The sequence below is a fragment of the Azolla caroliniana genome, unplaced genomic scaffold (genome assembly GCF_043228905.1).
Source record: "Azolla caroliniana isolate FFs.n. ecotype wild unplaced genomic scaffold, voAzoCaro1.0.p SCAF_2, whole genome shotgun sequence".
Classification (NCBI taxonomy): Eukaryota; Viridiplantae; Streptophyta; class Polypodiopsida; order Salviniales; family Salviniaceae; genus Azolla; species Azolla caroliniana.
In genome coordinates this window covers 20,337,712-20,409,800 of record NW_028230437.1, presented here as the reverse complement: position 1 = coordinate 20,409,800, position 72,089 = coordinate 20,337,712, and the positions used below count along the sequence as shown (strand labels likewise).

The following is a 72,089-nucleotide window of genomic DNA, read 5'->3' as shown; positions in this document are numbered from 1 at the left end:
AACGAACCATGTGTCACAGCCATTGGCCGCTGCAGATTCCGAAGCATCGAAGATCACAGATTTTGGCTTGTCCCTCGATGGGCAAGCTGCGCGTTGGTACTCCCAGCATGAATTGGGAGTGTTTGCTTACTCTTAAGTGTCCGTTATCGGTTCAACCGACTGTTCCATCGATAGATACCGAAGAGAGAACTACTCAGCCATTTCTACACAATTGCCTAGGAGCCTCATTAGACAATCCCACAATTTACGATTTGATTTCAGAACCTCTATCATTGGCTAGCTCGGGAAATCTCGGCTAACAACCTGAAAGACACCTTCCTTGCGGCACTCTGAGGACCCCTTCGAACCACTTTAGCTCTCGTCGACTTCTCTCAACAAACGATTGAGCAAGTTGTCGATCGTGTCCTCACCATGGACAGGGCCCAAACCAACAACTTTTTCTCCATGATCTCCTTTCGAGGCGTTTTATCGACAACCGAGGAAGCCCAATTCCGACAGGCCATTCAATGCGCCACATGCTTGAATCCCGGCCATTCGGCAGTGGACTGTGCCCTTCAGCTGAACAACGGCGGCCGAAAAGCGACGGCCGAGAGACGTGGCCAAGGGTCGGTCGAGTGACAGTTGTGAGATGGCCAAGGGATTGTCGTTCGAGAGTGCAGTCGCGAGATGGCCAAGGGAAAGCCGGCCGAGAGATAGACGGCCGCGAATGGCGACTACCCAGAAAGGCGGCGGCAGGACAGACTACGGAGGCCACGGATAGCCGGCCAGACGGCCGACGGACAGAAATTCGGAGCAGACAAAATCAAGAACAAAAGAAAATGAAGAACAAGAAGAGGAAGAAGAAGTTGGAGCCATGGAAGATGCAGTGGTTGCTCTGCAAGAGGAGATGAGAACACAAAGACAAAAGAGAAACGAAGAGGAACAACAACACACAACAAAGAGAAGAAGGAAAGCATACAGGAAGAAAAACATAGTGAAGAAAGGAAAACAAGGAAAGAAAGAAAGAAAGAAAGACATCCAAGGATGAAAGAGAGACACAGACACAGACCCAGAGCAAGAAGTGATGCAGGCTTCATTCTCCTCCTCCTCCTCCTCCCCTGCAGACGAAGACACCTAATAGGAATAGATAACAAGACAAAGAAAATCATGGAACAGTCTGTAGTGCCAAATGCAGTTAGCAAACAAGAATATTAGAAACACAGAAAATGCAAACTATAACAATAGAGAAGAAAGAGATGAAGAGAGAAGAAGATAGGAAGAAAAAGAAAAAGGAAAATCGAAAAAAGAAAAGGGTAGCTCACAAAAAATTCAAAAGCATTATTACTTTATTATGGTCCTCACACGAGAGATTAAAATTTTATCAATCTAGTCGTTGTGCCTAAGGGGACGTCGGTTATTAATGTCTAGGCCGTTTCCAAGCAGCCAAATCATCATCGTGCTATACCAAGAGCTAGTATATCCGGACTCATAAAATGATAGAGATGCCTCAAAAGCACATGGTGAAGGTTTTTCTCGTTATCTAAATACTATCTACAACTACGAAAATACAACCAATACCAAACATCCGTGGATTGACTTGGACTTGGAGAAGGTTTTCGAGGTTGGTAAAGTGGTGCTTTACATTGGGAGACATTTGGATTTCTTCACATTGTAATTTGAAACCCGATTTTTTGGGTTAGAGTAGAGTGGAAAAATGTGGTTTGATGGGTCTCACCATACCCCATCTTGTTAGCCATCTAGTGGGACATATATTAGTGATTTCATTCTTAAGTTAAAAAAACAAATGTATATAAATGGGAGAGGTTTATTCCAACGTTCAATACGCCATTGTTTATAGTTGCACATTCACATGCTTAAACAAAAGAAATGAGAATCCTCAAATATGGAACACAATCATCTTGCATGTATAGTGAAACATTGTGTAACATAATTTATCATCATTGAAATCAAACTAGAAATTGATCTTTGCATGATTTTGTAGGATCCATGATATTAAGTTTCATTATTAATAAATAAATAAATAAATCTTCCTACATATAGGAAGACAACGCATTCACCAATTCATATTAATTGGTATGAAAGAAAGAGTTCCCTAAAGCCATGTATTTTTTTATCAATCCTAGAAATAAGGAAGATAAATCAAGCATCTATAATTTAGATCCACCAAAGGCTAGTTCGATAAAATTTTGTGACCTTGGCAGTTGAGTTGCCAGTAGGTGGCGTAAATTTGAAGTTGTTGGCGACAGTGTAGCCATACACCCCACGAAAGTCACCAGTGCCGCCTGTCACGGCTAATTCGAAGGGTTGTCCACTACCAAAGTTGGCCTCACCTTGTGTGGTGAAGGTACCCTTTAGACCACCTTTCTTGGGATTAACGTAATGCACAACGGTGTTGACAACAAAAAAGGTGGCATTTACAGTGTTGGAGGCCACCACAGAGGTGCCGCGAATGGATCCCAATACTTGCGATGTTGGGTTTCCTGTCTTGGTCAATGTGTAGTTATAAACCACTTGAAGGCCAACACCAGTTAATGTGCCTTTGGCCGGAGGAACAACTGCTGAGACCATCCCAAACTCATTTACCCCAACTTGTTGTTGTGTGTAGTACTTCAATACCACCTTCTTTTTTGCTGCAACACATGTCACCATTAGAAGCACCATAAGTACCATCATCTTCATGTAGGAAACGTTATATCTAAATGCCATTTCTATAAGTATTGAGATGAATTCTAAGTACTGATGATGAAGTTTTCAAGAGAGATATGGAATGGCCTTTCCAAGGATTTGGCTAGCTTTAAATAGAGCATGTAGAAGCATAGTTTAATTGTATGCCATGCTTACATTTGTGAGCACAAAATGATATTTTAATTTCATTGTGATACGATAATGGAAGTAAAGCTCCCAAGGTGTGCATGGCAATATCATCATGATGAATTAAATGTATTCCAAGTTGACCATTCAACAATATGACTAGTTAGTTATAATATAACTTTTAATTTTCAATTCAATATTAAAGTGCATCTTAAATCACCATTACAAGCATCAAGATTTCCCCAAACATCATTTAATGTTAAAAGGAATAAAGAAATGAAGTACAAATTTTGTATCCTAAACAACACACAACAAGAGAAGAAGGAACGCACAAAGGAAGAAAAATTGAGTCAAGAAAGGAAAACAATGAAAGAAGAAAGAAAGACAACCAAGCAGAGAAGACAGAATCGACGCTGACAAATGAGGAAAGAGAGACAGATAAGAGACACAGAGCAAGAAGTTATCGATAGTAGAGCAATGATCCGGTCGAGGGATTTTTGTCCAATGAGAGAAGAGAAGGCCGGTGGAGTTCCAGTGAACGCGTTTTTGGCATGGCCTTGTGGGTTCGACATGCAATGCACTGTCCTACAGGCGTGCCAGGTATTACCCATATAGGTGTACGGGAGGGTTAAGAGTGTAATGTGTAAGGTGTGTAATATGTAATATGAAATGTTAATGTGTGAGTGTGAGTGGGTTAAGTAGGTGTAACTAACCCTATTTGACTATTTATAATGTTTGATAAGATCTTGTACTATTTAAACCCCACCCATGGGGCATGAAAGAAAGAAGGAGATATAGTGAAGTTACCCTCAACTCGTGTTTGTCTCGATTTCCTCTCTCTCATTCTCTCTGTGTGTCTCTCTCAATCTCCCCTCACATTTGAACCCCTTGGGAGAATGGCTCCACCCCCACCCATCAAGAAGTGGCTTTGTCGAGCACTAAGGTTGAGTGGAAGTACAAGGTTTGAGAATAAATCGTTCGGAACTTCAACATACTTTGTACGCGGCTTTCTCGGAGGAAGCAGATAACATAATCAATATTCAATTCATGTCTCGAGGATGTTACCATGTGGAATTTTCAAGCGAGGAGGCCGACACAAGGCTACTAGCAATTAGGGAGGCATGCGTGGAAGGTGCGTGGGTATCTTTTCATAAATGGTCTCATAATGTTGAGGTAGAAGACATATTGTAGGATCAAGAGTCTAGTATGGTTTTTATGGCAATATTCCCTGGATTGAGGAAGGAATGGAGGAATGTTCTTCCTCGTATTGGAACTTTGTTAGGTAAGGTCATTGTTACGCATGTTGGACAAGTGGGTGGGGTCCCTGCTGTTCAGTTAATCGCACCAAGATCTGTTCGGTTGCCAACAACTATTGCTTTACCTAACTTACTTATAAATAAATCACCGGTTGTGCAAAAGGTATATTATCAAGGTTTGCCTAATCAATGTTTTTTGTGTCGACTGTTTGGTCATTTAGGTAGAGATTGTCAGAAACCTCGCCCGAATGTTGAAGCACATTCACCTACTCGACCAAATGTTAATAATGAGGGCTGGTCTACAGTTTCTGCTAAACATGTTTTTAAACTGACTCGTAAGTTGGTTAATCTAGTGTTATTAGTTGAGGATAACCCTTATCACTCTTTGCAGGAAGTGGAAAAGGAGGTGGGGATTAGTCAAGTGGATGACGGTTTTTCCCTCCCAGTTTTCACAAAGGAGCAACATAATTCACAAGACACATTTTCGAAGGTACAAGATGTAGAATCTATTTTTAAGGCTAATAATCAATTTAGTAACGATAAACAACTACTTTTAGATCATGTACAACAACTTGATAGATCCGTAGCTTTGGAAGAGTTTAAAAAGAAAAAAAATGAAGTGGTCAAGGTTGACCATACACATGAATTGTGGCAATATAGTTGCTTTTACTACAGTTGCGAAGTCACCCGATAGGGTTTCTATTATAGATAAACATATGCCAGTGCGTGCACATAAGTTGACTGGGAAAGACATTTGGTCAAATAAGAGACAATTGCAGGCCTCGGAGGATGGAAGGAAGGATAGAGACATTGCACTTGCCGAAAGGAGAGTAGGAGTGCAAAACATGAATGATGGATAGGTTAAATATTATTTCATGGAATGTACGGGACTTGGGAGGAAGACATTACCATAAAGTAAGGAGTGTTTTCCGTCATCAGTTAAGGAAGTCTTATATAGGTAGGATTGATATTCTTCTGATTCAAGAGCATCATTTAAATGAACAAAGGATACAAAAATATGGAAATTTGTTGCCAAGCCAGTGGCGACAGTTCTGGGTGCCTGCAACTAGGGATAATAATCTGAAGGCAGGACTTTGCATTGCAATAAATGACATTTGGTGGTCTTCTTCCTTACATTACGGAGTCTTGACTTGTGGTAGAGGTCATTATGTAATTCTTCAAATTGGTTTGAAAAAATGGGGATTGTTGAATATATATGCATTGAACAATACCAAAGATAGAACGATATTTTGGAAGAGCCTATTGGCACAATTACCAATTGTTGACCACTGGGCAATTGCGGGTGATTTTAATATGTTGGAGGATGGGTGTGATAGGTTAGGAGGCACATCACAAACAATATCTAGTTTAGAACTATATGAATGGGAACGTTTACTTTTTTCTTTAGGTTTATTGGACTTGTGGCAAGTGTCTTCTTTTGTAAGGATACAGGATTCCTTAGAGTATTCAAGATCAGATAGAAGACAGTCACATACGGATTAGTCTAGGTTAGATAGATTCTATGCTGATAAGTTTTTATGGGACAAAGGAGGTTCCATTGGAATCATACCTTCATTTTCCTTTTCTGATCATGCACCGCTTCAGTTAGTTATAGTCTTGCAGGAGCATTATAAGAACTCTAGGTTTAGAATTCCGAATCATGTGTTTCTTAGCCTAGATTGTGCTCCTACTGTGCATAATATTTGGAATAAGTATGACTACTCCTATGATTATGCATTATCTAGTGTCTAGAAGGCTATTAGTGAAACACAACAATTTTTTAACGGTAAGGCTAAACAAGTATTTTATGTGTCTTTAACTAAAATAGGTAGGCTTGGTAGGGGATTGAAATCCCTGCAACAGTTGGAAGAGAGAAGACCATATTCGAGTTATATAAGTTCTCAACTGGTACAAGAGGGAATCAAATATTGGACTTAGAAAAGATTTCTGTTGGTTTTAATTATCACAATATATCATCCGCATGGGCAGAATCGGGAGACAAAGTCAATAAGTTGTTCTTTGTAGTGCATAATCATCATAAGTCATCGGCTAGGATTTCTAGATTAAAATGTCCTGATGGCTCCTATACAACTTATCCTAGTCAGATGGGGCAAATAGCCTCTGATTATTATGAGGCTTTGTTAAAAGCTAGACCCTTTTCTAAGGCTAATTTGGTTAAGAGGGACATCATATGGTCTAGGATTCATAATAGGGTGTCTATACAACTTTTAGGTTGTCTTTTGCAACCATTAAGTCCTCAAGAGGTTTTCAAAGCAGTAAAAGCCCTTGCAAAGGGTGTTTGTCCAGGTTTGGATGGGCTGGGAATTCAATGGTATATCCAGTATTGGGATTTGATAGGTGATGGATTGACCAAAGCCTATCAACAGATTTTAGATTCCAGAAATATGCAACAAGAATGGAAGGAGGGTTTAATCTATATGATTCCTAAAACAAGTGGATAGTTAGAAGAGCTTAGCCATTGAAGACCAATCACCTTGTTAAATGTTATTTATAAGATATTAGCAAAAATGATAGCTAGACGGTTACAACCTTATCTTTCGGAGTTGATTCATGATACCCAGACTAGTTTTTTGCAAGAGAGAAGTATTTTTTATAATATTATTCTCTTTTGGGAAATGGTGACCTTCGCTGAATTGCAGAAGCAAGATCTGGCGGTGTTATTTCTTGATTTTGAAAAATCTTACGACAGAGTCGACTGGGATTTTATGGAGGGAACACTCTTCAGGATGGGTTTCCCAAGCATATGGAGAAGAGGAGTATCAACATTATATCGTAATGCAAATAATTCTCTCTTATTTGCAAGGGACATTGGTAAGAGGTTTTCTATTTCAAGCTCTATACGGCAAGGATGTCCACTTGCTCATTTCCTATTTTTGCTAGTATCTGAAGCATTTTCTATACATTTAAATTCTCAATATGTAAATATTAAAGGTTTAGCACTACCAGTGGCAAATGCTGGTGTGGATAGTGAATTCGTTGATGATACAACTTTATATGTTCAGGCCTCACATTGTAATTTGTTATAGGTGCAAAAGGTCGTGGATGATTTCTCAGATGCATTAGGTGCATTGATAAATTGGGATAAATCATCAAGTTTTTGGGTTGCTTTGGGAGATCCGCCAGTTAATGTACCTTCCTTAGGATTCACGTGGATACCTTAAGGTTAGTCCATTAGGTATCTAGGTGATCGAGTGGGTGTGGGATTAAAGATAAAAGATATGATTGCGCCCTTATTGTTAAGATTAAGGAATAAACTAGTATATTAGAATAAGGAAAATTTATCCTTAGCTGGACATGTAGTTGTAGCTAATTCGGTGCTTCTGTCCTCTTTTTGCTATATGGCATCTACATGGTTGTTTTCTAGGTCAATAATGTTGAAAGTTCAACGTTGTTGAGAAGATTGTGGTTGTGTGTCGCAACCGCCGGGGTTCTGTGACTTGGGGATGATCGGTGTGAAAATGCGTAATTGTAGATGGTGTGATGACAAGAAGCCGAGAAGGCAAGATAGATGCGACGTTGTCGCGAAAAGAATTTTATTTTTAAAACAACCACTTACAATATTTATTTGCCAAAAGTTACTTGGCAAGACTTGAACTCACAAACTCTATTTGCGAAGAAGCGTTTGAGATAGACCACTTCAATTTCTTTATATATACTAAATTTATATTACAAAATTTGATTACCAAAATAAGCTATTCGAAGAGAATTCAAACTCATGACCTTTTGCTTACAAAGAGGCATTTGAAATACACCAGTTTAACTTCTTCCTTTTCTTATATCTCATTTCTTTTCTTCAATTCTTGTCTTGATTTATGCAGGCCACCATCTTCTTTGGAGAGCTCTGCATCTCATACCCACATGAGCTTCTTCACTCGCTTTTTCTTCCTCTTCTTCTTCCTCTTCTCCTCCTTTCCCCTCTCTCCTCTTTAGCCACCATAGGCGTGGCTTATATAGGGTGGTCAACCGCCCTACCACCCTCTTGAGGCGGTTGACAAACCACCTCATGTAGGTGGTTGTATTTTTATTTTTATTTTTATTTTTTCTTTTCTTTATTTATTATTTATTTATTTATTGATGCTACAATTCAATTTTATAGTTCTATATTTGAGAAATTATAGAAATAGCCCTCATTTAATTTTGACTCCCCCTTTTTACATAATTACAGTTTTGTCCCAAGTAACATTAATCCTTTTGAACCTTGTATCTTCGGCTTTTGAACTCTGATTCACGAACCGAAAATTCCTTCATGCTCCTTGTCATAAGCCCCAGATGGGAAATGTACTTCTATAGATTTTTGAAATTGTTTTCACATCGTGAAGTGTCAACTTCATGACACCCACCCCCTTTGAACTTGCACACCTGTGGGCGAGTTCACACCACTTCATTTTGATCCTCTTTGAAAAATTCTTTATCCTTATTTTCTCCGTTGTACCATTACGACCCCTTTTAGTAAGGGTCCACTCTAGAAGTCCTGTACGAAATTCCCCACATCTCGGAGTGGATGATCTCGTAGGTGCTCCCTATTTCTTTCGTGATTTGGTTGAACAGTAAGGAACTGTACCAACCTCTTCCCATCCTGGGTTTCAATCCTGGGAAATGCTGCTCCGTTATCAATCACTTTAGTCTCCATTCGCACTGTTGTGATGTACGATTGCCCCATAATTATTGGATAAAATGACTTCTCTTGGATGAAGAAGTTTTGATCTACTGACACGTCCCCAATTGTGACTTTAATATTTGGGCATGCGCCACATAAATCCTCCACGACCTCAATTGCTGCTCTCACCTTCCAACCGTGGTTCCTTTCTATTGGCCATCTCCCACGATTGTAAAAATCAGACGATATGATATTTATCTCGGAGCCATGGTTGATGAGTGCCACACATGGTTTCCATCTGATCTCCAATTCTGACTAGAGCCTCAGTTGTCGCCTGAGCCCAGTGTGTACGGGTGCAATGGCTTCGTTCCTCTTCATGACTACATTGTCTGTCAGCACTCCGTACCCCAGCTAACAATGTAGTCTCCATATCTTCATCTTCCTCTCGTATCATGACGGTATTTACTCTACCCGTTTCTTCAACCACTTGTCTTTTCCTCCGAATCACATCAATGATCACTTTATGAAATTCCTTCTTCGCGATCCCTAGTACGTCCCGGAGTGTTAACTCAACTTTACTATCGAGAATCCTTGATTCTAGCACATGCTTTAGGTCGGTGGATGTTTCGATGTCGGAGGCGAGTCTGAATGACGGGGCTATCTTTTGCTTACCTTTTTCTTCTTTCATCACCTCCGCAACAACTCGTTCAATTTCTCGTCTCTTTTGCTCTTGGGTCTCGGGTTTTCTAGAAGGTCCCGCTTCTTCAGTTCTCCTTCAACACCGGGTCATTTGAAGCAAGTAATATGTCGCATTTTAAGAACACTATGTCGAAAAAGGGCACAAAACCATGAAATTTACAAAAAGACGTGACACATGCATAAAGCTTTTCAAAAAATGTGGCAAAATATATTGAATTTCAACATGCCTACCACTTTTCGACATAAGTAAAATACCTAACAATATACATCGCCAAAATTACAAAAGAATGTACAACATGACTACTAGCTATAATTATACATATTTGTGATTTAACATCTGAAAGTAATTTACAAAGTTTCAGATCATGTAGTAAAACGATCCCGAGCTTGAACCAAGTCAACATTTTAAGACATGTCTGATGGACTGGAAGAGCATTCTGACGTCTCATCCTCATCATCAGTGGCAATCAATGCATTATCTTCGTCCAATTCCAAGCCAACATCTTTGTGGTTATGAGAATTGCTTCTGGTTAGTCTCTGTATATTGTTTGATACCATATTTGGGATTTTCTCCTTTATTATCTTGATGGTGGCTTGTCTTAGATGGCCTGATTTTGTCAATGAGAAGTCGTATACTAGTATGTCAACACGGTCTAGTGCGAGAGTAGCTATGCTCGGTATATTTTTTCTTCATCTCTTTCTGCTTGAACATTCGACATCCTTAACCATCTCTAAAGAATACTTTCCCGTAAATGCATCAGGTGCAAATGTCTGATACCAGTGGACCACAATTGACTTTGTCTGATTGCCTTCTTCATCCTTCACTAATTCAATAATTTTTGCAATCCAAAATGGATCCCAACTAATGTTGCGACCAACATTCCAACTTGTAGTTCTTGCAAATTACCTTGCCATCTTGCCTCAACAATACGTGACTTTCTTGGTCCCACGTAAATATCTCTTTGCAGTGGTTGAACTAAATTATGAAGCTCTATATTATTCAATGGTTGGTGATGAGTCGGCAATATCATTGATGGCACCCCAATATTCCATGTGAATGGCTTATGGATTGGCAAAAATCCGACGATGTAATTATCTAAAATGGTGCATTGATGGGTGAAGAAGATCTCCCACCATTCAACATCCTCATCACCAGCGTACTTCTTGGTGCGATCAATATTCTTTTGTTTCTCTTCAAGACATCGCAACCAATATGCCCTTTGTTCATCAATAAAACTATTGGGTGCCACATTTTTATGATCATCATATGGCATTTGTTGTGCACCATGCAGTGGTGCATCAGGGATATGAAGTAGGAGCCTACAACCTTCTTGGGGCTCCCATTGTGTACTAGATGAGTATTGTTTTGCAATAAACACCGTCATCTTGAGGTGGGCTGAGGTTTGTTTTATGAGGAAGACATGGTTGAAACTTATATTATTAAGAGGTGCAAGCACCCTACATTTAGTCCCATCACCATCCATGCAGAAACGTTTAAAGTCGTACACTTCATTCAAGTGATATACTTTAGGCTTTGGTGTATATGCTTCACTTATCAATTTTGATAGCGTGGTAAGCGTGGAAGCATTACAACGAGCTAGTTTCTTTGAGAACCTACTAAACATTTGATCTATGTGATCATGGGTTATGAACAACTAATAAGAAGTTGACCTTTATCTTTTTAAATATGCCCCTCTCTGCTAGCATGCTTAGATAACCGAAGACCGTTGAGTTTTTATTCTCTCTTGCTGTGTTGTCTAGTTGCACGTATAGAACTGGCGGTACTATGCCCGACCATGATTGCAATACTCTGTGCATGATAGTGACAGTGAGATTAGGGTCATTGTGGATATTAGGATAAGTTAAGAATACTTGTGGCCTTATTGTTTGACAATATGTCAAACACCCTACTAGATGCATTTGCACGAGGCACTCATCTGCAATATCTTTTGGGAGTCGTTGGAAATGCGGCAAACAAGTCTTCTTTTGATCCATGCCATCAATAATCATGCACATATACTTTTCAGGATATTGAAGCACTTTTTGTCAGTGATGCATAGCCTTAGAACGTTCCAATGCTTGACTTTCACGATGTTCTTTTAATAGGTTCTTGTAATTCCTTATCTCTACATCTGATTTTCCACCCTTGGCCATACTTTTTAAACTTGCACATATTGAGCAGACTCCCATTCGTACCTTTTGTTGGATAACCACATTGTTAAATTGTAACCTCCACAATTGATTAAAATGTCTATACTTTATGTAAGGTGCATCATCTACTGACATGTCGTCCTTGTATGATTGGTAAACTTCCCTTCGAGTAAAGTTATCTGAAAAATGTAGTCTTCCTGTCGTAGGCATAATGTCGCACTGTTTTGAAAAATATACTTCCATCCACCTAATTGCGTGTTGCCCAATTTGACCCTTACATCTAGAACCATTTCAATCCAACGGTATCCACGATCCCTTCAGAAGACGCTCTTGAACTCGTTGTAGCCGCATATTTCCAATGCTATGAGCAATTTTAAAAGCGGCTCGACAACACTTAGTATATAGTCCAAGGAAATATTCAACCTGCGTAGAATTAGACCCTGCGTTGTGATCCATTTTAAGCTGCATATGCGAAAGAAGAAATGTGTCTTGCTCTTCCCCATTAAGCAACAAATATTTTTGTCGTGTTTCACGTAACCTCGACTTTCCATAAGTTGAAAGGCAAAGATTCGCACAACATGTTTTGTTGAAGTCGCAAAGAAGTTGACGATGAGAACATACAAAATTAAATCGTTTTTCACTAACTTGTCGAGGGATTCTTTTAAATACAGGTGGTTTACTAATACTACTGTTATCTATAGAAGTATCAGACTCCGTTTCTAAGCTTACATGAAGAGGGCCATCAACAGGATCAATTGAAAAAAGAGAATTCGAGGTACTAGGAGCCTCACTTTTCTGTTTTTTACGGGAGCCTTTCGAATGTCTCTTCTAATCGTACTCTTCTATTGAGAAATACGAGTTGTTGGACAAAGAAAAGGGGGCAATAGAAAAAAAAGACGTTCTACTTGTAGAAGAAGACATTCTCAAAACTATCAAGACAAACCCTGTGGCACTACCATCAAAGGGCTATATACTGAACTCCTCTATAGAAAAGATTAAGAAACGTTGAATCTTTACTATATAACTATTAGAACTAGACATGAGTTATTGGTTACACTATAACACTTTTTAGGAAGAGAAATTTCAAATAAATTAATTAAAAATTAATTTTTATTAAATAAAAACATTTATATATAATGAAGTTTCAAATTTCATTTTCATTATTGTGACAAGAATCCATTGAGCTTAGAGCATAGACTAATTTCAAGCATCATGAACAAGGGAAAGAAGATCGCCAGGTTAGCAATATTCTTTACATTGTTTAAGATTCTAAAAGATGCCTTAAAGATTCATTTTCACAATAAGCAATAATCCCCAAATATTTTGTTAAGAAAACACACCATCGAATTAAAATGCACTTAAACTTCACTAGATGGTTCAGGAGAAGTCATGTCACAATCAATGCATTCAACCAAAATCCGATGCACTGCATCGGATTGTAGCCCTCCTTCAACTAAAATCCGATGCACTGCATCGGATTGTGGTTGAAAGGAGGACATTCAACCACAATCTGATGTAGTGCATCGGATTTTGGTTGAAAGGAGGGACTGTCAACCAAAATTTGATGCACTGCATCGGATTTTGGTTGAAAAAATAGGGTTTTGCGGATAGAAAATTTATGTCCCTCATCATAGTTTTCTCATCATTTTTATACAATGTTTAGTGTTTTGTGTTTAATTGTTCTTTACTTTATTGCTTTCTCCATCGTTTTTGTTCAAATAATATGGTCTTGTTCGTAATTAACCTAAATAGGATGTTGTCTTCATTTCAGTGACTCTCGTCAAAAAGTTTCTTCGTTTAAACTAAAGATTCACACTCCAACAAAGCGAGATTCTCACTCTTTTGTCAAAGATGTCTCTAGAAGAACTCTATTTGACTCAACGGGGGATGGAGCATCTAAGTCTTTTGTTGCAACGACCAAAAATAGCAAGGGTGGGGCCCAGGAAGAGAAAACATCTAAACTTAAATATAAGAATTACCTAGAGTTAGAATGGTGTCTCTATTATGTCGAGGAAGATGGGGTGCTACTCTTAATAATAGCTAAGTCAGATGGTAAAGGCAAATTGGAGCTTGGAAAAACATTTAACTATGGATATATAACCAAGCTAGAATATGAAGATAGTGATTCTTTGAGTATTATAATCGATGTCTCGAGCTCTATTGGCTCTAGACAATTGCGTCTTGATGAGGGAAACCTAGTAGCAGAATGTTGCAACCCCAAGTCATTACGTAAAGACATTCAAACGATGAACAACTTATTAGTTGCACTACGACCGTATGTGACAGGAGAAATGATGGGCGGTGAAGCACAAACTCCACCAAAAAAGTCTAGAAAGACAAATCTAGTTCATAAGAAATACAACAAACGACCATGACCCGATGAAGAAGATGAAGAGGTTTTAGAATTCATGGAGGAAGAAGAAGCGCACCAAGTCGACGTTGTGGCTCCGGGAGGTCAACTATCTTCCGGTGTATTGACGTCTGAACAAAATAAAATAAGAGAAAATATTGTTAAGACAAAACTTGTGCGTAAGGGGCAACTGTTTCATTTGCCAATTACTTCAATCTAGAGGCCTCCAATTGATCCCTTGACTGGAAGACGTCCCCTAGAAATTAGAGAGCCGCACGTTGTCCATGTGCAAAACTTGAAGAGCAAAATGAAAATTAATCCTCATGCTACTGTCGTGCCATTTTTAGTAATGGTCGATCAAGATCAATGTCCAACAGTAGCAGACTTCAAGTATAGCTCTACTGATGATTACACATATTATGTAATTAGAGGATCGCATTTGGCCGAAGCTCGTAGATAGCTTGTGAAAGAATACCCTCTCACCCCCTTCTTTAAGTACGCCAAATGTAAAGTATATGCAGGACTCACTCACGAGGAGGCGAAGCTACTAGCATGGGACCATAACAATGATAATGATTATAGGCAAAAGATGTCATGCATTGAAAGGATCAGATGTTTTCATCATGAGTACCCAGATGCATTAAATCGTTTTGGCCCAAGGTTGTGGCCTGGTTTGCATCGCCAGTGTTTACTAGAAGTGTGGATTTTAGTGGATGAGAGCACAAAATCAGAAGGGCTACGAAAATATGATTCCTGGTTTCAACTAGCCTTTCAGACCGGAGAGGTGTGGGATCTCCAGGAAAAAGTATTTAGCATGTGGGAGCAGAAAGAGGTCAAAGGGCAAAGGTCAAAGAAGGCAAGGATTGATCCACAAGTTGAGATCAAATCAAAGTCAAAGGGCAAAAGCGACTTGGTAATCGAGGAGTTAGCAGAAGACATGAAACTTTTACCTTGGAGGTCATTACAGGATATTAAAGATGATAGGCTATTAATATCGGTGCTATCTTGAGTTGTTGCCAAGGAATTTAGTTTGGACGAGATGGTTACTGAATTGCAAAAGTAAGGGTTTATAGGATACGATGTTTCAGGATATTCTTCTATTATTATTGATTTTTAATTTTTAATTTCATATTTATTGTATAGTCACAAGGTATACATGAAGATTCAGGAGTTGATGATGCAAAAATTGAGTTTACCGAAATGGGAAGAAGTGGAGCAAGCCTACTCGATAACTTCTTCCTACAATGCATTGGAGGAATATTTTATTGTTTTTAGAGAATGGGTATGTATCATTTGAATGTTAATACATTGAAAGCTAATGTTCTCTCCTAACAACATTGACATTTGCAGAAACCATCGAAATAAAAAAAGACCAACGACAATAATGATGGTATTCTAGCTACCTTTATCACACACTTAGAACATGGAAAGTATGAGAAGAGAATGACCAAAGGGAAAGAGATGGAACTGCTTGAGGATTCGGAGACTGTGAAGAGTTTTTTGCATAGGTCTGATCCTTATAAACAAGTACATTATAGTGTATTTAATGGGGAAGTATCACAAATGCTTGATTTGTTACCGAGAAGGCACTACACTTTCATGATAGCCGACATACCATATGGATTCCGAATTGTGGGATCAACATATGATGATGTGTCTTTCAAGTACCCCCAAATCGAGAAGATGGTAAAGGATTTCACCGAACTGACATTGGCCCCCTTGTGGAGGATAATCATATTCCATAGGATGGCACAATCACTATTAGTCACAACAGCTCTGAAGTCATGTTGTCATGCCACTGAACACATGCATTGGTGTGTCACAGTTTATTTTTAATCATTATGATACTTGTTATTATATGTTGACATTCATACCTCTAAAACATGATTTTATTTCTTTGTAGGATTAAAACAAATATTACACATAGCCCTAGCGATCGAATGGTTAGTGCGGTCGAACATTTTTGTGTGGGTTACTATGATTCAATAACAAAGAAGAAGGCTAGAGCACATGTCAACAAGCGTAACGTGGTAAATTATATCATGTGCCCAGTTGTCACAAACAAATTAAGGCATGTTTCAGGTGATAAGAGTATGGTGAATCCTTATCAAAAACCTCAAAGATTGATCAACCGCCTCCTAGAGCTCTTCTCGAATCCAGATGATTGGGTCCTAGACTTGTTCTCTAGCACATGTATATAAAATATATTTACTTTGATTTTTGTCGATCAAGTTTAAGACTTTAATTCTTATATATACTTGTTCGTGTTCATGTGGCCATTAGGTACTACAACAGCTTGTGCATTGAAGATGTTTCGAAATTGTGTTGCATTGGAGAAGGACCCTGCATAAGTTAACTTCATCAAAATGAGGATCACAGGAATTTGGGATTGTCCAGATCAGGATCAAGAAGTCGGAGCTAAGCACATCAATGAGACAGAGATGTTCCAAATGACTTCACGAGAACCAATGGAACCTATTGATGAAGAAGCAGGGGAGCTTGTGGACCTAGAAGATGTAACACAATTTGAACATACATCAGATTCAGGAGAGCGTGGAGATGACACAAACGAGAATAGTCTAGAACAATCAGCGCTTGAAGAGCCTAGTGTGCCAGATTTGCTTATAGATTGATTTAGATGGCATGATGTATACTTTAAGTATTTTTGAGGCATAATGTATACTTTGACTTGATATTGTTTTTGTATATGAGAACAAAAGTAATCATTTAACGTTTAATTTTATTCACCCGTTCATAATTTCACTTTTTAATCATTTTTTGAACTGTAATTTGTATATACATATGATTGGTCACCATGCTCTTCCCTAGTTTGGGGTATTAACATGATATTATACTTTCTCATTTCTCCTAGCATGATTATATACATGAACTTGTGAATGTTCTTGATAATAAATGGTTTTCAGTTTGCTACGTTCCAAGTCTATTGGTTTCAAATAGTATAAATGAACGTGGTACACAATTGTTACTCTTACCAATTACATTGTGATGGATTATATGACATTATACAACGAAACTATCGATATACCCGTCCAAAAAGTGGGGGACTACTTTTTTCCTCAACCCTAAACCACATATTGACATTTAGGGTTTATCTAGTTTTACTCTACAATTTGAATATGGATACCAAATAAAGATGTTTAATATTCAACCTAGTATTCAATTGCACTCTAGGATATACAAATTGACACGAAAACAAGACGTATACAATTCACCAAATGCTTGGATTCTATTTGGTTCTATATTTCGCCATCCATTCGCAAAATAGGTACGCATGCATTGTACATTTTCGAAATTATGCTAAATTAGGGTACTTTTCTGCATCTCACCAACTATGGCAAAAGAGAATACCACATATTACCTGTTTCAAATGACCCAGTGTTCTTCGTTTTTCTTCGACTATCACCTCGTGGGCATTCACCCTTGTTATCTTGGTGATCGTAGTGAGTGAATCTACTAGGTCATTCCACCTAGCACTACTCCTTATCTCGTCACCAGCCTTTCATAAGTCCTGTGGCTGGACTCTTTTGTCAGTAGCGGACTTTATCACTTTTCCCCAGAATCCTGATCCATTCTAGGGATCATCGACCTTCAATCCAGAAGTAGTCAAAAAGTACATTGCCTGAACATTCTTTGACTCTTCGTCCTCCATCACTTTCTTCATCCCACCTTTGCTGAAGCTGGTTTTTAGGGGTTTTCGAGGCTCCGAGGAGTGGATTCTCCCATTTTGATAGAAGATAAGATTTCTTTCTAATGCTTCCTTATGGCTTTGACAATCCCTTTTTTGGTGCTCCGTGCTATCGCACCATATGCATCGGCGGACGAATTCACCCTTTTCTCCTTCATTGTGTTTTTGATGAACACCCGAGCTTTCACCCTTCTCAAGTTTTGTGAACTTGAGTTGTAGATCCCGCATTCCCTTTATCAGTTCATCAATCGCAGATTCTCGTTCCTTTCCTTTGCTATCATCCGTTCGAGTTCTTCATTCTTGTTTTGGATGTTCTCTGGCTGTTGTCTTTATTCTATTGTCATAGCCATCCTCCATCCTTAGCGCCCTCCTTCTTAGTACTCGACAAGCCTCGAGAACTTCTGCCCAATTGGACACCAAACCGGTTGTGCTTGTCCGGTCTTCAAGAAGGATGGTGATATTTTTTCTAAAAGATTTATTTGCCGCTCGGACGAATAAATCCACCTTCTCTGATTATAGTAGTTCTCGGTCTCTTACCGAAAGTTCATTATATCTTTTCTCAAACTCTCTCAGCAATTTTGAAATTGAGAGTCCTTTATCCCCTTTCTCGGTCCATTTGAGAAAGCTCTTCTTTGACATTCGGGTCTGGTCGTCTAGCATGCATGTATTCATCAAGCAATGCTTGACAGAACCCGGCCCAATCTTCACGGAATCTCTCTGATAATTCCATTACCCTCGCTCGGACATCAAGTGTGCAAACCCGGTTGATATGTGACACCATTTGTACCCCGGTTGCCCCTCTATTGGCCATCTCGTATTCCTAGACCTCAAGGAACCGAGTGATGTCCTCGCCATTAAATTTGCTTATCCTTTCGATGACCGTTTCTACAATGAGTGTTAACTCACTTTCCATCCGGTTCATCACACTTTGTTCTTGAAGCATCTGATTCATCATCGTCATCATGAAACTTGCCATCTCTTCATTGAAGCCCTTGTTTGTCATCTCTGTGTTGGCACCGTTATCCGCCATTTTCTTTAATTTTCCGACCTTCTCTTTGGAAAACTTTAACTCTGAAACTCCCCTTGTCGACGACACTTCACATCAGGTTCACCAAATTTGTGTCGAGAATATTGTGGTTGTGTGTCGCAACCGCCGGGGTTCTGTGACTCGGGGATGATCGGTGTGAAAACGCATAATCGCAGATGGTGCGATGACAAGAAGCCGAGAAGGCAAGATAGATGCGACGTTGTCGCGAAAAGAATTTTATGTGTAAAACAACCACTTACAATATTTATTTGCCAAAAGTTACTTGGCAAGACTTGAACTCGCAAACTCTATTTGAGAAGAAGTAGTTGAGATAGACCACTTCAATCTCTTTGGTTTCTATTTATTTGTCTTTCTCTTTCACTTTATATATACTAAATTTATATTACAAAATTTGATTACCAAAATAAGTTATTTAAAGAGGATTTGAACTCACAACCCTTTGCTTACAAAGAGGCATTTGAAATACACCACTTCAACTTCTTCCTTTTCTTGTATCTCCTTTTTTTTCTTTAATTCTTGTCTTGATTTATGTAGGCCACCATCTTCTTTGCGAGCTCTGCATCTCATACCCCTCTCCTTTACTCTTCTTCTTCCTCTTCTCCTCCTTTCCCCCCTCTCCTATTTAGCCACCATAGGCGTGGCTTATATAGGGTGGTCAACCGCCCTACCACCCTCTTGAGGCGGTTGTATTTAAATTTTTTTTTCTTTATTTATTATTTATTTATTTATCCATGCTACAATTCAATTTTATAGTTCTATATTTTAGAAATTAAAGAAATAGCCCTCATTTAATTTTGACTCCCCCTTTTTACATAATTACATTTTTGTCCAAGTAACATTAATCCTTCCGAACCTTGTATCTTTGGCTTCTGAACTCCGATTCATGAACTGAAAATTCCTTCATGCTCCTTGTCATAAGCTCCAAATGGAAAATGTACTTCTATAGATTTTTGAAATTGTTTTCACATCGTGAAGTGTCAACTTCACGACAACATTTAGTACGAAATTTTATTTGGGGGATCAATAGGTCAGAAAAGTCTGTAGCAAAGGTAGCTTGGTCTTTTCTGATACAATGTAAACAAAAAGGAGGTTTGGGTTTGATTGACCCATTTATGCAAAGTAAAGCCTTACTTACTAAACATGTTGTTAGGAGTTTATTGCCAAGAGAGGAGTTATGGAAAAAGCTTTGGATTCAACATTTACATAAGGTCAAGCCTTCTGTAGGTGGTCAATGGAATGATAGTCTTAGATGGGTTTTTAATGCAGATTTTCAGCTACCTAAGTCCAATGTTGGATTGTTACGTTTCTTCAATGGAATTTTTCGGGCATGGGAAAGCCTTCGGCAAGCACTTTTTTCTTGCCACCGAAAAGCTATCATCAATTTATGTGTCAACCATTGATATGGAATCCTTTATTTACTGATGAAGTTGCATGTGTTTTGGGTTTACACCCTAGGTTATCATGGGTTGCAATGGACAGTGACCCAACTCGTATGGTTGCGGATTGGATAAAGTTTATGCAGTCTTCTGTTCAGGATCAAAGGAATAGGTTATCTAACTTAAGAGGGGCTAAGATCATGTTATTGCAATTGTCCACGGTGTATCACGTCACAGTGCCAACATTGCAATTCGATCATTTTTAGAGTTGGTATGGTACTCATAGGAGCTCGGTTATATCATCAAAATGACAACCTCCATTTTTATGAAGTTCTGGACAATGGTAGGTTGATACTAGTGGATGAGGAGTCTCCAACCATGTCCGCTACGAAGCAGTTGTCAGTGCGAGTAATTGCTAGATTAGATAAAAATATATATATCGATCCTAGTCCACTAATTGCTAATTTCTCATCTCATATTTGGGTGTTAGACTCTAGGCCAATTGACGACTTGTAGTGGGATCCATCGGATTATGGTTGGAAATTGTCCATGTTTGACTCTTCAACTAGGGTCCTCCCTTTTTTCACATATTCGGTTTGGGAAGAATTTTATGTTGAAGCAGACCGAGTTGATACCTGCTGGAAAAAAGTATTGGGAGGAAGGTAATGTCTCATCTTCTCATATGGTGATGTTTTGGAAACAGTTTTGGTCAATTAAATGCATGAATAAGATATTGCATTTTCGGTGGTTGATGATTCATTATGCATTGCCAATAGGTGATTTGTTGGGGGGCGCGGTGAGTATTCGGTCATGTATTATGTGTGGGTTTGTGGCAGAGACATTGCATCATGTATTTTGGGAATGTGTTGCCACAAAAAGTTTTTGGTGTCGAATTCTTAGGCTTCTAGGTCGTAAGTATAGATCGACTATTTTCACGTGGGATGTAGTCTTCTGGGGAATGTTGGATCAACAAAGGGCTTTTTATCATTATCATCACTCTTCCTTGTCTTTACATGTACGAAGTTTTTAGGTATATTCTTACTTCAAGCTCCTCGCAGGGAATCAAGTTCTTCTCGAGGAGTTATGTTTGGCAGATTGTCTCCTCGTTGGTTCTATGGGTTCTTTGGAAAGCTAGGTGTTCTAAGTTATACAATGATAAAGACACTCACGTTGTGGATCAGGTAAACTCTTTTTGGAACTTATTAGTACATACAGTTAAAGGTGATTATGATAGTTCTAGAAACAAATCTATATTCAAAAAAGAAGGAGAACTCAACGAGTGTGGTCAGTTATTCCTATAATGTTAGATGTAGGCGTTGAGGTTAGGTGGAACTATGTACCACCTCATTGGTTGTTCCCACCACCAACACCATTCTTACTGCACACAACATGAGTCAACATGGAGGAGGCGGCTGTGGCATGTAGGAAGGCTCTTTTAATGTACAAAGTGTTGATGATAATCGAAGATAGTAGTCAGATGGTGGATGTGGACTTGAGGATGAGGGATGATGTTGTGGGGATTGAAGCAGTGTAGTATAAGAAGGTAGGAAAATTGTTTGACTCAAATTTGGCTGTTAGTACAGGATTTCAGCGGTATTCGGCGGAATTCCTGTGATATTCGGAGACAGCGAGATGGTGGATGTGGACATGAGGAAGTTGGTTTTCAGTTTTTGTGATTAGGATGAGTGATGTTGGTGTGGGGGTTGAAGCAGATTATTATGAGAAGGTTGAGGAATTTCTTTCCACTCATTTGTTGGCTGTTAGTATAGGATTTTCGAGGTAATCAACGATATGGCAAGAAGGTCAGCGAGATGCTTCCTTCAGATGTGGGCTGACTTATGAAGATGTTATGGTTGTCATAGGTTGAGGGATGATGGCGATGGGGATTGAAGCATATTTGTTATGTCAAGAGGATGAGTGGTGATGGTGTGAGAGTTGTCGCAAATCATGCGGGGATGAGGAAACATTTTTCACTTATTTTTTGTTATTTGCACAGGACCTTGGTGGATTTTAGCGGTAATAGGTAGGAATCCAGAGATAATCGGAGATAGCGAGATGGTGGATGGGGATGCGAGGAAGCTGCTTTTATGTTTTTTGTGATCAGGATGAGTGATGTTGGTGTGGGAGTTGAAGCAAATTATTATGAGAAGGTGAGGAATTTTTTTTCACTAATTTTTGGTTGTTAGTACAAGATCACGGTAATCGGTGTGATGGCAAGAGGGTCAACGAGATGCTCTAGATATGGGCTTAGTTAAGAAGATATTATGGTTCTCATAGGTTGTGGGATGATGGCAATGGGGTTTGAAGCATGTTTGTCACAACGAGAGGATGAGGAATCATTTTTCACTTATTTTGTTGTTATTTGCATAGGACATTGGTAGTATTCGGCGAGATGGTTGATGTGGAGTAAATGATGCAATTTGTCTGTTTTTAGGAGTGAAGATCATGAGGGGATGAGAATCACACTAGACTCATTTTGTTGTTATGTGTACACGACCTTGGTAGTAAGCGGCAAGATGGTTGATGCGGACCGAATGAAGCATAATTTTGTTTACTATTAAGGTTGAGTGAAGATGGTGTGGGGATCGAAGGAGATGGTGTGAGGTGAGGAGGACATAGTTCATCTTGTTTTATAGGGAGATTAATTACAAGTACATTTTCAATTTTCGTGGAGATGAAGGACATGGTCATTTTGATATGGGAGATGATAAATGGGGGCTATCCAAGGCAACCCATCACGTTTTACCCCAAGCGTCAGGTGCATCATGGACTACTTTTGTGTCTCCAACTATTGTGTACCACACATTTGTCAAATAGCATCACCTATTGGACAACCAATTGATGGTGAACATCTTCAGTATATGTGGAACCAAATGCAAACATGGAGTTTTTAGACTACTAGCCAGGGTGAACAACCAGGGTATGTTGACTAGGATTACCACCAAGATATGTAAAGATATGTATTCTCTTAGACCGTAGGAATTTGTTTATATGTTGAGAATGGGTCTTGTTGGCAAAGGCTGAGAGAGGTTTCATGGATATAAATATCCTTATCTTGCAAAATGCCATCATTTATATTTGTTCCTTTTTATGATAGTTACTTGTGGAGCGGAAACTATTATGTACAATATGTAGATTGCCTTTGGAATTGTTAATTTTAATACCAATGGAGTATATTTTTTATGGAAAAAAGGTTGAGTACCGAGGAGCTATCGTCGCAACCTGTGAAGCCATATGGCTTTGGCGGCTGGTTCAAGACCTTCGGATCGAAGTACCAACTCCGATCCTGATCTACTGCGACAATATTAGGAGCATGTACCTCGCCAAGAACCCCGTCTTCCATGCTCGCACAAAGCACATCGAAGTGCATTATCACTTTGTGCGCAAGCGGGTCCTGAGCGGTGAAGTTGAACTCCGGTATGTTCGAACCGATCAACATGTTGCCGGCATCTTCCCGAAGGCTCTTGGATCCGACAAGTTGTAGTATATTGGAGATGCTTGGGTTATAGCATCTCGATATACCGCACTTGAGGGGGAGAACTAAAACAAGAATCGGGAGAACAAGTAAAGGCACTTGAGAAGCAACCGAAAAAATGTTGTCATAATATGACAAGACTCGAACCCATGACCTTATATTACATGGGTCGAACTCTTACCATTACACTATGTATTGTAATACGAAAAATATTATTTTCTTTTAAGTTTTACTATAGAAAATTGATGTATATTCCAGATTTCTTTGGAACATTCTAAAAACTTTAGGAGTACTCCTGAGAACACTATAAAAGGAGGCACAAAGCATTATTTCGAACCAAATAGGTTCAACGCCAGTCTTAAGCGTCATAGCTATTCTTGTACTTACTCTTCATATAATTTAATATATCTTTTATTATCATCATTCTCTCTCCCTCCCTCCCTCCCTCTCTCTCTCCTTCTCTCGTGAATTCTACACCATTTTCTCTCTCTTAGTACTAATTCACATCTCTTAGTACTAATTCCCTCTCTGTCTTAGTACTGTTCTTGACAGTTTGAACCAATTTTTTCTCCCTCCTTTCCTTAATACTAATCCTCTTATCCTCCATAGTAAAATGGCAACTGTTAGTGCTCAGGAATACCAATCTGTTTTCTTAGAGCTCCAGTGCTTAAAAAAGAAGTTTGTAGTACTAGAACAAGAAAATCACCGTTTTTTGGGGGATCTTCAACAAATAGCGCTAGAAAAACAATAACAACACGGGGAGCTGATGTTACGTGTATAACAACTTGAAGCAACTATTATATCCCTACAAGAACAAGGATCAAGCACTCAAGGGATTCACAAAGAACCCAAGATCGGTCTTCCTATGAAATTTGATGGGACCCAATCACAACTTAGAGGTTTTCTTAATCAAGTACGTTTAGTGATTAAAATGCATCCTTCTCGATATCCCACTGATGCATCACGAGTGAGACTAGCAGGCACTCTACTTAGTGGCACGGCTTTGGCATGGTTCGCCCCCTACTAGAAAAAACTCTCCCTTGTTAAATCATTTCGAAGAGTTTATTACCAAGTTTAAAGCCTGTTTTGGAGATACCGATAGTGTTAGGACGACAATCAACAAAATCTGGAGATTGCGCCAAGGTGAGCGGCCGACCTTGGCTTATGCTAGGGATTTTCGTCTTCTCGCCACTGATATTCCCTGGGATGACCAGGCATTAATGCAACAATTTCGTTTTGGCCTATGCAATGATGTTAAGGATTTACTCTTAACCTTCCCTGAAGAGCCAAAGTCATTGACCGAAGCAATCAATCGTGTGGTGAGATGCGACAACCGCCTTTTCGAACGACGTTCAAAACGTCAAATCCAGATGCCAAGGACAAGATCAGAGCCCACCTATGCCTCAGTGGTAGCAAAACCTTTTCCAAGGGAGTCATATAATGCGTCTCCAGCAAATACTCCAACTCCGATGGAAATTGACACCACACGTCGTCGCGGGCCATTATCGTAAGAGGAAAAAAGTGACGCCGAGAAAATCAACTATGTCTTTATTGTGGTGAACCTGGGCATATCACAATGAATTGTCCTCATAGGCCAAGAAGACAGGTAAACCAAATAGTCACTAGTACGAATTGTTCTAAACTCAAGTCTATTTCAGTAGGAATATCTGATAGTCCTAATAGTACTAATAGCCCAAGTCTATCGAACAAATTTGATGTCCTTAGTAAGTTAGAAGAAGAGTTAAATGACTAAGTCCAACCAAAATAGGAGTTGTTTGGTTGGAGATCCCTAGATCTGTGCAGCCTGTTAGTGGTTCCATTCCCTCTAAGAAAGTTAGCAATGTGTTCTTAGATCAAGTAACCGCTAGTACTAAAAGTGTCGAATACATGTGTATAATGGACGTATTCACACTATCCCGTTTTGGCCATTTATGTAATTAGCATAAAGGGTAGTTGCCCTAAGTCGGTCACTATATATAGTGACCTTGTAACCTTTTTGTAAGGTTGGGTGTTGTATTATTGCTTTATGGAATGAGAAAGTTTTTTGTGCCTCTCTGTCTCTCTCTCTCTCTCTGTGCAACGACATACAAACTGTCATACGCAGGTACTCAACAGCAATCGAATGCTTCTTGATCTTCCGCATAGACGACCTTGTTTCCCAACATCTGGCATCAAAGCCTGCACAGTAGTCGGTCCTTCAATCCGCTGTCGGCCGTCGTCTCAGCATTCGGTTTCCTGCGTCATTCGAAGAAGAGAGAAGAAGAAGAAAAACGAGGCTCGCATCTCATCGCGTTAGATCATCTTCACTTTGGAGTAAGCCAGTAGGTTGTACTCTGTCCCTTGTGATCGTAATCGCTCGAGGTGAAATCCCCTTGTGCAACTTTGACAACAACCCAAATTCGTGCTTCATCTGGCTGATCGACATTCGGGAGGATCAGTCGGATCCGTCTCTCTCATTGCTGCAGTCAACCGAAGCAGAATCGGTCCAGATAATCGGTTTTAATAATCGGTATTCGGCATATATATCCGAAGCGAACTGGGCTCACTCCGACTCGGCAACATTCGGGAAGACCAGTCGGTTCTGTCCCTCAAGCTACCGGAGTCAATTCGAGCAAGTTCCGAAGCCGAACCGACTCGGGTTCAAATCCGACTAGAGCGATATCGGGTGAGCCAACCGGCTGCACTCCAACAAGGCTCGTAGTCAACTCCGAACCGAGCTTCGTCAACCGAAACCGAATTTGATGGCATCAACATCCGGCTCGTCAGAAATGAGTCTACGTAAGTTCGATGGATCGAACTTCAACTTCTGGAAGGAACAAATGCAGGACTATCTCATAGTCAAGGGGCAAATCGATCCCATCGAAAATGAAGAACCTCCAGAAGGATACAAACCAATTGAGTGGCAGAAGCTGGACAGAATTGTCCGCGCCACGATTCGGATGCACCTATCGGAATCGGTATACTTTACGGTGCAATCGTGTACGACAGCATTCGAACTGTGGAAAACACTGTCGGACACTTACGAAAAGAAGGTCGCCGCAACGAAGATGTTTCTGATCCGGCGCCTCTACAACTTGCGGATGAAAGAATCCGATTCGGTTCAAGCACACCTCAATGAGTACGAAAGCATAAGCTCCCAAATCTAGTCACAGGGGACGGCAATCGAGGATGAACTCAGAGCAATGATACTCATGAGCAGCCTTCCCTCATCATGGGAAACTTTCGTCACAACCGTGTGCAACGCGTCAAGCACGGCTGTTAAATACTCCGAAGTCACGAGCGCAATCCTGACCGAAGCAGCTCGGAGAAAGTCTTTCGCCAAAGACTCAACAGACGACGCTTACGTAGTACAAGGTTCGACAGACCGATCGAACATACGAGGAAGAGATTCCTCACGACCGCCGAACAATCAGCGAAGACGGAGCCAGTCACGGGATAACCGAATCTGCAACTATTGCAAGAAACCCGGACACATCAAAGCAGACTGCCGCGCACTCAAGAACAAGAACAACAAGAAGAGTGGCCGGCATGAGGAGATCAATTACGTCAGCTTCTCAGCTGATGTACTACCGGACGACCCGAATATACTATCAATCGAAAATCCAGTCGGATCAGAAGTTCTACTCACGACTGAAGAATCGAGCACATGGCTCTTAGACTCGGGCGCGTCATTTCATGTGACTCCTCATCGATCCCAATTCCGGCAATATACGATCCGTCACTCCGACTCAGTTCGAGTCGGCAACTCACAACACTGTGACATCATCGGAATCGGCACAGTAGAGCTCAACCTTGCAGGTGGCTCTACACTTGTACTCCACAATGTCCGACATGTACCCGAGCTCTCAAGGCCATTGATCTCAGTCGGACAACTAGATGAAGACGGCATTCGTGCCGGTTTTTCTTCGGGAGGGTGGACACTCCACAGGGGGAACCTCCTGCTTGCTAGAGGACCCAAGATACACTCCCTGTATCCGTTACATGTTACGCTCAGAGAGGGTAACCTGTTTTTGGTGGATATTCCTGTGTCATCACTATGGCACCGAAGATTAGGACACCTCAGCAAGGCCGGCATCACGCACCTATCCAGAGCCGGATACATCCCCAAACTCTCCTTCTCCGACCATCAATTTTGCGAGCATTGCCAGTATGGCAAACAAGCAGCCGCATCACACCCGACATCAGCACCAAGAGAAACGAGACCTCTCGATTTGGTCCACTCGGACGTTTGTGGCCCAATGCCGCATCAGTCTCTCGGCGGTGCCTCTTACTTCGTCACTTTTATTGACGACTCGACTCGAAAGGTGTGGGCTTATCCAATTCGCACCAAAGATCGGGTCTTCTCGATCTTCACCGATTGGCTCGTTATGGTAGAAAATCAAACCGACCGAAAGCTGAAATGCTTTCGGACAGACAATGGGGGAGAGTTTAAATCCGAAGAATTCGTCAAATTCTGCCGACAACGCGGCATCCGACGTGAATTTACGGCACCACACAGTCCGGAGCAAAACGGGATTGCCGAACGCATGAATCGGACAATCCAAGAACGGACAGTTTCCATGCTCCAACACTCCGGACTGTCGGATGGCTTCTGGGCAGAGGCTCTACTCACGGCAGTACACATAATCAATATGTCGCCAAGTAGACCTCTAGGACTTCAAATTCCTCAGGAACTATGGATCGGCAGTAAGCCGAATTACGACAAGCTGAGGATCTTCGGATGCAAGGCGTACGCCCTTATTCCGAAAGATGATCGCCGAAAACTTGCACCTCGGTCCAGGAAATGCATTTTCCTTGGATATGGATCCGACGGCGAAATGGGATACCGACTTTGGGACCCCGAACGCAGACAAATCGTTCGAAGTTCGGACGTTGTGTTCAACGAGTCGGCTATGAATCCAGCAGTCGAAAAACCGATCGAAGTCCGAAGGGTAACGTTTTCCGATGTGCCGACCCTTCAAGAAGGCCCCGCTCTCAACACATGGTCAGCTTCACGGGTAGCTGAACCTTACACTACCGACTCGGACAACTCCGACTCGGCACAGCAGAACAATCCGCTTTCGGACCATCCGACCTCGATACCCGATGCGACCAGTCCAATCATACCTCGACGATCCGAGAGACTGTCGCAACCTCCGGAGAGGTACTCTCCTGGAATTTTCTTCACCGACGCCGGCGAACCGACGTCTTACGAAGAAGCATCGACATCTGTCGATTCCGCCACCTGGCATCTGGCGATGGAGTCGGAAATGCACTCCATTCGGGCAAACAAGACTTGGGATCTGGTCGAATTACCTAGGAACCGACGTGCTCTTCCTTGCAAGTGGGTTTATCGACTAAAAGAGACGTCTGATTCGACCACCCCAAAGTACAAGGCCAGATTAGTTGCGAAGGGCTTCCGACAAGAATATGGCGTCGACTTCGACGAGATTTTTTCACCAGTGGTGAAAATGACAACCCTTCGTTTTCTGCTCGGCGTCGTGGCAGCCGACAACTTGGAGCTGATTCAGCTAGATGTCAAAACAGCCTTCCTCCATGGTGATCTCGAGGAGGAAATTTATATGGAGCAGCCAAAAGGCTTCGTGGCAACTGGCCAAGAACATCTAGTCTGCCGACTCAGGAAGAGTCTATACGGCCTCAAACAGGCACCACGACAATGGTACAAGAAGTTCGACGACTTCATCCAATCGATCGGCTTCTCAAAAAGCGATGAGGACCATTGTCTTTTCACCAACACAGCTCAAGATGGATCACCCATCTTCCTCATCATTTACGTGGACGACATGCTAATCTCTGGACGCCACGCGGGCGAACTTGCCGATCTCATTCGGCAACTGCGGTTGAAGTTTGCCATGAAGGACCTCGGTCCGGCACGACACATCCTTGGCATGAAGATTAGTCGGCATCGCGATAAACGACATCTTTTTTTGTCTCAGACCGACTATATCCGACGTGTCTTAGAACGCTTCAACATGCAATCAGCCAAATCTGCCTCAACCCCGCTCCCCATGAATCTTCGGCTCTCTCAGCGAGACTGCCCGACATCCGGTCCGGAGGGGGAAGATATGAAGTCGGTACCGTATGCACCGACAGTCGGCTCCCTTATGTACCTGATGGTCGCGACACGGCCTGATATTTCTCACGCCGTAGGAGTCGTTAGCAGATTTATGCACAATCCCGGCCGATCGCATTGGAACGCAGTCAAGCATGTGTTCAGATATCTGGCTGGCACAAAAGACCACGGCATTCTTTTCGGTCCGAACCGAACCTCAGGCGTAGTCGGTTACACCGACTCGGATTTCGCCGGCTGTATAGACAGTCGGAAATCAACAACCGGATACTGCTTCAAATTCGGCAATGGAGCAATCTCGTGGAAGTCGAAACTTCAGGAGTGCACAGCGACCTCAACGACCGAAGCAGAATATGTAGCTGCGTCCGACACAGCAAAAGAAGCTTTGTGGCTCGGTCGGCTGGCGCACACGTTTCGACAAGTCGACCATGACTCGGCTCCAGTTGTCTTCAGCGACAGTCAAGGTGCTGTTGCCTTGTCGAAAAATCCGGTTCACCACAACGCCTCCAAACATATCGACGTTCGATATCACTTCGTTCGGGACTGCGTCATTTCAGGGAAAATCGGTCTAGAGAAAATATCCACAACCGACAATGTCGCAGATGGAATGACCAAGTGTCTTTCGGCAGACCGCTTTCGGTCTCTTCGGCATCAGATGGGCGTAACGACAAACCAGTCCGGTTAGAGCCGGACACAGAGCAGGATGGTTCCCGACAACCGACATCAGTTCCTTAATGATCGGCTTCAACTGTTCCGACCCGACCAGTTCGGTCTTCTGCCTTCGGACCCTGCCGACTCGAACAAAGCTGATATGTCCGAGAACCTAAGTCTATACCTGTAATCTTAGATAACCCATGTATACGCCCATTACGGGGGAGTGTCGAATACATGTGTATAATGGACGTATTCACACTATCCCGTTTTGGCCATTTATGTAATTAGCATAAAGGGTAGTTGCCCTAAGTCGGTCACTATATATAGTGACCTTGTAACCTTTTTGTAAGGTTGGGTGTTGTATTATTGCTTTATGGAATGAGAAAGTTTTTTGTGCCTCTCTGTCTCTCTCTCTCTCTCTGTGCAACGACATACAAACTGTCATACGCAGGTACTCAACAGCAATCGAATGCTTCTTGATCTTCCGCATAGACGACCTTGTTTCCCAACAAAAAGTACCCCTCTAATACATGTCTTAGCACTCCTAGATTCTGGAGCCAATTCTTGCTTCATGGATAGGAATTTTGCCCAAGCTCATCAGATATCCCTAAGAAAACTCCCGTGTCCAGCCTCTGTAGTAGTCATTGATGGTCGTCCCATTGCTTCCGGAAATATCATAGAAGAGTCAAAGCCAGTTACTATTGCCCTAGATAACTTAGCATGTGTAGTATCATTTATTATAATTAGTATCCCACATTAACCCATTGTTTTGGGATTACCATGGTTCGAATTACATAACCCAGACATAAATTGGAGAACAAGAGAAATCCGGTATCGAAACACCCGAGGATCTATTCATAAGATTGCAACCATTTCGCTCCATCAGTTGTGTAAGGAAGGACGCAAGGAAGAAATGTTTCTCTTTGCAGTATCAGTAAAACCCTCCAACACCACTAAAGAGGATTCCACCATTCAACTTCCAAAGAAGAATCATCATTATGCTGATGTGCTCGATAAAATACAAGCCAATACGTTTCCTCACCATTGGCCATATGATTGCCCCATTGATTTACAACCGGGAAAAGAGCCACCATGGGGACTGATCTACAACTTGTCACCAACCGAGCTAGAAGTCCTTCGAGCCTATATAGAGGATAATTTGGCAAATGGTTTCATTCGACATTCGAAATCTCCAGTCGGCGCACCCATTTTCTTCATCAAGAAAAAGGATGGATCACTACATCTCCTCGTAGATTACCGTGGCTTGAATAAGGTCACCATCAGGAATAAGTATGCACTTGCCCTTATTTCAAGTCTTCTAGAATGGATCAATGGTGCATGGTTCTTCACAAAGATCGACTTACGAGGAGCATATAACCTCGTATGGATCTGACCAAGAGATGAATGGAAGACCGCGTTTCGCACTAGATATGGGCACTTCGAGTATACAGTCATGCCATTCGGTCTCACTAATGCACCAACAGTCTTCCACCACATAGCAAATGATATATTCTGAGATCTCTTGGATGATTGTTTGATCATCTATTTGGATGATATACTAGTTTATTCGAAGACCGAGGAAGAGCATGATTCTCATGTATTGTTAGTACTAAAACGACTTCGAGAACATGGTCTTTATGCAAAACTGGAAAAATGTAGTTTTTGGTGCAACCAGGTGGAATTTCTGGGCTATGTCATCTCCATGCATCCTGTTAAGGTCAAAACAGTGGTAGAGTGGCTGACTCCACATTTGTTGTGGAATGCTTTTTAGGCTTTGCCAATTTCTACTGTAAGTTTATATAGGATTACTCAAAGTTTGTTCTGCCTCTCACACAACTTACCAGGAAAGGACAATCGTTCATTTGGTCTGAAGAAGCAGACATGGCGTTTGAGAGTCTTACGAAGGCATTTACATTAGCTCCTATTATAGCTCATGATGATCTAGAAAAACCATTCATCATTAAAGATGACACGTCGGATTTCGCCTTGCGTAGCATTCTATCTCAACAAGGCGATGATGAAAAGCTACTGTCATGATTGAAAGGGTGATGATAGAAAGAAAAGATATAAATCTAAAACTACAAAGATCTATTGATCATGATAGAAGGAAGAGAGAAAGAAGATACATAAATCCAAGTCTACAAAGACATATGGACAATCGTTCATTTGGTCTGAAGAAGCAGACATGGCGTTTGAGAGTCTTACGAAGGCATTTACATCAGCTCCTATTCTAGCTCATGATGATCTAGAAAAACCATTCATCATTAACGCTGACACGTCGGATTTCGCCTTGCGTAGCATTCTATCTCAACAAGGCGATGATGAAAAGCTACTGTCATGATTGAAAGGGTGATGATAGAAAGAAAAGATATAAATCTAAAACTACAAATATCTATTGATCATGATAGAAGGAAGAGAGAAAGAAGATACATAAATCCAAGTCTACAAAGACATATGGATAACAACACAACCACACTACATGAATAGACAAGAAAAACACCACAAGAAGTAGACTCTCCTCACCATCTCACTCTTCTTGCTTTATATGAAGTTCTCCTCTAGTAGATAAGTTTCGTTCGCTTGCTTTCTTTTCCACGCTTTTTTTAGAGCTTTTCCATCTCCTATTCTTAGCTATGACACAACGATCTTCTAATCGTCATATCTCCCTCATCCATGCTCCAAATTTACATAAGCTCTCGTCATAAGCTTTCTAACCCATATTTACACGTGATATTTGGCTTCCAAACGAATGAGTTATGGGCGTTCGTTGTAGACTGTATTTTGGTGGCCCGTTTTTCTTGCTTTTAGTTTGACCTATACTTGAAACCTTAGCTCGTGTTCTTGGCCTTCGGGTGTGAATGCTCCATACCTTATATTTTTGTAGACTTCAATACCTTGAATTCTAAAAACACTTTCACAATGATGAGACTTACATACGATTTGGGTTTACAAGGAATCGAACCCACAACCTTGTTATATACGTGTTGAGTTCTTAACCATTGTAATGATATATTTATGTGTAAAGAATTTATAAACAATATAGAATATCATAAAGTATTCTAAACTACTCTATGTTCTAGAATGTTTTAGAATATTCGAGGGTGCTCTATTGTCTAGAACATTCTACAATATTCTAGCATAATCTTTATTCTAAGATTTTCTAGAATACCCTATTAAGACTTATAAATATGCATCTAATAATAAGGGATGAACCAATTTGGTTCAATGTCATTCTAGAGCTCCCTTGTTGTTTATTGTAGTCCATCTTCTAGTGCAATACATTATCTTTACAATATACTCTCTCTCTCTCTCTCTTTCAGTCTTGATAGTTTGAACCAAATTTTTCTTTCCTCCCTCGTTTCTTTCTCTTCCAAGAACCTTAATAAGTTTCCTTCTTTCTTTTCCTCTTCCCTCGTAAGATATGGAGTCCATGAGCAAACAAGAATATATGCGCGTCCTTTCTGAGCTCGACATGCTCACAAATAAATTTGTGGCACTAGAACAAGAAAATCAAAGGCTACTTGGGGACCTACAACATGTGAGTACTGAGAAAGCGCAACAATATGAAGAGTTGTCACAACGGATTCGCCAACTCGAGGCTACTATATTATCATTACAAGGACAAGCGTTGGGGGTTCAAAACTACCCCAAAGAACCCAAGTGCACAAGCCAACCCTACTTCAAGCTCCATTATTACTTCTAATAACATAACCAAGCCTAGTAGTCCATGCCATGAGAATAGATTCGATGTCTTGAGCCAATTAGAGGATGTGTTAAACGAGTAAGTCCGGCCAAAATAGGAGCCATTTGGTTGGACAACCCTAGATATGTAGAGTTAGTTCCTAGTCGTGGTTCCATTTAATCAAATGAAGTTAGTCGAGTTTTTTCTGTACAGGTTGAGCTTAGCACATCTACTTGTCATTGAGTCCTAGCCTCTGCCCTCTTAGATTCTGGAGCCAACTCTTGTTTCATGGATCGTGAGTTTGCATTGACACAAAACATCCTCTTGAATAGCCTCCCTAACCCAGTATTCGTAGAAGTCATCGATGGCCGTCCCATAGCATCAGGTGATATAGTCGAAGAGTTCGAGCCAATTCGTGTAGTTCTTGGTGATTTGGCAAGCATAATCTCTTTCAACATTACTTGTAGTCCAAAACACCCATTGGTTCTAGGTCTCCCTTGGTTTGAACTACATAACCCGAAGATTGATTGGATGAAAAGAACAATTGAGGAATCCCAAGAAAAAAGAACTACACCCACATCCCTCAACATTCCAATATTTGATACTAGATCCCATAAGTTATCAACCATCTCTCTCCATTAGTTACGTGAGGAAGGGGGGAACGAGGACATGTTCGTATTTGCAATCGTAGCAACTCCATCAAGCCCATCACCCATCTTACCGGAGCCGGGCGTCCAATTAGCAAAAAAATATAAAGACGTCTTTGATAAGGTGAAGGCAAATACACTGCCAGAGCATAGGCCATATGATTGCCCTATTGACTTAAAACCAGGGAAAGAACCGCCATGGGGGGCAATTTATAATCTCTCACCTATAAAGCTAGAGACTTTGCGGGAATATATTGATGAGAATCTGGCAAACGGATTCATTCGGCATTCTAGATCCCCTGTTGGTGCACCTATCTTCTTTGTTAAGAAGAAAAACGGGTCTCTTCGGTTGGTTGTGGATTATTGAGGGCTAAACAAAGTGACTATTCAGAATAGATATGCTCTACCATTGATCTCGAACCTTTTGGAACGTCTGAGTGGAGCAAAATATTTCACAAAATTGGATTTTCGCGGTGCATAAAATCTAGTTCGGATTTGTCTAGGGGATGAATGGAAAACTGCTTTTCGCACTCGTTATGGACATTTCAAGTATACCGTGATGCCATTTGGTCTCACAAATGCGCCTACAATGTTCTAGCATATGGCGAATGATATTTTTCGAGATTTTCTCGATATCTTCACTATAGTTTACCTAGAAGACATTTTGATCTACTCGAAGACTAAAGAGGAGCATGATAAACATGTTCATCAGGTATTACGTCAACTACGAGAATATGGTCTCTATACAAAATTAGAAAAGTGCAGTTTCAGCCAGAATCAAGTGGAGTTTTTGGGGTATGTTGTATCATCAACTGGTATCTCTATGGACCCAATGAAGGTTCAAACAATTTTAGATTGACAAACACCATTTTCAGTTTGTGATGTACAATGTTTTCTCGGGTTTGCAAATTTTTATCGGAAATTCATTAAAAATCATTCCAAGGTCGTGCTTCTACTCACCCGACTCACACACAAAAATCAACCATTCATATGGAATTCTGAGGCGACTGAGCTGTTCGAAAGTTTAAAATGAGCATTTACAACAGTGCCTATTTTGGCTCATGTTAATCCCAAGAAACGCTTCATCCTTGAAGCTGATGCATCCGACTTTGCATTAGGAATTGTTCTATCACAAACTGGAGATGACGGGCAACTACATCCTATTGCTTTTCATTTCCGAAAATTCGAAGCTGTAGAGATTAACTATGAGATCCATGACAAAGAGCTTCTAACAATTGTGGATTCTTTTCAACAATGGCGACATTTTCTGGAAGGTTCTTCTCAGTAGATTATTGTCTACAATGATCACAAGAACCTAACATATTTCTCGAGTCTTAAGTTGGCGACAAGCTCGTTGGGCGCAATTCTTGACTCACTTCGACTTTGTAATCATATATTGCCCAGGGATGCAGTAAGGAAAAGCGGATGCTCTTTCTCGACGCTCTTATATGGAACTTCGTCTAGGAGAACCAACTTTTGAGCATCAAAAACAAATCCTTTTGGGTCCAAATCGCCTACGATTAATGGCAGTTAATTCCATAACCACACCCAGGGATTCCACTCTTCTTGATTCCATTCAAGATCATATGGCTACTGATGTGTTCGCGAAAGATGTTTTGGATCATATCATCCCGGATCGTGCTTCTTGCTCGAAGTTGCAAAACCCTCGTACTGACTATAGGCAGTTCTATTGGCATGGTGGTTTTCTATTTCGACAAAACCTACTGTATGTTCCTGATGGTCCCCCATGCTTGCAAGTCTTACAACATTGTTATGACACACCAATGGTTGGACATTTTGGAGTCGCCAAAACTCTAGCATTAGTTTCTCGGCAATATTGGTGGACTCCACTTCGTCATTTTGTGGAGGAGTATGTCCGAAGTTGTGATACATGTTGTCAATCAAAGGGTCCTCGACATCGATCATATGGGTTACTACAACCACTTCCAATTCATGAAAATCCTTGGAAGTCTATATATATCCTTGGATTTCATTACCAATCTCCTAGTTTCGAGGGGTTTTGATACCATTCTTACCGTGGTCGATCGACTTACCAAAATGGCACATTTTTTGCCATGTACAAAGTCTATTACTAGTCAAGAGACAGTGGATCTAGTTATACGGGAGGTGTTCAAGCATCATGGTCTCCCAGACGATATTATTAGTGATTGAGGTCCACAATTCATCTCAAAGTTTTGGAAGCACATGTTAAAACTTCTCCAAGTTTCGGCTAAGCTTTCCTTGGTCTACCATCCAGAGACTAATGGCTAAACCGAGCATACCAACCAGACTTTGGAGCAATATCTTCGTTGTTTCATCAACTATGAACAGGATGATTGGGTTGATTTTCTACACTTGGCGGAATTCGCTTATAACAACTCAGTCCATTCGTCTACAGGATATTCGCCATTTTTCACAAATACGGGTTCTCATCCTCGTAGGACGATGACAGAACACCCTGGAGTTCCTATCAACCCTAATGCTGCGGATCGTCTCAGTCGTCTCCAAGAAATTCACGCTACCATTCTCCACAATTTGCGTGATGCTCAAAGTACATACAAGAGGATTGCGAACCGTCATCGCCTAAACTCCTCAGAAACGTTTCAGGTCGGGGATCGTGTATGGCTTCTACAACACAACATCAAGACCACTAGGCGTTGTGGTAAATTAGATTACCAACGGTTTGGCCCGTACAAGATCAATAGTAAGATAAGCAATGTTGCATTTCATCTTAGCCTGCCTCCTCACATGCATCTTCACCCCGTGTTTCATGTCTCCCTTCTCAAACCTTACACCACAAGTTCAATTCTGGGTTGTCTTACAACTCCCCCACCACCTGTAGAGTTTTCGGAAGAACCAAAATTTGAGGTTGCTGCCATTCTCGATTCCAAGATCGTGCGCAACAAGTTGTATTACGTGGTCGATTGGTTAGGTTATACACCCAATGATCAAACTTGGGAACCTGCAACAAATCTTGTAAATGCTATGGACATGGTCACCGAATTTCATCGACAATATCCTCATAAGCCAGGTCCTAGTTCAACCCATACCACCCGTAATACGGGTCGTCGAAGAAAGCGGGGTAGTGTCATGATGACGCTTCCATACGATTTGGGTTAACAAGGAATCGAACCCACAACCTTGTTATATACGTGTTGAGTTCTTAACCATTGTAATGATATATTTATGTGTAAAGAATTTATAAACTATATAGAATATCATAAAGTATTCTAGACTACTCTATGTTCTAGAATGTTCTAGAATATTTGAGAGTGCTCTATTGTCTAGAACGTTCTAGAATATTCTAACATAATCTTTATTCTAAGATTTTCTAGAATACCCTATTAAGACTTATAAATATGCATCTGATAATAAGGGATGAACCAATTTGGTGCAACGCCATTCTAGAGCTCCCTTGTTGTTTATTGTATTCCATCTTCTAGTGCAATACATTATCTTTACAATATACTCTCTCTCTCTCTCTCTCTCTCTCTCTCTCTCTCTCTCTCTCTTGATAGCTACATCTTTTGGCTTTCCACTCACGCAAGTTTGAAGCCGCCGAAATCAACTATGAAATTCATGATAAGGAGCTATTAGTCATAGTGGACTCTTTTATGCAATGGAGGCATTTTATAGAGGGGTCTTCTCATCAAGTCATTGTATTCAATGATCACAACAACCTTGTCTACTTTCAGAATGCTCGTGTGTTAAATCAATGTCAAGATCGGTGGGCCCAATCCCTCACTCGTTTCGACTTCAAAATTACATATCGTCTGGGGAAGCAACAAGGGAAGGTTGATGCATTATCACGGCGCTCATATCCAGCACTGTGTCCCGGTGAGCCGATTTTCGATAACCAAAAGCAAGTAATCCTGGGACCGACACCACTGCAAGCAATGCAAGTCTTCGTTATGCCCTTGGATTCCCACGTGTTCGATACCATACGTGAGGACTTTACAACAGATGCTTTCGCCCAAGCCATTCTAGCACAAATTGATCCCTCTCGAGCATCTTGTTCACGGTCGCAACAACCAGGTACGGACTATCGACAATTCGAATGTCATGATGGATTACTATTCTTTAAGAAACTCTTGTATGTTCCTAATGGTACTTGTCGCCTTTTGCCTTCAAGTAGTCCAAAACTATCACGACACATATACAACTAGGCATTTTGGTAGTACTAAAAAATTAGATTTAGTACAACAATCATTCTAGTGGCCCCATATGCGACAAATTGTCGAAGATTTTGTTTGGACTTGTGATACATATTGGAGAGCAAAAATGCCAAGGCATCATCCATATGGTTTATTAGAACCATTACCAATTCCAAGCAAGCGATGGCAATCCATTGCTCTAGATTTCATCACAGATCTTCCGGTCTCTAAGGGATTCGATGCGATCTTAACAGTAGTAGATCGATATATGAATATGTCCCATTTCCTGCCATGTACTAAGGAAATCTCCAATGAAGATACCGCTGAAACTGTCATGCGTGAAGTATGTCGGCATCATGGCCTTCCCGATAGTATCATCAACGACCATGGACCCTAGTTCGTCTCAAAGTTCTAGAAGCACCTCTTTAAAATGGTTAAGGTCACATGTAGCCTCTCCTCTGGCTAGCACCCAAGAAGAACGAACAAATCAAATGCTGGAGTAGTATCTCCGATGTTTTCTAAGCAATCATCAAGATGACTAGGCAGATATTCTCCACTCCGCCGAATTTGCGTATAATAACTCTATCCATTCATCAACACTGGTTACACCATTTTATGCTTATACAGGCTATCACCCCTGATGATGTGTAATTGAAACTCCAGAGTTACCCACAAATCCTTGCGCAGAGGATCGTTTGGAGCGGTTACACAAGATACAAGAGGATTTATCTATTCATCAAAAGCACGCTCAACAAACACACAAGGTTTACATAGATTGTCGTCGGCTTCCATCCAATTTTAACGTTGGCAATTGGGTATGGCTACTACGACGACACATCAAGACTACTCGCCCATGCTAGAAGTTGGATTATTGGCGATTAGGTCATTTCCGTATTATCGGAAAAATTAATGATGTCTCTTTTCATCTCGATCTACCTCCGCAACTTCAGATACATCTGGTGTTTCATAGTTCTCTCCAAGAACCCTATCATAGTTCATCGAACTTGAAAATGGACCTGAGTACGAGGTTTTCGCCATCCTGGATTCCAAGATTGTTCGCAACAAGCTGTACTATTTAGTCTATTGGCTAGGATATAGTCCCAATGAGCATACTTGGGAACTGATAGAGAATGTGATCAATGCTCCTATTCTTCTTGAAGACTTTCATCGTCAATATCCAGACAAACCAGGTCCTCAATCCAAAATTAATCGTGACACTCGTCGTTTTAAAGGGGGGATAGTGTTGGAGACAGAGGTCGTCAATGCGGAAGATCAAATAGCAAAAGATCAAACCTGCGTATGACAGTTTGCAAGATCGTGCACAGAGACAGACAGAGAGAGAGAGAGGCACAAAAGACTTTCTATTCAATAGAAACAATAATACAACCAACCTTACAAAAAGGTTACAAGGTCACTATATATAGTGACTGACTTAGGGCAACTACCATTTATGCTAATTACACAAATGGCCCAAACTTGATCTATACAAAGGGATAGTGTGAATATGTCCATTATACACTTGTATTCGACAAATAGTGTAAAAGGGAGAGACTCGAACCCATGACCTTATATTACATGGGTCGAACTCTTACTATTAGGCTATATATTGTAATACAAAGGATATTATTTTCATTTAAGTTTTACTATAGAAAATTGATGTATATTCCAGATTTCTCTAGAACATTCTAGAAACTTCAGGAGTACTCTTGAGAACACTATAAAAGGAGGCACAAAGCATTATTTCGAACCAAATCGGTTCAACGCCAATCTTAAGCCTCATAGTTATTCTTGTACTTACTCTTCATATAATATAATATATCTTTTGTTATCATCATTCTCCCTCTCTCTCTCTCTCTCTCTCTCTCTCCTTCTCTCATGAGTTCTACACCCTTTTCTCTCTCATAGTACTAATTCACATCTCTTAGTACTAATTCCCTCTCTGTCTTAGTATTGTTCCGGACAAACGTAGGAAAAGACCGAAACTGGAGGAGACAAGAAGAAAAAGGAAGTTGAGTCGACTGAAGAAGTCGGCACATCCGATAAAGTCGGAACAAGAGGCAACGGCTACAGAGTCAAGAAGGACAGAGCCAACCGCAAGATGAAGGCCAAGACCTGAACGTGGTCTGATATGGTGAAGGGCTTGAAGATTGAAGACAAATTGGAGACAACCAATTCAGACAAGAGTGGGAACGAATCAAAGGCAGACGATTCGAACAAGCCGAATCAAGAGAAGGCCAAACGAACGAGAAGATAGCAGTTCCCGCCGACACGGAGGAGCCGACGGGTCGAGAAGCGCCGAAGTCACATCAATGAAGGAGCTGAGATGGGCTTGGTGAGCAAACAAGCCAACCGAGAAGGTTGACATGCGCGGAACCAGAGGGGTCGTGGAAAGCGGGACCAGACAGGTTGAAGAGCATGAGCAAGGCGTGAGGACACCAAGAGAAGCCAAAGGCAAGGATCAACGGATACTGACATGATGGACCGACCTCAAGTTGAGCGATCAAGATCAACATGGGCCAGATCGGCTAAAAAATCCGAGAGTCGGATCAGTAAGCCAGATTCAAGAGCCGAATTGGAGAGTCGAACCCACCAAATAAGTTCATCTAGAGGCATTAAGTGATAAGGGATACAATGGGCAATTAGATGGGTTTGACTTGATATTGCACCCTCAACTACTATAGTTCATAATTAATTCAATTACTATTAAAGAGAGACATTGTCTATGTAAATGCCTCTACTAATTAATTGCAAAATGAACATTCTCCTTTCATTTATTCTGGAGAGTATACATATACGATAAATAGGAGAAAGAAAGAAAGATATATTAATGTCTTTTAGGAGGCCAGAATGGCCTATAAGACCAAATAAGAGATTACATCTTAAGTGTTGTATCGTCTTTGAGAACAAATCAAAATAAAATAAATATTATATAGTAAATATAAAAGTAAATAAGATGAAAAGAAAAGAAATAAGGGAATCTAGTTTTTGGCACATGTGAGATTCTCAAGTTAGGTATATTGTAGCTTTTGTCTTCAAAAGATCTCTAGCATAGGTCGATCCAGAATGGAAATGTCTCTGAAGTGAGGGAAGCACCTACGATGGCGGGAGATAATGGCTTTTTTCATCTGTCGATGACAAGGGTGTCGAGGTCATGGTCCATGGGGCTGGGGCCTACGTGCACGACAAATTGCTATTGCATGATCAATTGTAACCCCTTTGGTATGTCCTGGACTTGAGCCCATTTGTGTATCCCATGACTGACTTGTAGCATTAGGAGTGATGGGGCTAAAGAAAGTTGTGATTGTTCTTTGTGGATGTATTCTTCAACGTCTTTTCTCGATGTCTCTTGAGCTCTAGCAAGAAAATTCCTAGGCATCGTTGGTCCTCATATTCCATTACCTTGCGTAGTGGGCCAAAGCCTTGTCTAAAGAGGCAATGGTATCTCCCTCTGATTTCATAAAAGACACTACAATGACAAACATAGTGTTCCTCTTATTCCACTTGTTGATGACACAATTGGCTAATTCTCTCTTCATCTACCTACCTCAATTTCTAGTTGATGTGATGAAGTTCGCAGCTGCCCTATCACACTACGCAATGCATAGGATAGATGTATGTCCATATAAGGTGGCTTGATGATGAATCTGTTGGGTATGTGAGAAAGAGTGGGAAACACACAAGAAGCTCAAAGAAAGAAGCACTCACACAAGGAAGGCAATGGCTGGAATAGCTCTCTATTGATGAATGTTCCTAAAAAAAAATAGGAGCTGAAATATATATCCCTAAGTACTAAGTACCACCACATATGAGTGACTCATGTATGTGGTAACATGGGGAAAAAACCTCTAGCCAGCACTAGAGTAAAAAGTGCCCATGTATAGGGAAAATGGTTCACATCAAAGCTACTAGAGGAACACGCAAGTGTAACAAACCCCCCTGGAGCGAATGATGTGAACATGTACAAGGAGTGACAGATCAGCCCCCACAAGGCAATAAGCCTAAAGCTTTGCGAAAAGCTTCAAACTTTTCTCGTGGAAGAGCTTTGGTGAATATGTCTGCCACGTTATCTTGTGTAGGCACATATACCAAATCAATATCTCCTGCATGAAAGCGCTCTCTCACATAGTGATAATGCACCTCAATGTGTTTGGTCCGTGCATGAAATACAGGATTTCGTGCAACAGCCAATGCACTCTGACTATCTGTGAGAATACGTGTAGCAACTTCAATCTCCATGCAAAGATCCATCAAAAGGCGTCTTAGCCATATACACTCCACTGTAGCTGTGAAAACTGCCCTGTACTCAGCTTCACAACTTGATGTCGCCACTGTAGGTTGCTTTTTACTCAACCAAGATATACATGAGTTTCCAAAGAAAAAGCAATTACCACTAGTGGACACGCGAGTATCATAACAACCAGCCCAATCACTATCTGTAAAAGCATGCAAGCATGGCTGAGTATCTCTGCCATAAAAGAGACCCAAGCTCAAAGTGCCTCTAAGATATCTGAACACACGTTTCACTGCTTGCCAATGCTTAGTGCCAGGGCTATGCATGAATCGACTCAATTGGGAGACTGCATACTGTATATCCGGCCTTGTATTGCATGCATATATAAGACATCCCACAACTTGTTGATAAAGAGAAGTATCAAACGCATCACTAGAATCCTCAACAGAGAACCTAAATCCTGTCTCCACAGGTGTATAAACCGGTTTGCAATCCTCAAAGTCAAAACGCTGAAGTAGTTTTTCAACATACTTTCCTTGATGCATAAACATTCCCCCCTCAACGGATACAAACTGGATGCCAAGATAGTAGCTCAAAAGACCAAGATAAGTGACTTCAAAAGTATGCTGCAAATCAGCCATAAGAAAATCGAGTTTTGCATCACATGACCCAGTCAAGAGTATGTCATCAACATAAAGAACGAGCACTAGAAGATCAGCCCCATCTTTGCGTACATAAAGTGTGCTTTCAATCGGACTACATGTGAAGCTAAGAGAAATCAAGTGCTTATGGATTTTTTCATACCATGCACGCGGAGCTTGCTTTAGACCATACAAGGCCTTATGCAAGCGACAAACCATATGCTCTTTCTCTTTCGTAGCAAATCCAGGAGGTTGCTTCACATAAACCTCTTCTTGCAAATCACCATTTAAAAAGGCTGTTTTTATGTCCAATTGATGCATTTTCCAACCTCTTTGGGCAGCCAATGCAACCACGGTACGAATGGTAGTCATGCGTGAAGTAGGTGCAAAAGTTTCCTCATAATCAATGCCATATTGTTGGGCATATCCTTTGGCAACCAATCTAGCTTTGTAGCGATCAATACTACCATCGGGCTTTCGTTTAATCTTGTAAACCCACCTAGTACCAATCACATTCTTTCCTTTTGGCAATTCACATAACTCCCAAGTACCATTTTTATGAATGGAATCCATTTCTGATTGCATAGCACTCATCCAATGTGGATCATCACATGCATCTTCAAAAGTAAGTGGCTCCTCATTACATGCTATTGCAACAATAGAATAATCCACAAAATTACCTGATGCATGGCGAGAGCTTGATCTTGTTTTACCAAGTAAAGGTGCACTCAATTTGCTATCTTGCAAAGTTTGTTTCAGCCACCTCGGCATAGTTTGTGACCTCTCGATAGCCATACGTTCATTATGTAATACATCTTCAATATGTACATCATGCGTGGGCTGAATTTCATGCTCATTTTCAGCCACATTTGGTTGGACATTTCGTGCATTTTCAACACTTATTTGCTGGAAATTTTTATCCCTTTGAGACTCACTTGGCTGGTCTACATGTCCATGGTCAAGCGCAGCACTTTGGAACGAAGGCATGAGTGTATCAAACACATCTTGTGAGCTAACTGTTGGTTGTTTTTTGCATTCAAGAAAAGGGAAAGCTGAATTTTCAGCAAATACCACATCTCGACTCACAATAATTGTGTCCGTCAATGGATGATACAAACGATATCCCTTACTTTCCGCACTATAACCAACAAATATGCATTTCTTTGCCTTGTCATCAAGTTTGTGACGTTGTTGTGATGGCACAAGAGCATATGCCAAACAACCGAACACACGCATATGACTAACCATAGGTTTATGTCCATTCCAAGCCTCATATGGCGTAATGACTCTCAACGCTTTTGTAGGGCAACGATTCAACACATAATTTGCACACATAACCGCTTCCATCCAAAACTTGTTAGGAAGATGCTTTCCTTTAACCATACATCGTGCCATCTCTAAGAGTGTTCTATTTTTGCATTCTGCAACACCATTTTGTTGAGGTGTATATGGCACCGTACATTGATGTAAAATACCTCTCTCACAAAGAAAAGCATTAAACTCATGTGACATATATTCGCCACCACGATCCGTGCGTAGAGTCAAGAGCTTATTTGCGGAAAAATTTTCAGCCATAGCTAAAAATGATTTGAAGCAAGAAAAGACTTCATTCTTTGCTTTCATAGGATACACCCATGTATGACGAGTAGCATCATCAATGAAGGTAACAAAATATACATGCTTTCCAAAAGATGGAGTCTTTACAGGACCACACACATCACTATGAACAAGTTGTAATTTTCTTGTAGTGTGTGTATGACTATCTTTTGGAAAAGAAGCACGATGCATTTTTCCAAGAATGCAACCTTCACATGCATGTTTTTCAATGGACTCAAGTGTAGGCAACCCAATAACCATATCCTTCTTTTGCAAGTGAAGCAAACTATTGAAGTTCAAGTGACCAAAACGAGCATGCCAAAGCTCCATTTCAGCCATGGAAGAAGTATGTACAGCCAAGGCATTTAGAGAAGCCCTCTTGTATGTATCTAAACGGTACAAGCCATTGCATAATGTACCGGACATCACGATAACATCACCATTGCTATAATCATGAACCATGCACTTATCATCAACAAAATGTACATGAAGTCCGGCTTTGGCAATCAAAGGAACCGAAATTAAGTTCTTCTTGATACCGGGCACATACAATACATTCTTTAAGATGACAACACCTCCATTTGCAGCCGAAAGCTCAATTTCTCCTACTCCAATGATAGGATAAGAGGCATTGTTTGCACACACCACATGTCCACCTTTGGGTGCATCTTTCAAGGATGCAAAAAAACTTTTGCATGAAGTAATGTGCTTTGAAGCACCACTATCAAAGAACCAATCCGAATCAATCTCACTTACAACCATACATTTAGAGTGCAATGATGCATCATAATGATATGTAACAACACATGCCCAATAATCTTGAGCCATGTTGGCCTCATCACTCTTTGCACTTGAAACATTTTCAGAAATGGTCATGCCGGATTCCTTCTTCTTCTCATTGCGCTTAACAAGCTTTCTACATTCTTCAATCGTATGGCCAACCTTTCGACAATATTTGCATTTTTTCTTCTTTTGCAAATCACCATCATTAGAGGAATAAGTGAAAGAGGGAGGTTGAGGCTTTGGTTTTGAAGAACCAAAAGCTGAACCATGCTTGCCTTTTCCTTTTTGTGAGATAGCAAGTGCTTGTGTTCCCTCTATCAAACCACTTCTATTCACTCTAGATTGTTCTTCTTGCAAAAGAAGAGACACAACCTCATCAAATGCGTACATATCCGTATTCCCTTTTGCAACCAAACGAATAGTAGTAGCAAAGCTTTGAAAAGATTCGGGTAATCCTTTCAACAACGTAGAGACAAGTGATGTATTCGAAATGATCTCATCAATGTTTGCCAATTGCTCTTTCAAATCTTTAATGCGTGTCACATACACATCTACCGACTCATTTTCAGCCATATATACATCCTCAAGTTGCTTTCTCAAATATGCAACACGTGCTTCGTTATGCACGGCATACAACGAAGCAAGAGTGTCCCATGCTTGTTTGGACGTAGAGCATGACCGAATATGTGGAACTATATGACGCTTCACAGAAAGTGCAATCAATGCATGAGCTTGAGCATCTTTTCCATCCCATCTAAGTTGCTCTTGTGTTGGTGGAGTAGATGAAGTCACTGTGCTCGAAGATGAACCTGTATCTGTGATAGTAGACTGTGAAGTAGTAGGACCGGCGGGGCGTCGATCTACATCTACCACTATGTTCCATAGTTGTTTGGCAACAAGAACGTGTTTCATCATGTAGGACCACATTGGATAGTTTGTCCCATCAAGCTTATCTTCAGCTTGAAGCATGCCAAACAAATCACCATTGTTTGCCATTTTACCAAAGAACAAGAAAGTGGTAAAATATTACCTCAACAAATCGGAAATGAGTGCTGAAAATGCAGCTCACAAACTATCACTCGGATGACGATTTCGACTACACGAATGACTTCGAAATGGGGGTAAAACAGCAGGGTACCTGCTGAAAATGCGCTCCAAGTGCTGAAATACACTTCTCTATATTCGGAAGTTGATTTGCACAATGAAAAGTGCGCGCGCGCCGCGACACCGCGATGCGGACAACCGAAGATGGAGAGGATGAAGAACTTGGCTCTGATACCACTGTTGGGTATGTGAGAAAGAGTGGGAAACACACAAGAAGCTCAAAGAAAGAAGCACTCACACAAGGAAGGCAATGGCTGGAATAGCTCTCTATTGATGAATGTTCCTAAAAAAAAAATAGGAGCTGAAATATATATCCCTAAGTACTAAGTACCACCACATATGAGTGACTCATGTATGTGGTAACATGGGGAAAAAACCTCTAGCCAGCACTAGAGTAAAAAGTGCCCATGTATAGGGAAAATGGTTCACATCAAAGCTACTAGAGGAACACGCAAGTGTAACAGAATCCATCCTCCGATGTATGTAAGAAGTGTGCCTTATAATGGGCCATCTTTGTACCAAGTGGTATTTTGGGGCTGATCCATGTTATCTTGTTTTCCAAGTTAATAATATCAGTTCGGATCACTCTGTTCTTTTCCACTTTGGTCATATTTAGATGGGGACAGTCCAAGCTATATTGGAACGGGGGTAGTGCATTTATACTCATGCCATGTGACTTGAACCATTGCTGTATTTTAGCATACCAACAATGAGTGTCTCCATTTTCAGCCAGTTGTCTTGATGACATAAGTGCCAACCTTGGGTACCTTCGTTTAGGGAGCTCCCAAAGACGTTGGATAAATGTTACTGATCGGAACAATGCCTCGGTTATTATAGGTGTTGCTCCCATCTTTGCCCGGATTATATCATGGGGCACCAATGCTTTGCTCCCTATCATGCGAGCAATCATGGACACTAAAGGTCTCACTAAATCTTTCCAATGATTTGCCTTGTTAAGACTCGGTCCCCATGTTTCTACTCCTTAGAGAAGAGTTGGTGTGACAAGTGTATCAAATAACCATATAGTACGTGGCTCTTGGAACTGCAAATGTGCACATTGTCTCTCGAGAGCACCAAGGGTTGCATATCCACGAGAAAGTCGGGCACAAGTAGCCTCCAGTAATTGAATTAACATCTTTGTAGATAAACCCAAATCTATGTGAATGCCTCTACTTAACATTTTCCATGAAAATTATAGAAAGAAAGAAAGATATATTAACGTCTTCTAAGGACAAATTTGGCCCATGAGACAATTGGTTTACAACAAAATACGGTGTATACCCAATCATTAAAAATAAAATAAAATAAAAATTGAACTTAAGCTAAAAGAGTTCTAGTATTATACAAACATGTTATGGTGTAACATATTCTAAAATGACTTTGTACTAGGCCTACTTTCATTTTCGTCCAAGTCTCTTAAAAAGAAGTGGGAGGTCAAAGGGTTTCAATGCGGATGTGAGTCGTGGTTCCAATGTAGAAGGTACCCCAACCATGACTTCTAGGTGGTGTAGCTCATGTTCCCTTATTTTCTTAATTGCTTCTACAACACGTCGAGTTGCTTTAAACCCCGTATTTAAGGGCGTTTGGTTCTTCTTTGGTTTACTGCTTCATCAAGGAAGAGGCCGAGTGGTGCATGTGTGTCCACATTCATCGTCTTCCCCAGTCTATCAAAAACTTCATCGGCTACATGTTGGTGAATATTAGAAAAGTTATTGTTAACATTTTGTAGTTTATTCTCTCTATGTTGTTTTAGCTCTAAGATATATCTGCCTAATTTCTTTATATCTAGAGTATCTAATAGTTTGTATAGGGTGAGAGAAGGTCGGAGTATGTCTTGGTATTTTTCCCTTATCTCGGTGTAAGTTGAACACTTCCATGTAAAGTGGTACTCATCCCCTATCTCTATATGACATAATCTACGTATCCATTCCTCTCTAGGGACCCCATTAGTACGACCATTCTCAATCTCAAGTTGGTGAGGTGATATTCTAAGTTGTCCAATGGCAACCCTTAGTGCATTTCGTAAGAATGTATCTAGATATTTTGGTCATGTAATAAAATCTAACTTAGAGAAGTGCATGAAGTGTTCCTTATAGTACAACATTTTACATGGGAGCGACTCTAGTGGGTTGATCCATTTATACCAAGTGTAAATTTGCCACATTTCTTGGCGTATTACTTTATTACGGTTCTCATCAGAGATTAAAATTTAATGTCTAGGGGAGAGGTTTATTCCAATGTTCAATACACCATTGTTTATTGTTGCACATTCACATGCTTAAACAAAAGAAATGAGAATCCTCAAATATGGAACACAATCATCTTGCATGTATAGTGAAACATTGTGTAACATAATTTATCATCATTGAAATCAAACTAGAAATTGATCTTTGCATGGTTTTGTAGGATCCACGATATTAAGTTTCATTATTAATAAATAAATAAATAAATAAATAAATCTTCCTACATATAGGAAGACAACGCATTCACCAATTCATATTAATTGGTAAGAAAGAAAGAGTTCCCTAAAGCCATGTATTTTTTTATCAATCCTAGAAATAAGGAAGATAATTCAAGCATCTATAATTTAGAGCCACCAAAGGCTAGTTCGATAGAATTTTGTGATCTTGGCAGTTGAGTTGCCAGTAGGTGGCGTAAATTTGAAGTTGTTGGCGACAGTGTAGCCATACACACCACGAAAGTCACCAGTGCCGCCTGTCACGGCTAATTCGAAGGGTTGTCCACTGCCAAAGTCAGCCTCACCTTGTGTGGTGAAGGTACCCTTTAGACCACCTTTCTTGGGATTAACGTAATGCACAACGGTGTTGACAACAAAAAAGGTGGCATTGACAGTGTTGGAGGCCACCACAGAGGTGCCACGAATGGATCCCAATACTTGCGATGTTGGGTTTCCTGTCTTGGTCAATGTGTAGTTATAAACCACTTGAAGGCCAACACCAGTTAATGTGCCTTTGGCCGGAGGAGCTGCTGCTGAGACCATCGCAAACTCATTTACCCCAACTTGTTGTTGTGTGTAGTACTTCAATACCACCTTCTTTTTTGCCACAACACATGTTGCCATTAGAAGCACCATGAGTACCATCATCTTCATGTAGGAAACATTATATCTAGATGCCATTGCTATAAGTATTGAGATGAATTCTAAGTATTGATGATGAGGTTTTCAAGAGAGATATGGAATGACCTTTCCAAGGATTTGGCTAGCTTTAAATAGAGCATGTAGAAGCTTAGTTTAAATGTATGACATGCTTACTTTTGTGAGGACGAAATGATATTTTAATTTCATTATGACATGATCATGGAAGTAAAGCTCCCAAGGTGTGCATGGCAATATCGTCATGATGAATTTCCTGTATTCCAAGTTGACCATTCAACAATATGACTAGTTAGTTATAATATAACTTTTAATTTTCACTTCAATATTAAAGTGCATCTTAAATCACCATTACAAGCATCACGATTTCCCCAAACATCATTTAATGTTAAAAGGAATAAAGAATTGAAGTACAAATATTTTATCCTAAACAACTTTTGAGAATATTAAAGAGACAACTAGCTTTTTGATTTACAAGCTTATTACTTAGAATGTAAACTCAAGATCAGTAGACGCCAGAGTTAATCAATGAAACTCTCTAGTTATAGGCTCCACTTTCAAGTCACCACTTATAGCCCCCTTGTTTACACTACTATTCTCTACAATCCTCAACTTGTATTCTCTCTTTATGTTTTTTGTGAAAAAACATCGCTATATTAATTACGTGTGAGAAACACGACAACGTTACTATAACTAATTTAGTCTCGCTGCTACAAAGATAGCAAGAGACATGGAAGCACCGATACACAAGAAGAACATTGTTTTGTTAAGAGAATTTTGACGAGTACTTCAGTTTAGATTGCTACTACATCAATACAGCCTTCAAATTTTGTAGATGTGTTTTAACTCCATGTTTGCCATCAAACATAGAAGCATTAGGCATACCGCAATCAAGATGCAATACGACCTCAATCATTGACTTTAGTGTAGTTATGCAATTTGTGAGATACTCATTATCTTGGTGTTAGGTAATAACCAACAAAAATGGCTAATCTTACTAATGTAATCCCATATCTAACAAGAAATTGGATATTGTATGAAATTATGGGAACTATCTTTCTATTGTAACATCTACCACCATCAACCATACTAATAGTTTTGTTCCTTTCCTACTCATCCTCAAATAATAACCATTAAAGTGACTTTATAAAGTGGTGTAAAAGTTGTTAGTAATCATTGGCACAATATGAGTTTGACCTCTTATTCATGATTCCAACCATGGTTGCTCTTTGTTGAGAGATCAAGCTCAACTTAGTTTAGTTAGTTAGTCAACCATGTAACTTCGTAGTTACCTAGATAGAATCCAGTTAGAAGTGTTGACTATAACGCCTTAAATAGGACCTTGTACTTAAGTGGGATATTCTAGATCCTCCACTCCTAAGTACACTTAATATAGGACTTACACATTAGTACCTATATTTTACTCACACATGTGCAAAGGTGCACATGAGATGTATATATACCTCATTGTGGGTATTTTTGGATTTGATGATGATGATGCTAATTTAATATACTTACTCATCCCCCATCTTGTGTTGTTCATAAGTGTATCTCTCTCTGTCTCTCTTCCTCTCACACACGTACACACACATATCACTTAATCTTCCGCTTATCAACTAATCACATAATTAGGTACTAATTCACCCTTGCTTAATTACTTACCTAATTCTTAACATGGTATCAGAGCGTGTGGTTTAGAAAATCCACTACGCCCACCTGACTTCATAATTGTGTGTTCGAAACGCCGACGACAAATTCCGACTATCCACTACCCTAGTGCCACTACGTAGCACATATACGTGATCGAAGGAAGAAAAGCAAAAAGAGAAGACACTAATCAACATGAACACACAAATGGGTAGCTCGGTCCCTAGTGAAAAGTTAGACCGGAGCAATTATATTCATTTTGGGAGTACAAGATGACTCAATACCTCATTGGCCAAGGGTATTGGACCTACATTAACGGCGCTCTCGAAAACAAGGCCGGCATCACAAACACCAACTACCCAACGTGGGAGAAAGGAGCGAGTCGGGTAATGTATTGCTTGGCAACATGTGTCCACGACCACATGCTTAGCCACATTCGAGACACCAAGACGCCTAAAGAGGCGTGGGCGAATTTAAAGAAACTTTTCACTGCTAACACGACCGCTTGAAAGCTTCAACTCCGACAAGAGTTTAACAACATCCGGCAAGAAGATATGTTTGTGTAGGTGAGCAAACTTGCATCAAGAATGTCTTGCACATGCCCACAATAATGAAGAATTTGGTCTCGGTCGGCCAAATCGTGCAAGAAGGCATGCAAGTCCGCTTCAACAATGAAGGTTATTTCATTGAGAAAGATGGCCGACTCATAGCTAAGGGGCGGAGAAACGGCCGAATGTTCATCCTCAATTCGAACGAGGTGAAATTGGCATTGTACGCCAAAGGTCTCAAAACTGAGACAAGCATCAAGTTGTGGCACAAGAGAATCAGTCACATAAACCTCAAACGGCTTCGAGCGATGCAAACCAAGGGAGTCGTCATCGGACTTCCGACATTCGAGTTGAAACAAGTCGACCGAGTATGCGAAGCGTGTCAACTCGGCAAACAACATCAACTCCCATTCCCGAAGGAGAGCCATGCAAGCAAAGGCCTCCTCAATGTCATACACTCGGATGTATGGGGACCGGCTCAAACGCCAACGATCAGCGGATGCCGATACTATGTAACCTTCATCGTCGACCACTCGCGCTACGCATGGATCTACCCGATGAAGAAGAAAAGCGAAGTGCTCTCCCACTTCCAAAACCTCAAGGGGCAAGTCGAAAAAGAAACCGGTCGGCACATTCGATGCCTACGATCGGATGGAGGCAAGGAGTACTTCTTTGATGAATTCACCTCCTACCTCCAAAGTGAAGGCATTCGGAGATAATTCCCATGCCGACACACACCCCAACAAAATGGAGTCGCCGAAAGGAAAAATCGGCAAATACTCGAGGTAGCACATGCCGAATTTCTATTGGACCGGAGCGGCATCCACGGCTGTCTATCTCATGAATCGATGCATCACTAATGGAGTGCATGAGCTAACTCCATACGAGCTCCTCGTCGAAAGGAAGTCGATCCTGTTGCACCTCAAGGTGTTCGGAAGGATTGCGAATGTATGCATCCCGAACGAACAACAACAAATGCCCGACGCAAAGTCCGAGGAATGTATCCTCATAGGATACTGATCCGAGAAGAAACCCTTCTACCCAAGCAGTTCGGGTAAGTCGAGACGTAGTCTTCGACGAGTCCGCATCCTGGTACGCACCAGAGACAACTACGACTCTGCTCGACCCGGAATCCACTAAACAAGTGGTAGAAGATGGAGATCGCTTTGAACACATGTTCGAAGAAAGTCTGATTACGGTAAAGCCTAGTGGGCCACAAGAGCCCCCAGGCGACCCAAGCATGGCACGGCCAAGTATGAACTTAGAGAAAGGCAAAGGTAAGATGCTCGAATACGAAGTCGACCACCCCGACGACAATGATTCGGATGTGTCGGCTCCCTCACTAGACAATGAGTTTGGTGTACCCATCATGCGTACACCCGGAGTAATGAAGGTGCTCACATCGGCAAGTGAAAAACTTCATCGTTCTTCTAGAGAGAAGAAACTTGTCACTCGGCTCGGCTGCAATGAGTATATGGCCCATCATTACGCCTTTGCGATGAAGGTAGCGGCCGAACAAGAGCCCAAGAGCTCCACAAAAGCAGCTCGTAACCCACGATGGGTGGAAGTAGTTGACCTTCGCACACCCACTACAAGCCTTCGTCACCGGCTTGAGGGGGAGGAACCGAAACTGTCACAGAAACGTCGACGCCGAAGGAAACAATACTGGCCATCCAAAGCCGAAGCCGATTCAACCGAATCGAAAATCCGAACGTTGAAAGCCAAAGCGGACATCGGATGCCCCATACTTGAGCTTGAGAGGGCGTGTTGAGAGATCAAGCTCAATTTACTTTAATTAGTTAGTCAACCATGTAACTTCGTAGTTACCTAGATAGAATCTAGTTAGAAGTGTTGACTATAACGCCTTAAATAGGACCTTGTACTTAAGTGGGATATTCTAGATCCTCCACTCCTAAGTACACTTAATATAGGACTTACACATTAGTACCTATATTCTACTCACACATGTGCACCTTTGCACATGAGATGTATATATACCTCATTGTGGGTATTTTTGGATTTGATGATGATGATGCTAATTTAATATACTTACTCATCCCCCATCTTGTGTTGTTCATAAGTGTATCTCTCTCTGTCTCTCTTCCTCTCACACACGTACACACACATATCACTTAATCTTCCGCTTATGAACTAATCACATAATTAGGTACTAATTCACCCTTGCTTAATTACTTACCTAATTCTTAACACTCTTCTACCCTCAGAGGTAGGAGACTTCCATGAAAGATATACTTCTCAATTCAACCAAATAATTTCATAATTAAGGGGGCTGCCTTATAAGGGTTATTTGCTCAAGGGTGAGAAATGGCTTAATTTATGTAAAAGAGTAAAATAAGAAAAAGTAGACTCCCGCTCTTATCAAACATTTTTCAAATCCATGGAGAATATGCGTAAGAGGTTACTAACAAAGGTTGACAACAGATTTGCTAGAGGTAGAACATTGTTCGGATGTCATATCATACTTTGTTGAGCGAGCAAGCTCAACTTGGGCTGGATCGGCTGAAGCAGCCGAGAACTGGATCGGATTGGACTGATCGGTTAGGCCCGGATCATCTGAAGAAGCCTAGAACCGGATTTGACGGAGACCGATCGGTGAGGCCAGATCAATGAGAGCCAGAAGGTTGTTGGAAAGATATTCCGCGAAAGAATATATTTGGGAGTTAGTGTAGGGGCTCATTTATGAGCATTCAAGTACTGATGATAATTGTTTCAGTCCTTTTAAGGACTTGTATAAAACTGCTCTCTGAGCACATTTGATGTACAGAGTGTTCATTATTTTTGAAATAGAGTTTTATGTTCTGCACTCTTTGTCTCTCCCACATACTCTCTGTATTTGAAGCTATCCATTAAACATGTGTATTATCTGTTGCTATACAACTGACCCGGTTGTGTCTGCGCTTCCGCATGTAACTCTTTACATGGTATCAGAGCGCGAGGGTTAGAACATCCTCTGTTGTCGACAACAACTTTCGACACATACAAAGACCTAACACCTGGGAAGAACAAACAACAAAGGAAATGGACAAAGGAATGGCTAGCTCGCTTCCGAGGAGACGTTGTCGGGGTAGTTGTGGTTCGTGCGGCGAAGTTGCAGGGACTAAGGTTAAAGGGGAGTTGAAGAAACTTAACTTTTAATAAGGCTTGTATGGTGATGATAGAATGGTTAAGGATAGTAAGAAGAAGAGTTACGAGTAATGTGTGTGTGTGTGAGAGAGAGAGAGCGAGACGAGCATAGATAAAAGATAGAGACAATGTATGATTCAAGAAAGAAGATTGAGACAAAGTATGATTCTAGAAAGAAGATTGACACAAAGTATGATTCAAGGAACAAGAGTATATGATATAAACATGATGTATATTAAAAATATAATATTTTACCAACTTTACAATCCTTGATCGCAAGATGAATCTTTTCAATACCGACCCTTGATTTGAACCCACGACTTCCACTTTGAAATGTGAGGCTCTTCACCGAATAAGATATCTTCAATACTTGTTTAGACTCTTTTCTCCCACTTTCTCTTCTTGATTCCCTTCTTGTTTCCTTGCCCCTCTTTATATAAGTGTTGCCATGCATATGGTAATGTATGGGAGCATGGCATGCATGCAATGCATGAGTTACATGTAATGCATGATCGCCATTTGGTGCACATGCATTGCATGTGATGCATGATGGCTATGTATGGAAATAGATATGGGATAAGTATAATGAGGAAAATGCATTCTAAAATAACTAACCTAGCTTAGTGGTGTATGCTTTGTGTTTGGTATACAAGGTTGAGAGTTCAAGTCTGTCTATTTTACTCAATACAATATATAGCTTCATTCCTATATCATGAAGCACTTTTTTTACAAACATTTACAAATGAATAACCTAGCCTAGTGGTATGTACATTGTACTTCGTATATAGGGATGTGGGTTCAAGTCTCTCAAATATCATTAAATAAAATTTTTAAGCTTATTTTTATATCGTGAAGCACATTCTTCACGACAACGCTCGACAGAAGCAACTATGCATCTTGGTCGTACAAGATGCACTAGTACTTGCTCGGACATGGATACTGGAATTATGTCAATGGAGCTAACGTTGCAGCACCGGATGCGACACACAAGGACTTTTCGGCTTGGAAACAAGTGGCAAGCAAGGTAATCTATTACATCACAAACAAGCTACTCAGCCACATCCGGGATGCCAAAACGCCAAAGGAAGCATGGACAAACCTGAAAAGGGTTTTCGTTGCGAGCACCACAGCCCGTAAGTTGGCAACTCAGACAAGAATTGACCAATTTCCGGCAAAAAGACATGTCTGTGGCCGACTATATAGCCCAAATGAAGGAGATGTATGACTCCCTTGTGTCCTTTTGCGTCCTATGCATGCCTTTCTGTTAATCCTAGGGCCGGACAACAGCCTAACACATGGTGTCCACTTAAGACACTTCACCAAAGGGTGTTACGGCCAGATGACTTACAACACAACGCTTAATTAGACCTTAATTGGTTACTTAGCAATACGTCATTAACACGTGTAAGATATAACAATGAGTACAGAACGGTAATCAATACTGAAAGGTTAAGGAAATAAGTTCTATTAATTATCCGTTGTCAATTACATTGTAATCGGGCCTTTATATAGGTCTCCGGTGCGAAGTACAAAACGGTGCCAACCGGCACCTATCCGGAATCGGTCCGTCTGTCCATATTAATAAACTATTCCTTTCCCACTATGGTCTGGACATCCTTAAGCCTTCTTTGCCGGCCGGGTAACACATGGCACGCCCATGGGACAGTACCTTGTACGTCGAACCCATTATCCGGCCTTGCTACTCTTCGTCCAAAATGTCCAGAATGCTTTGCTGCAGAATTTCCAATGGCTCGTCAGGAATCTGTTGTTGCTGTTGTGGCTGTTGTTCCGTTTGTGGCTGCTGCGGTGGCTGCTCCATTTGTGCCTTCTCCATTTGGGGCTGCTGCTCCGTTTGTCGCTCAGGCACCAGCGTTTCCTTCGTTGTTTCCTCCGTCGGAGTTGTCGCTGGTTGACTGACCCCGGCCTGGTCCCTGTTTGGTCCTTGTACCAGCGACGGTTCCTCATCACTAAGGTTGACCATTGCCGCCTTCCTTGCTTTTTCTTCCCGGAGCCGGGACCGCTCATAGCTCTCAAACTAGATTTGAGCCTCCAGCCGATTGTCGTCCAGTTGAGCTATGAGCTGCCGGACCTGCACCAATTGTTCATCCACCAGGGCTGTGAAATCTTCGGCCAGCTCATCCCTTATGGTAGTAAAGTCCTCCGATGTCAGCGTATAACAGTCGTCACCTTCCTTCCGCCGGTTTTCCACGTCCGCCCTGAGCAACTGGAGTTCCACCCTATTTTGCACCCATTTCATCCACCATTGCACAGACCTCTCGTCAATCAAGCGTTTGGTCTTGGTGAGCCATGCCCGGAGGATGCACTGGATCTGTTCGGTTCCCATCCGTGATTTGTTCTCCGCGGCTTGTCGCTCCTCTTGCAATTGCTTGATGATTCTGACTGTGTCCGCGACGGTGTCCGCCTCCTGCTCCCTATAATGCGACAATTGACTTTGATAGGTTGTAGTTGCTTGTAGTCGCGGTGCAGATGATCAAAATCATCGGTCTTCTGCTTCAGCCTCTGGTTGATCTACCGGCGCGCGCGGTCCTCCCGGTCCTTCTGTTGACGGAGTTCTTCCTTCAGCCTTTCGATTTCCGTCTCCGCCATCCGTCGCAGCTTGTCTTTCTCCTGCAACAATTTCTCTTTTTCCTCCTTTAACCGGTCGTAAGCTTGATGTCCTTTACGCAAGTTTTCCTCTGCCGGGCGGAGGTTCTCAGTAGTCTTCTTTAATTCTTCTTCGGCCACCTTCTTCAAATCCCGTTCACGACTCCGTAATGCTTCTTGTGCGGCAAGTTCATCTCTTAAGTCGGCAAGCTCTTAGGCTTGCGCCGCATCTTTCTCCGGAACAGTTTCTATCTCCTGGGTCTTATTCGTATTTACATCCACCGGAGTCCTCAATGCTTGGATCTGTGTGGCGGTTAAGGCCATTTTGGCCATGTCTTCTGTGACCCGATCCAAGTCTTGTTCAAGGCACCGGATCCTTGACCAGGCTGTCTCTAGTTCATCGGTTGTGACTAGCAACCGTTCCATCTGCGCTCGTTCTTCCGCCTCTACGTATCCGACTACTCCGGCAATTTGTTCTCCTATCCACCGGAGCCATTGGTTGCCAGTGCCCTGTTGTTGCGTCTGCACGACGGGTTGGCTGATGGGTTCACTTGCCGGTGGCTAGTCCCGCCTTTCTGCGTCGAGTGGCAATTTCGGCTCTACCTGCTGACCACTTTGCCGTTCAGGTTCCGGTTGTGTTTCGGCTGGCCGCATTTGTTCTGCTTGTTCTTGGCTGGCTGAGGAGGTTGGCATTTGTATAACTGGCTCTTGAGTTACGGGGCCTGCCGGTGCTACCTGTTGTGTAGGGACTTCTGTGACCGGTTCCATCCGAACCGGTTCCGGTGCCTCCCTTGGCGTGGGATTCTCAGTGTGGGTTGCGGGCGTTCTTCTGTGGGTCTGAACGCTTCCCGGCTAATTCTGCGGTCCTCTTCACCGGCCGCCGTTGGAGGTGCTCCATAGGCTCTTCCTCCGTTTCCTCCTCCTGAGTCTCGGCATTCATTCTTGCCGCCAGGGTGTCCGTTTCTTGCTACACCGGTCGGTGGAGTGGGCTCTTCAGGGACCGTGCCAGTGTCTCCTCGTGCGTGTCTGTCAGCTGCTTCCGGTTGGCGCGCTCCTTTGCCGCCTTCTCTGCATCGGTTGTCTTCCCCTTAGTGGCCTTGGAGGCCAACAGCTGTTGCCGTTTTGAAGCAGGTTTCGGGGTGATGTCCATTGCTCTTCCCCGTTTCTTGGTCTGAACGGGCTTGACAAGTGGCGTCAATAGGGTGAGCCATTGTGTCACCGCATGCCATATTTTCCGGCCTTCTTTGCCTTCCTTACCTCTTACGGTATCAATAGTCGTGCACAATCTGTCGGCGATCAGCACCGGCCAATCCACCTTGACCCCTTCGTACTGCGATAATCACGCCTGCTCAGTTCTGAGGCATAACGGGGGGTCGAGGGTATACGTGGCCGAACTCATGGAGTACACGGGCAATTTCGCGGAATAACATATCTTCGCCGCCCTGTGTCCTGTAGCCCTTGCTGGCGAGAGAATACTCACTGAAATATTTGATGAGCTGCTCGGAGGTAGGATTGTCGATCGTGTAGATGCCCTCCTCCGGAAGGCCTGTTAACGCACGGATCGCTTCCTCCGTGATTAGCTTGGTGTCAATGTCTTTGATAATCTTTTCGGCCTCCTTGTGTGGCGCCATCTCCATGATCGTCAAGAAACCCTCCAGTTCGTGTTGCCGTAGCCATTTCTTGGCGGCTTCAGACAGTGTTTGGCAGTCCATCTCTGCGTCGAGGTCGGAGAGCGTTGGCGAGGTTTGACGGTGGAGAGAGTGTGAGAGAGAAAGTTCTAAGTGAGGGGGTTCTCTGTGCGCGAGATCTCTTCGATTGATCTTCACGCGTCTGTCTGCGTCTGTTCTCCTTGGTTCGCGAAAGACGAAGGTCTCGATGCGGGGGACGTTTTCTCTCTGCATCTTGGCGCCTTTTTCGAGCCTACGCATGTGCAGGTCGTGTACTATAATAGCATTTCGTGCCATGTGGCGGTGGTTTAATGCCCTATTCATAGCCTCCTCGTACCTTTTCGAAGTGCCTCTTTACTCCTCGTTTGCATGGCCGTTCCACCACTCCTTTGCATGATTTCTTTGATTCGATTTATTTATTTACTTTTTTAAAAATTAATTGTGTGGTTAATTTTTCTCCGGTCCTGTCGGACCCTTACCCGAAACGCGCACCTTGCCGGCCTCTTGACAGTTTGCTGTCGTTTTGCTCTCCCTGGTTGCCGACTCGTGCTCCTCCTTACCGGCTTGGTGGTAGCCGTTTTCCTCACAGGTTGCCGTCGTGGTTGGCCTACCGGCGTCCGATTCGGTGTCGGCCCTTCGTTCAAATGGGTTCTTGGGCATAGGTCCTTTGTATGGCTTTAGTCTAAATCCGTTGACCCATTTACCCAGCACCTCGCCGGCAAGTGTCCCTAACTGGTAAGACCCATTGAACCCGCGTGTGATCCAATATGGTCCGGTCCATCTAAACCGTAGTTTGCCTGGCATTTTACCCATCCGGGTCTGGAACACTAGTACCGGCTTGCCGATTTCAAACATCTTTTCGTTTCTTTTTCGGTGCCGATCTACAAACGCTTTCTGTCACCGTTGTTCCAATTCCAGGTGCATGATGCTCGCCAGTCGGTGTTCTTCTAGTTCACACAGAGCCTTTAACCGAATTGCCTCCAATTCCTTTTCATTAAGTCATTCCCTAATCTGGATCCGTAAGCTCGGTACTTGGAACTCGACTGGCATGACTGCCTCTAATCCGAATGCTAACCGGAATGACGTTGTTCGGATGCTTGTTTTGTACGTTGTCCGGTAAGCCCAGAGCGCACTGTGTAGCTTCGTGTCCCAATCTGTCCGATTCTCATTGACGATCTTGCGTAGGATATTCTGTAGCGTTTTGTTTGTTGACTCAACTAATCCGTTGGCTTGTGGGTAGTACGGGGTGCTCCGTTTATGTACTACCGCATAGAATGACGTCAAGCTCTCCACTACCTGTCCAAGAAAGTGCCCTCCTTGGTCGCTTATCAGCTCTATGGGGCATCCGTACCGGCACCAAATGTATTCGTATAAGAATTTTGTTGTTGACGCCGCGGTGTTGTCTCGTAGGGCTTTGACTTCCACCCATTTAGTGCAGTAGTCCGTCGTGACGATCACATACCGGTTGCCAGTTCTCATTGTCGGTGGTTTAAATGGTTCGACAAAATCTAGTCCCCATTTCTGAAATGGTTCTAGCTGTAGTATTGGCTGGTGCGGCATCCTAGCTTGTTCCGTTGGCTGGCCCATTCATTGGCATAGATCACACTCTTTCGCGTACCGGACTGCGTCTTTCAATGTAGTCGGCCACCATAGGCCACTTTGCCATATCTTCCTTGCCGTAGCATCCCTGGCATAATGGCCTCCGGCGACTCCGTAGTGTGCTTCCCGTAGTATTATCGCTTTCTCGTCGTTGTGCACCGCTCGTTGCCATATACCGTCCGCACCTTTGTGGTATAGCGTGTCCCGTAATAGACAGAAGTGTCGGCTTTGTACCGCCAAGCGTTTCCTCTCGTCCCGGTTCATCTCCTCTGGAGGCAATCCGGTGCTCAGAAATTGGTGCATATTTTTTAGCCACTTATCTTCTGGTGCCACCATTTCATCTGTTGCCATTTCCGCGGTGACTCGAAATAGCTTAGCATCTGGAAACTCGTCCGGTACTCCTTCGTCAGTTTCGCCGGAATCTAACCGGCTTAAATAATCTGCTACCGCGTGCTATATGCTGGGTCGGTGGAATATCTCGAATTCGAATTCCTGTAATAGCAAAGTCCACCGGGCCAACTTACCGGTAAGTGACGCTTTGGACACTAGGTAGAGGAGTGCCGAATGATCTACATGGAAGGAAAACTTTCTTCCTAATAAATAATGCCTGAATTTTGTTATGTTGTAGATCATGGCTAAAGCTTCCCTTTCCATGGTGGAATAATTTCGTTCGGCTTGGGATAACTTCCGGCTTGCGTAATATATGGGCCGGTACCATCTTGGCTCCATAAGTTGCATTAACGCACTCCCAATTGCAATGTTGGACGCATCCACGAACACATGAAATTCCTTCGCCCAATCCGGGGGTTGCACTACCGGCGCTTGCGACAATAGAACTTTGAGTGCCCAGTACGCCTTGTCTTCGGTGTCGGTCCACTGGAACGGTGTTCGGTGTACCGCAGCATGCGGTGGTGTAGCTAGATCCGCCAAATACCGGAGCATTCGGCTATGCCAACGGATTTGGCCTAAGAAACGGCTCAATGCCTTTGCCGTTGTTGGCATCGATGCCTCCAGGATTGCTTTTACTTTGTCCGGATCCACGGCGATGCCTCCTTGCTCACAATGTGCCCCAGTAGCATTCTGTTGGACACGCCGAATACACACTTCGCTGGATTCAGGCTTAGCCGGTAAGCCCTGCACTTTTCTAGACACAGTCGGAGTTGCTGAAGGTGGTCTCCTTCCCGGCAGTAAATGGCGAAGTCGTCGAGGAACACCTGCATGAATGCCGGTATGAATTCTTTGAATATTTCCATGATGATCCTCTGGAACGTTGCCAGCATCGTTTTTAGTCCGAACATCATCACTACGGCAACAAACACTCCCCATTCAGTGACGAAAGCCATTTTCTCCTGGTCATCGGGGTGCATCTGGATCTGGTTGTATCCACTGAATCCCGTCTGAAAAACTGTATACCTCATGGCCAGCGACTGCGTCCAAAACTCCATCCATAAATGGAAGTGGAAATGCATTAGTTACCGTCGCCGCATTAAGCTTCCGGTAGTCGACACATACTCTAATTTTGCCATTTTTCTTTGGTACGACTACTATCGGGCTCAACCATGTAGATTTCTTTACGGGACGGATAAAGCCAACTCTCAGCAACTGGTCGATTTCCTCCTTGACTTTGGCGGCGTAGTTTGGATTCATCCGGTACCGTCGCTATGCTACCAGTTTAGCGTCTTTGCTCAAATGTATCTGATGCTGATATAGCTGAGGATCGAGCCCTCTCATATCCTTATTGGACCAGGCAAACACGTCTCGAAACTCTTTGAGAAGTGTAATCATCGTCGTTCTGTTCTCCGTAGTCATTTCCTTGGCTATCTGCACCGGTCTCGCCTCTTTCATCATTCCTAGATTTACCTCCTCTAGTTGGGATGCTTTAACCCGTTGTGATACAGCCATTTCTCTTTCCAGCGCTTCTTGTGCTTGTTGTAGCTCCCAGATCACTTCTTTATTTGGTTCTTCGTCCGCTCCGTCCAGTGGCAGTCTGTATGGTGATACGGCTTCAGACAAACAGGGGTACTATCTTCGGATTATCTTGCAAGTATTGATTCACCTCTTCGTCTGCTAATCCGTGTAGCATATTGACACATTCGGCATATAGGGGTGTTAATTCCTTCCTGGTACCCGTCTGTGGTTGTGTCGGTACCCGTACTTTTGCTTTTCCCCACCGGAAGGTGATTATATTATTTCTCCAGTTTTGTTTAATGTGCACCGTTTTTAGCCACGTCCGCCCCAACAATAGCGGGTAAGCTCCTTGTGCTTGTAATTGTAGCACTACTGCAGAGATGCGAAATGTGTGGCTATCGATTGTTACTTCCAAATCTCGTATCAAGCCAGTCGGTCGCACTGAGCTTGTATCCGCCATCCGTAGCCAGAACGGGCATGGTTCCCACTCTTGGATTCCCAAGGTTGTGTATGTTTGGAGGCCAATCACATTGACGCTGGATCCTCCATCTATTACTGTTCCGGGTAACTCCTTTCCCTTCACGATGGTTGTGATCGCCGGACTGTTTGTGTCTACCACCGCCAGTCCCTCCTCCGGATTTGAGAAGAATGTTGGTGCCGGTGGTGTTTCTCTTGCCGTCATGCTTGTCTTGAGTCCTTCTGTGAATCTGGGCACTAGTTGCAGGAGCCGTCCTAATGGCAGCGTTGTCGAGGTATTCCTCGCAGATGCGTGGAATGAGGCGGGACCTCGGGGGTCCTGTACCGAAGAGCAAGAGAGGAAGGAGAAGAGACCCTCTACGTGCAAGCGTAGATCCACAGGGACACGGCCCTTCGACGCAAAGACACAAGTGGGACAGCGACACAGAAAGACACGAATGTATGTATGTATTAACAAAGACAAACAACAAGAACACGAAGACAACAAAAACACGAAGTCGGTTACAACCGAACAGGCCGGCGAACAGATGCCGATGCCTATTCGTAAACGCACAGAAGGAGAAGAGTAGGTTGGAGGTGCTGCCGGAAGCACTCGGGCATTCCTGAGAGCAGCGCGAGCCTCCCGAAAACCTGCACAGAAAGCAGCCACGGAGTTTTTGAACCAGAGAGAGAGAGAGAAGCCTTCGCACACAAACCGACAGCACTTCGTCCTCGACTCTACGCGATCCCTTCCTCCTCCTCGTCTCCCTCCTTTTATAGGCCAGGAAGGAGCCGTTTCCCCTTTACTTCTTACCTACCAAATCTACCTGCCTAGGATCTCCTATGTACAACGTAAGGCGCACGGGCATGAAGAGCCGGTTCCTACGCTCCGGTGCACCGATTCCGCTTGTGGACGGTTTTCTTCACAGCATCCGCCCCCACCTAACCGCGCATCCACCGGCATGCGCCAAATTGAGTTGGGACGGAGAAAACCGGTCCAGCCTTCATTCCCTGCCTGTCGGTTCTTCTTCGGTTTTGGATCGTTCATCGTCCTGGTCCAGGTTATCCGGATCCGGCTCGTCGTCGTGACGCTTCTTGAACGTTTTGACCCGCTTCCCAGCTACCGGTATCGCCATTCTCGTGCCGTCGAGTTCCGCCAGATGGTACGTCCCGTTGTCGTTGGCTCTTTGTACCACGTAAGACTCGAACCACCTTCTTGCGAACTTCCGTGTCGCTCGGTGCTGGTTGTCGAGGCTGCTGTTGTAGATTAGCACCCAGTCGCCTTCCTCGATCTTCTTCGGTCGGAGCCGGTGCGTTCGGTCGAACCGGGCTTTATTCCTCGTCCTTGCCACCCGAAGCTTTTCCGCAGCCTGCTCCACGTCCTCCGATCTTCGCTCGAGCTGTCGTATACGCGCCGCCAACAGTTCCTCCCGGCTCATCTCGTCTCTCCAGTCCACGGTTGCCCACGAGGAGATCGTACGTTCCATCGGCATGACCGGCTTCTGCCCAAACATGAGTTCTGTCGGCATGAATCCGGTTACCGAATTGTGCGTAGTTCGGTTCGCCCACAACGCGTAAGGCAGCAGCCGCGACCAGTTCCCGACTTGACCTCCGCATGCCCGAACTAACGCCTTGACGATCGGTCCGTGTCCGCGCTCCACCTTTCCATTCGCCTCCGGATTGTACGCAGTGGTAAGCGAGAGCTTGACTCCTAGCCGGTCGAACAGCTCCTCGGCCTCTTCGGCGTCCAACTCCCCGCGATCAGCCACGATCTTCCCGACGCACCCGTACCGGCATATCACGTCCTCAATCAGGAACCGACATACGGCCGCGGTCGTTTTGTTCTGAAGGGCCCGGCCTTCTACCTGGTTCGTCAGATCTTCCTGAGCCAGGACCAGATACCGCATCTGTCCTACTCCCATCGGCATCGTCACCAGGTCTACCATCCATTTGAAGTGGATGGTCGGAGGGTACGTAGGGTGAAGCTCGTCCCGATGTCGGACTACGGAGTGCATCTGACAGCTCTCGCAAGTCGTCACGAACCGATGCACGTCCCGGTACAGTCCCGGCCACCAGTACTTCCCCTTTATCTTCTCGAACGTGGCCCACGTTCCACGGTGTCCAGCCCAAGGGCTGTCGTGGTAGGCCGTCAGCAGCTCCTCCTATTCTTCCTTCATCGCCACCACCCGGAGCGGGACGCCGTTCCTCTTCTTCGGGTGCTTCCATAAGTATCCGTCCCAGAGAAAGAATCGGTAAGCTTTCTTCCGGATCCGGTTGGCCTCGTCCTTCGTCCATGACGCATCCGGCGTCATTGTCCTCAAAAATCCACCGATCTGGAGCCACTCGCCATCGTACCTGCTCTCGTCGAAGTCGTTAAGTGCCGGAGTGCTCGTCCCATCGGTCGTTACGTACGCCGCCTCGAAGAAGTCCACGCCGACTTCTTCATCCTCCGAAACCATGCCGCCCTCGTCATCAAACCTCGCCCTCGAAAGCATGTCGGCCATGGCGTTGTCCTTTCCAGAAATGTGCCGTATTTCCGGGTCCAGGGACTTGATGTACGCTATCCACCGGAGCATCGCCAGGTCCGGTGTCGCGCATCTGGAAACCATGCCGAGAATCGGCAGGCAATCCGTCTCGATAACCACTTCTGTCCCGATCAGGTAGTCTTTGTCGGCCTTTACTGCCGAAACGATACCCCAGAGTTCGCGTTTAACCTGGGCGTACCCTCGCTGTCGTTCACTGAGGACCTTCGCGCCAAATCGGATCGGGAACCGAATGCCGTTCTTGTCCTCTTGGTTGACGACCCATCCGATCCCGGTCGGACCCTTCTCGTAGACAGCCTTCCGGAGCGCCGGTGCTGCCGCAAGAGCTTCCTTCAGCTTCCGGACCGACTCCGTGTGCTCGTCTCGCCACTCGAATTTTCGCCCTTTCTTCAGCAACCCGTATAGCAGCTCCGCAACGTGGGCTTAATGCGGGATCCATATGTGGTAGAATGCGCATGCCCCCAGGAACCTCCGAACGTCCGTAACCAACCTACAGTCGGTCTTCATCGCGGAGATGGCTTCTACCTTTGCCGGAGACGGCTTCCGGCCATATGGTCCACATAGGTGTCCGACCACCAGGATTTCCGATTGCCCGAAGGCCGATTTCTCCCCGGAGAAGGTGAGCCTCGCATCCTCTAGCCTTTGTAGCACCTTCTCGCAGTTGTCGATGTGTGTTGCCACGAACCGCCGACAGCCGTCCGGTCTGAGTGTTGCGTCCGTCTCTTCTACCGGGCACCCCTTGATCGGAATGTCGTCTAGAAATGGCATGGTGATGTCCGGGATGCAATCCCTCAGTACCTTGTTCATTGCATTCACCATGTGGGCCACCGAGTTAGTCCCTCCTTGTGGCAGGGTACACATTCGCACTAGGCCGAGGGGAGTTCGCATCGTCGTAATGTCTCTGCTCTCCACGGCTAGGTGGAACTGATCGTACCCCGAGTACAGATCACCGACTGAGTAAATCGACCTTCCGACGAAGGCCTCCGCGAACTCGTCTATGGTCGGCCCGATTCCTGCGTTCCAAATGGTCACTCTGTTGACCGGTTGTAGGTCTTGAATGAAGCGCAATGTTCCGTTTTTCTTTGGCACGGTAAACCATCGGTTCGAGTATGGCGCGCTCGACGGTTCGAGAATACCCATATCGACTTTTTGCCTTAGTAGCTCCATCAACTCCGGGATGTGAGCTCTTGGTACCGGAATCGGCTTGAGATTCCACGGCACATGCGGTACCGTGAATATAACCATCGGCTCCACGATCGTCGGGTCTACGCACCCGATCTCTTCCGGCGAGAATGCAAAGGCTTTCCCGTGCCTTCCGAGCATTCTCCGAAACCGGTCTTCCTCCGTCGGCAGTAGGAACCCGCCCCCACCGATCTTGACCTCCCGGAGCGTCCCGTCGGTGAAGGTGTGTCCTATGCAGGCCGGATCTCGTAAACTGGGATCCGACGCAACCCCTCTGATTCAGGACTCGCTGCCCTCCGGTAAGGGTGCCGCGACTGGCCTTACCTTCCGGTCCACAGTCTTGTACTTCGTGCTAACCCGGGCTGTCCGATCAGACCCGAGCCCCTGACTGAAGTCCGCGATGACTCCGTACATCTCTTCGGAACATACCGGTATCGTCCGGTCTTCGTTAAGGTCTTCTCCGGCTACCTTCCTCAGCATCCCCAAGGTGTCGTCGAAGGAGACCGCCTCCACGGCCCCGCTGATTTCCTCGTCCGGGCCGAGAACTCCGCACGCTCGAAGTCGCTCCTCCGCCCTTGCCCTTTCTCGGCCAACGATGCCGGCTATCATACACCCTCCGTTGTTGGAGAAGCAGAATTTTCTACCTATCGCACAAGGTTTCTTCGGTTTCGGTTCTATCGTACAGCTGTGGGGTCTTTCCCGAGTGTCTGGGCTGTCTCGGCCCCACGCCTTGGCAGCCCTCTCTAAAAATACTCCCTGTTCTCGCCACCGAGGGATTCGCGGTTTCGCTCGTGGTTCGGCCGCACCGTCAGAAATTGGACCGAATGGCGCCCGTCCTGGCTTTTGACCCTCGCGTAGGCTGAACCGTTGTCCAGCACCTTGGTCTCCATTCGCGCCGCCGTGATGTATGGTTCCCCTAATATGACTGGGTGTGAGGACGTCTCCTATACGAAGAAGTGCTTGTCAATCTCGACGTCGCCGATCTTGACTCGCACGTTCGGGCAGGCCCCGTGCAGTTCCTCGGTGGCGCGCGTCGCTGCCCGTATCTTCCACCCGTGCTTGGTGTTGATCGGCCACTTCCCCTTCTTATAGAAGTCCATGGACATCAGGTTTATTTCCGAACCGTGGTCCACCAATGCCACCACCGGTTCCTGAACATCTCCGATCTTCACCGGGGTCTCCGTGGTCGCTCGGGCCTAGTGCGGCTTTGAATAGTGGCTCTCCGTCCACTCATCTTCCAGCGCCATGTCGTCGATGTGTGTCGTCCGCACCTCCACCGGTCTTTCCGGTTCCGTCTCCGTCGACAGCCTCTTCCGTTTCACCAGGTCCACAATGGAGTCGTGGAACTCCTTCTTGGCGATCCCTAGCACCTCTCGCAATCACAACTCCACTTTGCTGTCGAGGATCCGTTCTTCTAGGACCTTTCGTAGGTCCGTAGTGCTTTCTATTTCCGTCCCCAATCGGTATCCGCCCTTCCTGGGGTTATCTTGCAGGCTGGACCCACTGGCATCGTTCCGTCGTTGCCCGAATCGGGTCTCGTACCGTTGTGAGGGCCTGGCCGCTCCGGCTTTCCCCACCCGTTTGTCTTCAACCAGAGCCTCGTAGTTCCGGCAGGCGGCTTCTACAAAGCCCGTCTTCTCCTCGACCGGATCGCTCCACCCGGTTATTTCCCGGACCCGTCTCTCAGCGCGGTCCGTTTCATCTTTTCTTAGCCGTGCGCCGGCAAGACCTTCCAGCATTGCCGACCAGAATCCGTCTTTGCCCTCCTTCCGGGCCTCGCTGCCCCCAACCCGAATGCCGGTCGACGCCGAGTAGTGGATGGCCTCCACGTGTCGGGCTGCTGCCTCTTCCATCAGTCTCTTCATTCCTCCTTGCCTGTCGTTTCAGTTCAGGGCCCTCCTGGTGTCGCCGGCGTGCACCCAGGCTTCCCACAGGTACACCACCCGGTTCCTCAACGCCTCTGCGAAATCGCCGCAGTCCTTCCGAATGTGGCCGACCTCGTCGCACCACATGCACCTGTTCCCCGCTGCCGGCCGTCGGTCACGAGCCAGTTCGTCGCCTTCCCTTCGAGTCTGGGCGATCTGGAGATCCTTTATCGCCCGCGTCAACTCCTCCAGCGCTGCTCCTCCGGACGAGCCATTGACCATGCCGGTCGAAGCCGGACCGGTTTCGAGCCATTCCCGGGTTTCTTCCCTTCGCACTTGTGGTGCCTGTTCAAGCCTCCTTGCTGTGACAGAGCCCGCACCGGCCGCCCCGTTGTCAGCCCATTCTCGCCGTTTGTCGAAACGGCCACAGACTCTCTTAACCGCAGCCTAGTCGGTTGTTAGCCCGTCTTCGGTTTCCAGCAAGGAGCCGACTTGATCCCTGTCCCGCTCGTCCACCAACTTGACGAACAGTAGGACCCGGCTCGTATCCAGAACGGTTCTGTCAAGCGCCGAAAGGCGCGCAAAGCATTCTTCGAACTCCCGGAGAAGTGCCGACGCGTTTCTTCCCTTGCCGGGGGACTCCACCCATTCCATGAAGTCCCGCTTCGAAAGCAGGAGCGCGTCGTCCAGCCCGTATTTTTCTAGGAGTCGGCCTTCAAACTCCTCCCAGGTACGGCTCTCCGCCCGCACCTCGAGCACCTCCGCATGGATGCTCGGCATCGCCACTCGAGGAAACCCGGCAAGACGCCTCTCTCTCGGAATGTCCCGCATCAGCATTTCTGCCCCGTAGGACGCAAGATACTTCGTGGCATCCTTTCCGCTGAACCGGCCGATCGTACCGACGACCGCCTCAATGGCTCTGTCGAGGCGCCGGTGCCCTCGCGTGCACTCAATATCCGATCCACGGCCGAAGCCATGGCCTCTGCAAGATCCGACCCTTTCATCTTCTGCTCTTCTACCGCCTCCTTCACGTCGGGTTCACCAAGATGTCGAGGTATTCCTCGCGGATGCGTGGAATGAGGCAGGACCTCGGGGGTCCTGTACTGAAGAGCAAGAGAGGAAGGAGAAGAGACCCTCTACGTGCGAGCGTAGATCCACAGGGACACGGCCCTTCGACGCAAAGACGCAAGTGGGACAGCGACACAGAAAGACACGAATGTATGTATGTATTAACAAAGACAAACAACAAGAACACGACGACAACAAAAACACGAAGTCGGTTACAACCGAACAGGCCGGCGAACAGATGTCGATGCCTATTCGTAAACGCACAGAAGGAGAAGAGTAGGTTGGAGGTGCTGCCGGAAGCACTCGGGCATTCCTCAGAGCAACGTGAGCCTCCCGAAAACCTGCACAGAAAGCAGCCACGGAGTTTTTGAACCAGAGAGAGAGAGAGAAGCCTTCGCACACAAATTGATAGCACTTCATCCTCGACTCTCTGCGATCCCTTCCTCCTCCTCGTCTCCCTCCTTTTATAGGCCAGGAAGGAGTCGTTTCCCCTTTACTTCTTACCTACCAAATCTACCTGCCTAGGATCTCCTATGTACAACGTAAGGCGCACGGGCATGAAGAGCCGGTTCCTACGCTCCAGTGCACCGATTCCGCTTGTGGACGGTTTTCTTCACGACGGCGTGATTTGGCACTCCTGCAATGCCTGCCATGTCGGATTTTCGGTCTGACTGCCGCCGACGAGCTCTTCGGTGTTCTCCTTTTGTTGCGCAAGTTCTGCTACGTTTCACTCATTTGCCTTTTTCACCCATTCCGTTGCCTACTTCCGGATGGCCTCTTGTGTCTCCCATTCCGTCGTCTTACCCTTTGACCTTGTGGTAACCTGCTGCAGGTTTGCGACTTCGGTGACTACCATGTTTACTGCCGGTCGCTTGTCATAGCTCTTTGCCGGACATTGATTACTATAATCTCCTTCTTGTCGGCAATAATAGCAATATGTTTTCCGGGTATTGCTGGATTCGGCATTGTTTCCTGTACCTGGTGAAGGACCTGTGGTAACCGCGGGGCTTTGGTCTGGTTGGTTGCTTGAGGCGCCTTTTTCCGGTTAACGTGGGTAGCTCCCTTTTTTGAAATGTCGTTGTTTATTAAAGTTCTTTTTGTTGCGGTACCCTTGACGGGGTTGGTCGTCATATCTTCCGTAATCTTCCGGTCGTTGGTGATACCCGGGGGAATGATCCTGGTTGTAATGCTCGTACCATCCATTGTAATCTCGGTACCTGTCATATCTCTCGTACCAGTCATAGTTGTCTCGCCGATCGCTGTACCGGACATCATGTGCCGGTCGATATTGCTCCTCTCACTGCCAGCGTTCGTCTTCTTCATCTCGGCTGCTACGTGGCTCGATTTGCCAGCCGGTGGTGCTTGCCGATTCCATAAGTTATATTTGCACCGGTCCATCGTGTGGCTTGTAGATTGGCAGAGTAAGCAGTGTGTCCGCATGGTGCACTCCAGTGCCGAGTGTCCGGAATTCAAGCAGGTCGTGCATTGGATTGCTTGCCGGAACCGGAGATCCTCATCGGTTGGTAATGCTCGTTGGAGGGCTCCCATTGTTAGCCAAGAGCTCATTTTCTCCATTTCTCTAACCCGGTCGATGACCTAGTCGATGGTGCTTGTGCGAAAGTCGATGACCGTGCATACCGTTCGTAGAGGTTCCCGGAGCGCGGCTAAGAATATAGCCCGTGTTTCTTCCT

General features: G+C 43.6%; 2 protein-coding genes across 2 annotated transcripts; one reads left to right on the top strand and one right to left on the bottom strand.

Annotated features, from left to right (window-relative positions):
* Nucleotides 1-1,860: 1,860 nt before the first annotated feature.
* LOC147867535 (uncharacterized) lies at nt 1,861-2,728 on the bottom strand. Its single transcript, XM_087339612.1, has one exon. The coding sequence runs from the start codon at nt 2,704-2,706 to the stop codon at nt 2,155-2,157; it is 552 nt and encodes a 183-aa protein (XP_087195738.1). The 5' UTR covers nt 2,707-2,728; the 3' UTR covers nt 1,861-2,154.
* An 18,686-nt stretch (nt 2,729-21,414) lies between these two features.
* Nucleotides 21,415-37,663, top strand: LOC147867534 (uncharacterized). The gene is made up of 5 exons (XM_087315708.1): nt 21,415-21,545; nt 21,696-21,794; nt 22,012-22,038; nt 22,120-22,165; nt 36,875-37,663. Exons 1-5 carry the CDS (start codon nt 21,415-21,417, stop codon nt 37,661-37,663), a joined length of 1,092 nt encoding a protein of 363 aa, XP_087171834.1.
* The last annotated feature ends 34,426 nt before the right edge of the window (nt 37,664-72,089 follow it).

Bases quoted from the DNA above. Each gene is read 5' to 3' on its own strand.
- LOC147867535 (XM_087339612.1), bottom strand. From the start codon at position 2,706: ATGGCATTTAGATATAACGTTTCCTACATGAAGATGATGGTACTTATG.
- LOC147867534 (XM_087315708.1), top strand. From the start codon at position 21,415: ATGGAGGAGGCGGCTGTGGCATGTAGGAAGGCTCTTTTAATGTACAAA. The intron at 21,795-22,011 runs GTAATCAACGAT...TTATTTGCACAG, and splicing joins GTTAGTATAGGATTTTCGAG to GACCTTGGTGGATTTTAGCG. The intron at 22,039-22,119 runs GTAGGAATCCAG...TTTTGTGATCAG, and splicing joins GTGGATTTTAGCGGTAATAG to GATGAGTGATGTTGGTGTGG.